Source organism: Alligator mississippiensis, chromosome 2 (assembly GCF_030867095.1).
Source record: "Alligator mississippiensis isolate rAllMis1 chromosome 2, rAllMis1, whole genome shotgun sequence".
NCBI lineage: Eukaryota > Metazoa > Chordata > Crocodylia > Alligatoridae > Alligator > Alligator mississippiensis.
Window position 1 is genome coordinate 23,607,921 of NC_081825.1, and position 72,089 is coordinate 23,680,009.

At 46.0% G+C, this 72,089-nt stretch overlaps 1 long non-coding RNA gene across 2 annotated transcripts; it reads left to right on the forward strand.

Moving 5' to 3' along the window:
- The first annotated feature begins 548 nt into the window (after positions 1-548).
- Positions 549-22,178, forward strand: LOC109280735 (uncharacterized). Of its 2 annotated transcripts, XR_002087141.2 has the most exons (6): positions 549-845; positions 8,106-8,224; positions 14,122-14,193; positions 19,085-19,240; positions 19,358-19,515; positions 21,865-22,178. It is a non-coding gene; the product is annotated as an uncharacterized LOC109280735 (long non-coding RNA). The 2 variants fall into 2 exon arrangements; XR_002087143.2 differs by lacking the exons at positions 549-845; positions 8,106-8,224 and adding an exon at positions 8,463-8,525.
- The last annotated feature ends 49,911 nt before the right edge of the window (positions 22,179-72,089 follow it).

The window sequence follows — 72,089 nt, forward strand, 5'->3', positions numbered from 1 at the left end:
CACCTGTCTGGGGTCTTGTGAACCCAGCATTCATTCCTGCCTGTGGCAGGGGGTCAGGCTAGATGATCTGTTCAGGTCCCTCCTGACCCTAGCTACTATGAAACTGTGTTGGATTTGATTGGCATTTTATTTTCTGAAACACAGGGCTTTATTTGAGAATGCTTCTTCCCCCATCAGGGATTTTGGCTATAGGAAATGTTAGCTAGAATACTCATATGGAAAGCCATGTGATCTCAAATATAGCCAGGGCAAAGCTATGTACTGGGTTAATAATTAACATCAACACCTTTAATTATTCCAGCAATAGGAATAGAAAGTCTGCATCACTGACCAGAAACTTATGTAAATGATATCCTCATATAATATAAGAGTGATATGGGATTAACTGAAGCAGAAATGACATCTATCTTCCATCAAGAATCAATGTTATTATGCACAAAATAATATATCACGCTTGCAGTAATCTGAGTGACTTTTAATGGTATACTAAGCATTGTCACCCATGCCTGTCAAGTGTTTGTTCTCTCATCCATTTCCCAAGGGAAGAAGTGAGTGCAGTGGAAAACCTTGGGTTGAAGGCTGCAAGACCCAGGATTCCATCTCCTGCTTGGAAAGTTCTTTTGTGGTGGAAGAGAAAAAATGTTGAGCAGTGTAGAGCCTAAAGGGTTTAAGTAGTCTCTTAAATATCCTAGGCCAAGGACACAGAGATACTTGAAGACAAGAGCCAAGGACTGGATTCATGAAACCATCTTGGTGTAGTGATGCTGATGATGTCCAGCCCAAAGCATGGGATTCACAGCAGACAATATGCTACGCAGGGCCATGCATAGGCCAGCAAAAAGGAAGTGAGTAAGGGGGAAGTGACGGGAATTCTGCAGCCCTCTTGTGGGGTTAAGCAGTTACATGACTCTTTGACTTGTGAGTTACTAGGCACATCTACAGGTATGCTTTAATTAACAGTAGCCTATTTTACTGCACATTAGAGCACCATGGCAAAACAATACTTACATGCTAATGCACAGTAAAATTAGCCTACTGAACATTAAGTGTTACTAAAAAAGTGTGTGCTTTTGCTACTGCACATTAGGGCAGCCTAATGTGCATTTAGTTAGTACCTCACATTACAGATACTAAATTTAATGACCAGTAGCAAAAGCACATTAATGAACATGTAGATACACCCACTGGTGGTTGGATTCAGTGGAATAACCCCCCACCCACCAGTGCCTCCAGCAATACCAGCAAAGCAGAGCTCCACTTCTGAGCTCGCTCTCTCTCCTTTCATTTATGGGGGGAGGGCAGGAGGGTTGTACACTACTTTGTTCTTGATATTATTTTCCCTACTATTCATAGATTTCATAGACGTTAGGGCTGGAAGGGACCTCGGAAGATCATCGAGTCCAGCCCCCCGCCCAAAGGGCAGGAAGTCAGCTGGGGTCATAGGATCCCAGCAAGATAAGCATCCAGTTTCATCTTGAAGGTGTTCAATGAAGGCGCTTGAACCACCTCCGGTGGCAGGCTGTTCCAGACCTTGGGGGCTCGGACAGTAAAGAAATTCTTCCTTATGTCCAGCCTGAAACGATCTTGAAGTAGTTTGTGACCATTCGACCTCGTCATCCCTTGGGGCGCTCTGGTGAACAAACGTTCCCCCAGATACTGGTGGTCACCCCTGATAAACTTGTAGGTGGCCATCAGATCACCCCTGAGCCTGCGCTTTTCCAGGCTAAAGAGCCCCAGGGCTCTCAGCCTGTCATCGTAGGGTCTGCTTCGCTGACCTCTGATCATGCGCGTGGCTCTTCTCTGGACTCTCTCAAGCTTCTCCACATCCTTTTTGAATTGTGGAGCCCCAAACTGGACGCAGTACTCCAGCTGCGGCCTCACCAAGGCCGAGTACAGGGGGAGAATGACGTCCCGTACTATGTTTTCACTGACATAGTGAACCTGACCCAAGCACCACAAGCACTCAAACAGCCGTGCCAGTGGTTCTGCTATGACACTGGCCAATTCCTCGGATGCAGTTCATCCAGGCCTGCTGACTTAAACACATCCAGTCCATCCAAGTGACTTTGCACCAAGTCAGCGTCAATAGCTGGTGGGCTGGTGTCCCTCTGATACCCATCTAAGAACCCATTAGGAGACTTATCCTGACCCCTGTTCAAGAACACCGAGGCAAAAAACTCATTGAGTAGCTCAGCCTTGTCCTCCCTCTCTGTCACTAATTGCTCCTTCTTGTTCCGTAGGGGTCCTATGATGTCCTGCACCTTCCCTTTACTCCCTACATACCTACAAAAAAAAGTCTTTTTGTTGTCTTTAATTTGTGTTGCCAGACTCAGCTCTGTAGTTGCTTTGGCCTTTCTACCTGCCTCCCTGCAAGTTCAGGCCAAGTAGGTATACTCCTCCTTGGTAGCTTTCCCCTGCTTCCACTGCCTATATGCCTTCTATTTTGCTCTTAGGCTCCCCTGGATTTCCCTGTTTAGCAAAGGAAGTTTCTTGGCTCCTTTCCCCCTTTTCCCTCATACTGGGATCATCCCCCTCTGTGCTCGAAGGATCGCTGCATTTAGGAACGACCACCCTTCCTGTATTCCCATCTTGCCAATACTCTTACCCTGCAGTTGATCATTGACTAAACTCCTAAGCACACTGAAGTTAGCCTTCCTAAAGTCAAGCACTTCCACCCTACTAGTTATCTTACCCACCCTGCGCCGTATGGTGAATTTGATTGATTGGTGGTCACTGTCCCCATGGTGACCACAAATCTGCAGTTCTCCTACCAGGTCCTTCCCCATAGCCAACACCAAGTCCAATAAGGCATTCCTGCTAGTGGGACCTCCTGTGTAAGGTGAAGGTTCTGCATTCAAGTTAAGAACCTTCATGAATGGTTGGACTTGGCTGACTGCTCCTCCCAGCAGCTGCCGGGGTAGTTTAGGTCCCCCATGATAACCATATCCCTAGACTGTACGGCCTCTGAGAGATGTCTCAAGAATTCCAAGTCTAGCTTTTCCTATTGGTCTTGTGGTCTGTAGCAGACCCCATCACCAAGTCCCTTTCTGCTCAAACTCCATGTATCCTAACCCACAATGCCTCAACTTTCTCCTCCTCTGATCCCATTTTGATTAGGGTAGATGTATAATGTTCCTTTACATAGAGAGCAACCCTGTCCCCTTTCCTCCCTACTCTGTCCCTTCTGTAAAATCTGTAGCCCTCAATGTGTACCACCCAGTCATGGGTAGGGTCCCACCAGGTTTCTGTTAGTCCTGCTAACTTGAAGTTATTATCCACAAGCAGAAGTGTGAGTTCTTCCTGCTTGTTCGTCATGCTCTTAGCATTAGTATAGAGGCACTTGAGCCCTCCAAATGGTGCCTTTGTTGCCCCTCCCCTTCCTGTTCTGATGCCCAAAGGGCCCCTTAGTACTTACCTGGGATATACTGTTGCATGTCTCACAATTTGTAGGTTCTAGACTCTCTTCATCTCCTGCCTCCCCGTCCCCCATAGAATCTAGTTTAAAGCCCAATGAAGGAGATCAGCCAGTCTGTAAGCAAAGAGATTCTTACCTTTTGTGGAGAGATGGAGTCCATTGTGTCCAAGGAAGTCCCCTGCATGGAGGTGCAGATCGTGGTCCATGAAGCCAAAACCCTCAGGATGGCACCAACTTTGGAACCACAGGCTGACTTCTCTGACACAGGTGATGTGATGCCTTCTGTAACTACTGTCAGGGAGGATTGACAAGAAGACCACCTGCACCCCCATCTTCCTAAGCCTGGCCCCCAGTGCCCTGTAGTCACTCATGATATGGTCTGGAGTACTCCTGGCTGCATCATTTGTTCCCATATGGATGAGGACCATGGGTTAATTGTTGGAGGGCTGGATGAGGCCAGGAATCCTCGCTGTGACATCCCTGATCTTGGCTCTGTGTATCAGCAAACCTTGCATGCTATGGGATCCGGATGGCAGGTGGGTCCCTCCATTCCTCTCAGCAGGAAGTTGCCCACTACTATGATGCGGCATCTCTTCTTCTGGTTACCTGGCTGTCCTTCAGCTCACTCGGTGATGGTTGTAGCCTCCTCCAGTGCACATTCCTCCACCACACACTCCTCCTGTGCAGCCAGGGTCTCATATTTGTTCCCCAACTGCACTGGGGGAGCAGTCCTTGTGGCAAGAGATCTGGCCCAGGAGGTGACTGTCTTCCACTCTCCTGCCTCTGCTTCAGGGCATTCCCTTGACACTTCTCTGCCAGGTGTCTTGTCCTACAGAGAATGAAAGTAACCATCAATTTCATCCTCTGCAGCCGTGATCCCCCGCAGGCTGCTCACCTCTACCTGGAGTTCCTTCACCTGCCTCTCTAGGGCCTCAATCAAGGCACATGTAGGACAGGTGAGGTGACTCCCAGCCCTCCCACTACCTCCAGGCCTCTGCAGACCCACCAGGCAACCCCTGCAGGCAGGGGGCCCAGGTGCCACTGACCCTCCCAAAGGCTCCATCTGGGTGGAGGCCTCAGAGGAGCCCCCGGTGGGAGGCAGCATCAGGGCAGGGTCCCTAGCTGCACTCCAAGTCACCACCCCCATTAAGACTCCCTTACGTGTATTCACCCGTGGACTCTGAAGACTCTGTCTGAAACCAACAACGTGGGCATGCAGAGTTCAGGCTCCTCCTGCTCTCCTCCCTGCACAAACACCGACATGTCCCTGAAGAGCGCGCCTGTTTGTGGGGCCTGTTGGCACAACTAAATAGGGATGGGAGGGGGAAAAACCCTTCCTGATGCCCTAAAGTTGACCCAGCTCCTTCTCACCCTTCTTCCCCCTTTCCCAGCTTACCTTTTTGCTGCTGCTGCTGGCTTCTGCTCAGTGTTTATGTGTTTATATGCACTCCTATTCAGTGCATATAAACCATTTTCAAAATGGCCAAAGCCAGTTTAGATAAACATGGATGGATAAAATTATCAGATTTAACTGATTTTGTTTAAATTGGTTTATTGAACTTCTATCCCAGATCCCCTCCAAATTCAAGTTAACTTACAGTCCCCAGCATCCCAGGATGCTTTGCACCTCCCCTGCAAACCTCCCCTTCTCAGGATGGGTGGCTCTAGCACCACTGGCTGGGGCTCAGCAGGCATGTGGCTGCATTTCCAGAATAACAAGTGAATTATTACTTATCAGTTCACTTACTTATCAGTTCAATCTATGTAGTTTAGACTAACCTGCAAAGATTGAATTGATTCAGCCTTGGGCTTTTTGATTGCCTGTATTTAGCCCATGTGACTATTGAAACGAACAGGACTGCAGGGAGAGATTAAATCTTCAGTGACTAATAAGGGTGTAGCCTGGGTGTACATGGGTTTGTACTCCCCTCTCCAATTGAGGGAATTATTGGCAGTGTGGTGTGCTGCGGAGGGACACAACAGCCCAGCAGCTAACTCCATCCCCTATAGAGTTAGGCCCAGTCAATCAATTACTTAACTATATACAAATTTATTATTACAACAAAACTATTAAAGGGTAAGGACATAAATTATATATATGTACAAATTTACAAAACAATAAACCCTATACCATATATATATATATATATAGATATAGATATAGATATAGATATAGATATAGATATATATATAGATATATATACACACACACACAACCAATTATTATTAAAAATACAGATGAAACATAAAACAACCCAGAACAAAGAATATTGATCGGGCAACCTTATAACTCTATTAATATACAAACTATTACTTCAACCTATTCACATAAACTATAACACACAATCTACAAGTATAACCAGCAATCTTTAGACTACCTGGACCCACTCCCAAGGTACCACTACAGGAAAGGCGGGGGGAGAAAGAAAAGGAGAGGGAGACCCCAAAGACTCCTAAGCTCCCCCACTATCACCCAGGAGCAGCCCACGTGGTGCCCCTTCACAACCCTTTTGGGACCCTCTCTCCAGGGTAACTTAGTACTCCATAGTCCCAGGGAGTTGCCTCCCATTCCCCAGGTTGAGCTCTGTTCTCCGCCAGGCTTTCCTGCTGCCCAACTCTGCTGCTCCCAACCTAGCTTAGGGTCACATGCACTGCTGTGTGTAGTGGGTGCTTCACCTTGTGCTAGGGGTTGGAGGCCTGGACAGCCTTGTGCAGCACCAGGGTTTGGTCTGCTCCTGGACCCTCTGGGCAGCATTATCTGTGCTGAGCTGCTGTTCCGAGACACCTTGAGCAGCTTGCAGGGTCTCTCACCCTCTGTGCAACGCCTCCTGCACCGAGCTCCCAGCCTCGTGCTGGGGGTTGTGGACCTGACCCACCCAAGGGGCTCCAAACATCCTGATCCATGCATCAGCCTGTGTACTGTGTCTCTGGCCGCACATCAGAGGTTGCAGACCCGAGCTGCCTCACGCAGCTCCCAGGGTCTGGTCTCCATGCTGCGCACCAAAAGCCTAACCGTTGGAGTCGTCTGCCACTCCCTGCTGATAGAAGTTTTCAGGGGCTCTTCCTGGGCTACTGCTTTGCCCTGCAGAGCAGCTCTTCTCAGCTCTTCTAAGCCCTGCTCTTCTCTCTTCTCTGTCCTGAACACATCTCCCTCATGCAGGGCATGCAGCTCCTTTTATACACTCCAGGCTCCGTCCCTGAGGTCTTCTGGACCTGACAATTTGCAGTCTTCAATCAGGTCCGGGGGAGCTCCTCTCCCCCTCCCCTCAGGAAGGGGGCATGACTTTATTTCCCTTGCTGCCTCCTGATTGGTGGATGGGCTCCACCAATCAAAACAGCAGGATCTCAGGCCTGGGACTAAACCCAAGCTCTGAAAGGTAAACCTGCTACAAGGGTTTGTCTACACTTGATAGCTTCAGATTAAGGCACAGTGTGAATTTAAAGTGCACCTACTATCCATGTTAGGCAAGCCAGGGATGGTAGAACTGAGTTTTTGAACCACAGGAATTTCACAGATTTAATCTTTATCAAGAAGGTTATTATGCAGTCTGATCAGAACATCTTCTAAAACATAATATTATTTTGAGAGAATAAAATTTTAATATTATACCAACACTTCTAGAGAACTTTTTTCACACTAGACAAATATTTTACCCCAAACTTTTCAACTCTTAGTTATTTTGAAATATTTATAAAGTGTTACTTTTGTTTAGAAAAGGCATTAACAGAAGTAGAAAAATAATCTTTTGCATCCATTTTTTAACTTCAGTAACAGTAAGCATTTTCCCATGTCTGCCAAATTGTGATCCCAAATGTCTATGTAGCAAAAGAGCAAAAACAGGTACCAAGAAAAGAATGAAAGAACTTACTGCATCCTTTCTTAGCTCAGTCTAAATTGCAATCATCAAGCCTTTCATTAGCTCCAGCAATCAGCCCTGATTGGAGATGAGATGATCAAAACATATGTTTTTCTCTGAAAATAATAAGAAAACCCATTACCTCAACAATATAGCCTGAGACCAATGAAAGTTTTGTTACGTAAAACCTGTTACTGTAGGAACTAGCCCCCCAAAAGATGCAATATTAATTAAGGGTCCAATACCTGAGGGAAAATAACACTTATATACATACTTTAAGTGTTACTTAAACACTTTTCTGAATATCAATGCTTTCTAGAATTGGGACCAATGAAATATAACCAGTATCACAACAAGTTTACGTGGACAGTTCTTTTACAGACGGAGTGTAAATTTGTTGTCAGAAGTCACCACTTCCAGGAAAATGGAAGTGATTTCTCCTAGTGAAAAAAAGAGAAATTCATGGCAAGTGCTGCATATTTATATTTATTGCAAGGTAGAATTTTGGCAGCAAAAAATCATATCATTGAACCAAGGTGTTGAAAAATGTCATGCCATTGTGTACAACATAATTGTTGTACGTCACTGTCATCACAAACTTTATAAGCCTTAATCCCTCAGAATTTAAGTACAAGGTGAGTTAATAATTAGATGTTGATTTATAGGCTGTGCATTTAAATTAATTAAAATCCTCACATTTCAAATGTTAACATTTAAATACTCATACCATTGTTCCTGACACCTGGGACACACTGATTTGGCTGCTTTAGCATTATGTGACATTTACTTTTGACATGTTGTTTAAACTTCTGCATCCTACCTATCCATTATAGGATATAAGCAACTGCAACCAAAGTCAGTAGGCAAACTGAGAACGGTTACATAAGGCTATTGTAGACACTGCAACTAATCCATCTTCCTCACATTGGGACCTTCTGATCGTCCAAAACAGGTCAGTATAGTTTTCAGTTATGTTGGTTACAATGTTCTGCAATCAGTGGACAGTATTTTCAAACCACATTTTCCTTCACTGTTATATTGACTCCACCTGTAAGTTGGGATATTGAGTATGCATTTGCCCAATTTTTGCAGGTAGCTATGACCATGCAATTTGGGGTATATTTTATATGCATATACTCAAGCATATTTCAACCTTTTTGAAATAATAACCATGTATTGCCTCTTTTCATACAGCTTTTTCTGCAGCTTGCAATGATATTGTCACAATTCACAAAGAAGTGTCCTATTAAACAGTGAGTGAATCTGGGAGGGGGGGGGCATATTTAATGGAGAACAAGTATTAAACTTTTGTTGTAGATTTGTTTAAATCCAAGTAGTATTTTGCACATGTATTTAGCAGGTAAAGTATCATCATTGGATCTCCAGGGTGCTTTTGAACAGCCCACTCACTTTTCTACTGCTAGAGCATGTTTCTCTGTTGGTAGTCTTCCCTCTTGGTCTCTGATATATGAAGCATTTGGAATTGACATTTTCTGTATTTTTACTTTTCTTCATTCCATGCCCTACTGGCAGTCCACAGATTCCCGCTTACTTTCTGTTGCGGGGGGAGTCATTTTATGACTAACTATTAAGATCTGAATTTCACTCCAACACACAAAAAGAACATATATGTCTAGATGGCAATCCAAGGCATCAAGTTGGATATTGGTGTCCCAATATTTCCCCTAAGAAAACTGAAGTGAATGATTCCAGCTTGGCATAATATCCAAACAATCATTTTAAATCATCTTTCATATTTCACTTAGTGGAAAAAGAAGAAAATGATTCTGAAGAGCTGAATGCAAATATAAATGGAATGTATTTATTGCATTAGCTATATAGATGTGGAGGTAAATTACCTTTGCATTTTACAGTAACTAAACTGATTTTGTTCAAATGGAAGAATATTTATACAAGAGGGATATAAAAGTATATTTTCCTGTACAAGCTTCTACCAGCGTGAAGCCATTGTATGTACTCTTACTATACATAATCTTTCAGGTCTTGCAGAATCCCAATTTAAGTTCCCTATGAATAATAATTCTCAAAGATTGACTTGTTTTTTTTTAATAAGACTGTAGCTGAGAACTGAAAATTTAGCAACTGTCCAGATGTGTAACAACATCAAGGCCTAAATCACGATGTTGTTTTTATGTCTCAATTATCAAAAAGCTTGTGTGTGTGGCAATGGTTGTGTGATTACTATCACTGAATCATTGGAACTGCTCATGTGAGCAGAATTACTCAAACACCTGAGTCCCTGCCAAATAAGGCCCACAGGCTCTTTTCTAAATAAATCCTAGGTCAAGAACCAGGTAATGATCCTTTAAGGGGCTGACCTTTTTAAGCTCTCAGTGAGACATGGTGGGATTTTAAAAGCTGCTTATGCATCTGATTCTTAAGATATCTAAATCCTTTAAAAAGCTCTTGAATCACTGTGAGCTAACTAGTTGATCTGCTAAAGCTCTGGCCTGAGTCCCTGCTTTTGCACAGCTCCAGAGCCCAGGGCGTGAGTGCCCCAACTGCTATCCCCCTCGTTTCCCCTGTCACTGAATTCAGGGAAACCCCGGTTAATCCTGTGAAAAAAAAACAAACAAACATGCAGAAAAGAGTGGCACAGAAGGCAAATGGAGGCTGGGTCCTCCAAGGAGGTGCTCTGTGGGCCTTGTGGAGAACAGTGTGTGGAGATGTGGGGGGACTGTGTGGGTGGGTGAGACTGCTCAGAGAGGTAGATCCCCTGCCCATCCCCAGGAACAGTGCACAGTCTCCTGGCAGCAGTAGCAGCAACTATGGGCTCCTCAGGGCCCGCTACTGGCAGAGACCCTCCATGGTGTAGCATGGCCCGGCCACCTGGGACCCAGCACCACCTGTGCCACATGGCACAGGCCCAGCCTGGCCCGGTGTGGGGGCATGCACCTTTGGGCAGGACCAGGCTGCTTTTGCTGTCACCTGGTGTGCCAGCACCACATGTAGGGACTGCATGTTGGGTCAGGCCAGGTCCTGCCTCCAAGTGCCCCACATGCTGTTGGGCCAGCCTGGCTCCATGCAGGCAGGATCTGGCCTGGCCTAACACATGGCCCCTGCTTGGGGTGCCAGGACCCCGAGTGACACCAAGGGTGACCTGGTCCTGCCTGAAAGTGCATGCCCCCAGGCTGGGCCCACATCATGTGGCACAGGCAGCACTGGATCCCAGGCAGCTGGGGCTGTGCTGCACCATGCCATGGGGGGCTCTGCCAGTAGCAGGCCCTGATAGCCCTACAGCCACTGCTGCTGCTGTTGGGGACTGTTCACCATGCCAGGGGGTGGACAGGGGACCCACTCCTCCTGAGCGGTCCCCCCATCCCCACATGGTCCCCCCACACCCACAAAACCCTCCACAATCCATCCATAAACCCCACATCCCCATCCACAAAACCCATACCCCCAAACCACCCCAACAAACTCCCTGCCCACATGCCCAGCCACAAACCCCACACCACCCCAAATACCCACACAAGTCCCATGTCCCCCTTAAACCTTACACATACTTCTACACGCACCCAAAACTCCCTCTAAAGCCCCCACAAACTCCATACCCACCCCACCAAACTCCACATTCCCCCCCCCACCCCCCAACGTAAATCTCACACCCTGTGTGCCCAGGAATCCAAATGGGATAGGACAGGACCTGCTGGCAGGAGCCATAGGTGCAGGGGTAACTGCCACACTCAGCCCTGCCCCATGCCCATAATGATACTGGGACATGCAGCCCCAGCCTTGGGGACTCCTGGTCCCAGGAACCATTTGGGTGTGTGATGGACTGGGAGGAAGGGTGAAAGTAGCAGCAGGGATGCATGTGAAAGACAGAGAGATGGGTAGGGTTACTATACATCTGGGTTTTCCTGGACATGTCCTCTTTTTTGGCCCCCTGTGCTGCATCTGGGCAGGTTTTTAAAATAAGAGCAAATATCAAGGTTTTTTGTTCTTCCTCTGCTCTCCAAGACTGGATGCTTAGGGCTGGGAGCAACAGGCAATGTGATTGGCTGTTGGGGGTCATGTGCTCCCCATGCAGGTCCTGGCAAGCCAGGTAAAGAGACTCTGTTTGTGTGTATGTGTTTGTGAGCAGGCACACAAGCAATATGGTAGCTGCTTTGGCAGCATGGTTGGAGGGAGTAGGGGTCTGCAGGTCAGGAGTGAGGGGCATTAGCAGGGCTGCAGCAGGCAGGGGCTGCAGGTCCAGTGTGTGAGGCACCGGCAGTGCTCAGGGGGGAGGGGTCTGTGGAGTGGGAGTGAAGGAGGGCTGGCAGGGCAGAGGCTTAGGAGCAAAGGGCAGAGTCAGGGCATGGGCATATCACTGCCTCCCCACAATCATATGCCCCTCCCCCCTCTCTTCCCCCGCCCCGCTACCTTCCCCTTCCCCTCCAGGTGTCCTCTTTTTTAATGCTGGAAATATGGTAACCCATATGGGGGTCAGGGCGGAGGAGCATTCCAGGTAGGAGAGGCTGCCAGAGCCAGGCTTTGAGCCCCCTTGTCCCTCTAGAGCAGCCTGTGCAGGGGGATGCCAGCCTGGAAGGGAAGGGGCTTGCCCAGCCTAGTCCCTGATCCCCTGTTGAGGGCTTCCCAGGAACAGCATGGGGATTTCTGGCACCTGGACACAGGTGCAGAGAGCAGAATAGTAAGTTCTGCCACTGCTCTGAGCCACAAAACAATGGGTAGAACAGCTGCAGATGGACCCACGTCCCGGTGCTAGGACAGAGCTACTGCTGGGAGGGAGCTAGTGGGGGCAGGCAGGGGCTGCAGGTCAGGGGTGAGGGGCACTGCAGGGACTGTAGTTTGAGAGTGAGGAACAAAGGCAGGGGTAGGGCACTAGCATATCAGAGCTGCTCAGCACCCCACATCCTGGTGAGTGGAGGGAGCAGGTACAGCTCTGATTTTTCTATAATAAAAAAACAAAAGTAAACAGCAAAGTGTATAGATATTTAGACTTCATTTATGATGATGATAGAGGCACTGGTAGGCTTCCAAATTGCTTTTAAATGGTAAATATATCAATACAACATTGCCCAACTGATCTCTCTATATATAGTAATCACATAAGAACATAGATTTGGGGTATTTTAATGAGATAACTTGGGTTTTTTATCAAAGAATTTTCATTTTTTGAACAGGGAACACTAGAATCTCTGCTAGTGAGGCAAGTGGTGAGACCCAGACAGAGGAGCCTGCCCAGGGTCTGCATCAGAGACCCAGCTGGGGGACAGATGAAGTGGCTGACCTGGCCATTTGGGGCCAAGAAGACACACTTTGACAATTCAAAGTGGGCCACTGCAAAGAGCACATCTTCTGGGTGATCGCTTATCAGATGGCAAAGTGGGCGCAGCAAAAGACATGACAACAGTGATGCCTGAAAGTCAACTGTGTAGCTATGGCCAACTAGCAGCCAGCCCAGAGGTGTAGGTGGCTCTGCTGCAGTGCCTATATCACAGCCCAGGCAGCCGGGAGGTCCCTGTCTGGGTGTGGCAGGTGCACAGCCATGGGGCCACAGGTCCAAGGGGGTGGATGCTGTCACAAGTGGCAGCAGGTCACAGCCAAGCTGCAGACCCCCCGCCAGACTGCTGCAGGGGTACACGGTTCAGGAGCCACTCTAGGTTATGGCTACTTCAGCAGTCTAGCTGGCACAAGGGCTAGTGTCCCCAGATACCAAGTGGCTGGGCCTCAAAAGCTCCTGTCTATTTGTCCATCTGATTACCATGGGCAAGGCCCACCTGGTTAACTGGTAGCCCCTTTTTATAGGGGGCTAATGGACGAATGGAACAACTAAATTATTGGGACAACTAATGAAAAAACAGGATAGTAGTGTTGTGTGGGTCAAAGGGTCAAAACGTGAAAATAAGTGTGCCTGAGGGGGACACCAAGCCGAGCCCCCCAGGCCGCATGTACCGGACCTCAAAGGCATCCAAGGAGTCAGTGGATGTCACCCACTGGCGCTCCACCTGGAGACGTGCATGGACAAGTGAGAGGAAAGTGGCCCTACAGTCTCTGGGCACCTTCCTGGTCAAATACAGGGCCCACTTGGCCAGGCTAGGAGGAGGTTGTCCCAGGACTTGGCGGGGCTGTGGATGGGGTGACCAAAAACAAAAAGGTGGGGGGTGAGATTCAACCAGAACCTCAAGAGGAGGCTCTTGAGGTGGAGGTGGAAGGGCTGCAGCCTGGCGCACTCGAGGGTCATGTGCACCAGGTTCCCCCTCTGCCCACAGAAGGAGTAGGAGACCAGGGTGTCCATGAAGCTTGCCACATACATGCCTGTGGTGATGACTCCATGGAGGAACCACCAGCTGAGGTCCCCAGTGGCTCATGGGATGAGGGTGAAGTACAGACTCAGCCACTGGGGTGCCCCCACCATGCCCCCACCAAGCAGTTCCCACCATTTGGTGTATGGGTAGGATGCGAGGGAGACATGATGGACAATGTGGTGCATGAGTGTGTAGAGGTGGTGGTGATGGACGGTGGAAAAGCAGACCGGTCTGGTGTCCTCCAACCAGCTTAGGTGGTAGAGTGAGGAGCACCGTAATGTCAGGCAAGAGGCCAGTCCCACAAGAAATTCTAGTGGGCTGGAGGACATGGGGGGGGGGCAGGGACCAACACCACGCAGGACCTGGTCAACAAAGGCAAGGGGGCCATGGATGGGGTGACCAATAACAAAGAGGTGAGGGGTGAAATTCAACCAGAACCTCAGAAGGAGGTTCTGGAGGGGGAGGTGGAGAGGCTGCAGCCTGACGCACTAGAGGGTCCACCCACTCCTGCCTATCATAGTCCAGGAGGTCTCCGACATGGGTGATACCAACCAGGATCAACTTCTGTTTCATCCAGGGTGCCTCTGCTGTCGGCACTGCCAGCTGGGGGTTCCAGAGGAGGGTCTTAACAAGCAGATCGGTGCCCTGGGTGAGTGTTGCAGGGGACCTGGAGGCGGAGACCAGTCTCCGGGCCCGGAGGAGGTCGTGGTAAAACTCTGGCAGCCCTTGCAGGTCCTGCAAGGAGAAGCCCTGCAGGCCAAGGAGCTGCCAGTCATATCGGAGCCCCCAAAAGTGGTGTAGGAAGGCACGCCCCAGGTGGCCCCATACTGCATGGCTACCAACACTGTATAGCAGTCACTGCAGAGCCTAGAAGGCAGAACATGCCAGCACAGGCAAACCAGGCCCTGGCCACCCACCTGCAAGGGGAGGCTCAGGACCTCTGCAGAAACCCAGTGCCATCCTTGCCTGAAAAACTCCAGCACCCATCTCTGGAGCCCTGCCAGGATCTCAGGGGGCACAGGCAGGGTGTGTAAGTGGTGCCAGAGCATGGACAGGACCAGCTGCTTCAGCACTAGGACTCTCCCACTCAGGGAGAGACACCTCATGAGCTCTGCCCATGCCTGGAGCCACTTCACCACCCTTGCCTCCAGCTGGTGCCAGCTCTCCAGTGAGGGACAGGTAGAGCCCCAAGTAGAGCAAAGAGCTCACACTCTAGTAGATCCCATGGAGTGCGGGTGGGAGTGAGCCCACCTGCCACCCATCAGCCACTGTCAGGCCAAAGCACTTGACCCAGTTGACCCAGGCAGAGGAGGCTGCTGAGTGCAACACCTGGGTAGCCTCCACTTGCACCAGGTCACCTGAGTCCTGGACCAAGAGGAGTCAGCATACACTAACAGAACCAGCCACACCGGTGGCCCCTGGAGCATCAACCCTGCTACCTGCCTCTGCAGAAGGACAAGAAAGGGCTCCAGGGCCAAACTGTACAACTGGCCTGACAGCGGGCAGCCTTGACACATGCCTCTCCTGCATGGGATGGGATCTGTCAGGGTCCAGTTGAGCTTAACCAAATACTTTGCAGAGGTGTACAGCGCCTAGAGAGCCTGCACAAAGTGGGGCCCAAAGCCAAATACCTGCAGCATGCCTGTGAAGTGTCTATGATCCACATTGTCAAATGCCTTCTCCTGGTCCAGAGATAGGAGGGCAAAAGACAATACCTCCCAGCATGCTAGCTCCAGGAGGTTTCGAACCAGGTACAGGTTGTCAAAGATGGAACATCTGGGCACCATGTACATCTGGTTGGGATGGATCACATCTGTCAGAATGGACCACAGGTGCAGAGAGATGGCCTTCACTGCCACCTTGTAGTCCGTGTAGAGGTGGGACATGGGATGCCAGTTCCTCAGGTCGTAGGGATCCCCCTTCTTCAGCAGAAGGGTCAGCATGGCCCTCCAGCATGATAGGGGGAGTTCCCCACTCCCCTTGGATTCAGCCCAGACCACAGCAAAGTCTAGGCCAAGTACATCCCAGAAAGCCCAGTAGAACTCCGCAGTCAACTCATCAATACCCAGTGCCTTGTTGCCAGGCATCAGGCAGCTGAAAACTCAGCCAGACCTGTGGGAGGAACGACAGGCTTCGGCTTTGGTCAAACCCAGGGAGAAGAGGTCTTTGTAGAAGGCCCACATGCTGACTAATCTCTCCTAGATCTGTGAGGGGGGTGCCATCACCCACCAAAAGACAGATGATGTACTTCTTGGCCCCCTACCTCCTGAGAAAGAGGTATGTAGGCTCCTCCTCCTGGTTCTGTGGTTCAGCGGGCTGCTTAGGTACCATCTGAACCCCCCAGTCTGCTAAGACCCCAGGCTTTGGCTGGGATTGGGAGAGCTCTGCAGCTCCTTGGGATGGGGGTGGGAGTAAGGGTAGAGGCGCGGTTCCCTCACAAGATGACAGGGCAGAGCTAAAATCACAGGGGTTCTGCACAGGTCCCTGACAAGATCGAACTGTTGATCTGGGGACTCCATCCCACTCCTGTGCCACCAGGCACTGGGGTAGCATCAGTGCTGGTCTCAGGGTCTTGGGAGAGAGAACTTCTCCCCCTCAGAACTCACTGGGGTGATCCCCAGGGTCCCCGTCTCCCCCAGATCATTGGAGGGAGAGAGCTCCACTGATGGCCATCCATTAGGTCAGCCTCAGCGCCCATGGTCTCAGGGGACAGGCTCTGGCTGGTGGAGTGAGGGGCCTCCTCCATGGGCTCTTGCTCAGGGCTGTCCAGCAGCCCTGAAACCTCCTCCATAGGGATCACTCATTTGAACTTTCCCAGAGGTTGGGTGTCAGGTGCAGCCAGGGAGACCCCCAAAAGCTGGGCCGCTCCTTGAGCCCCGTCTCCACTGCCTTGTGTGGCGGCCTCCCAGGCAAGGAAAAAAAAACCCTTGCCACGAAAACAGGAGGCCACCATGATTTTGGGTGCCCCATTACCTGAGCTAGGGCCTGCACCCAGGTCTCAAAGTGCAGGTTCTCCCACTTGGGCAGTTGGCACTTCACCCCATGCCTGCAGTTGAGTTCTGGAAACAGGCCCCGCTGCTAAAGCTGCAAGGGCCAGTGGTGGAGGGTCCAAGCTGCATGGCTTCAGGTTGCCCCACAGCTGCCTGTGGATAGCTGCGGTTCCCCCACTAGGGGACCATGTTGGTGGAGTCAGGGCTAGGGCCAGGGACAGGCTGAGTGGGCGTGCTGGCTGGTGTAGTGCACCTTGTCCCCTCAGGCGCCAGTGGTCTATGCTTGGGGGCAGGGCCCTTGTCCTTCCCACCCCCAGCTGTGGAGGAGGCTTAAGAGGAGCCCTTCCAACTGCCCTTGCCCTTGTTCCCTGATGGTGTGGGAGGGGGCTTAGGAACCCCTCCAGTGGGGGCTTGGCCAGGGGAAAGCCCCTGGCCCTATTGGCTCCCTGCCAGAGTCCCACCTGTCCCTGCAGCAGAGGTTGCAGGCTTCTCTATCCCCAGAGGATGTTGGTTGGCCTCTGCCTCATGGGTGGGGTCTGCAGGGGCAAGCATCCCCATGTGGGCTTGGCCAAGATCTGCCCCCATAGTGGGGGCTCCAGCAAGCTCTGTGGGGGCATCTGCTCCTCCGCCCCTCCCCCCAAAGGTTTCTGCCCTGTCATTGCTTCCTATGGGGGAAGGGAAAACAATAAAGAAAGCCAAAATATAGAGTGGGGCTGGTCAGTCAAATACAGGCAGGCTAAGATTGTGGGGGAAACGGGAGGGGGGAGGAGTCTGAAGCTCACTGAGCTACCACCCGACAGGAAAAAAACTGGGAGGGCTATGCTTGGGGAATGTGGGGGAGGGGGAACTCATACACAGAAGAGCTGGGGGGACTTGAGGTGGCTTACTCAGCCACACAACAAAAACCAGGGCAATGGGAATGGACCTTAGGACTTACCACACCAGGGTCCTGCTGAGGCAGATGTAAAAGATGGCTGGAGTGGTGGAGGGGCTTTGTTTGTTGAAGATCAGTCCAGGAGCCCCTCAGGCCTCCAGCCAGGCATTCAGCAGCAGAGCAATAGGCAGGATCAGATGCAGAGAGGCAGCTATGGTGGAGTGCTGGAACAATCAGTCAATTAGGGAGTAATCCAGTGCAGGTGTGGTGTTGAGTGGTACAAGGTGGTGCAGCAGGGAATCTCCCTCTCTCCTGAGAGGGGGCAACAGCAGAACAGATGACAGCAGTAGCAGCAACAGCAGTAGCAGTGGTAGCAGCCACTCATTGTGTGCTTCAGGTGAAAGTAAAGGCAGGGGGTGGCCTGCCAAGGCAGCTGGGGCAGGCAAGGCACGTTTAGGCTCCAGCAGTGATGATGAGGGAGGGGCCCACAGGCAGTGCAGACTCCCTCCCCAGACTGTCCCCCAACCACAGCTTAGTGGTGGGCTTGGCAGCAGCCCATAACAGGAGTGCAGAAGCTGGGGTGTGGGGCTGAGGTGTGGTGCAGTGTGGTGCCCCCCCAAGGGGGGGCAGCAGCATTCAGTAGAGGACCCCCCCACTGTGGGGGACCAGCCAGAGCAGCACAGCAGCCCAAGGCAGGAAGGGGCGTGACCAGCCTACCCACAAAAGCTCTGAGAACAAGCCAGCGGCTAGCAGTAGCCAGAGGCAGGAAGGTGCCTGGCATCTTCTCCCCAGAAGCTTCTGAGACCAAGCTTTCAGCAAACAACAGGAGCAGCAACCTGGGACAGGAAGGGGCATGGCTAACTTCCTCCCAGACGCTCCTCCCCCAGAAGCTCCTGAGGGCAAGTAGCCCTGAGCTGCTCACTAGGACAGCTTTTTATACTGTTGGTGCCAGTAAAGGCGCTGGCCCCAGCTGCTAGCTCCCCCTGGCTGAAGATCTGGGAGGAGCTGTGCAGGGTCATTTTGCCCCAAGTGGCACAACTTGCCCCACACCAAAGTGCATGTTCAGGCACATGTGCTGAGGCACAATTCTCTAGCACAAATTTGTGCTGCTGCTATTTGAGATGCTGTAAGCATCCATGCCTGCATGTGTGGACACACCCAGATAGCTCACTGCATATGTTCTGCACAGCCAGAAGGAGTGTGGCTGCACCCCCTTGCCACCCACCTGGATCCACCCATGATCTAACCCAAAATACTCTGAAATAGATGAGGGCAAATAAACCAGGTTCACTACCAAAGCATTTTTCATGCTTTTGTCCAATGTTCAGTGAGCTAATACATCAAGTTTGTTTAAGTTATTGTCTATAGGTAAAGGTGACAGGAATGAAAATAACTCTTGTTCACTGAAGCACAGGATCAGCTTTTTGTTCTGAATAAATCTTAGAAAATACTTCATACAAAAGCTGTTGCTGTTGGCAGGATAAGATCTAGTGTCACAATAAGAACAATTTAAATAAATATTGGAGTCTATTTCTGGTTTTAATAGTTCCCCTGGTGTGTAGTGACCTGAGTTCATTTTTTAAATCACGTTGTTCAGTTTGTAGGACCCCAAAAAATTGAAAAGGAAAATGCAGAATGTGCAGTTATTTATCTACAAATACCTTTATATCTATTAGGACTCTTGCAGTTTGCACAGACAAGGGGAATTGTCTAATTGTCTTGCCCTTCAAGTCATTATGAAACATTTCAGTCAAAGACTGTCACTCACCATGAGAAAATATAAGAATCAATCTTCAAACAGAAGACAAGATGCTTCCACTCAGAAAATAATTGTAAGTAGTAATGTAGAAACTTTTATTATGGCACAAAGGGACTATGGCACTTCTGTGATGCTATCACAAGCACAGAATTTCAAAGATTTACTTGTTCTTTTCCCCCATAAATTCTAGAAGTTATCAACTCACTTCCTGAAAATCAAAGAAGTCTGCTTGGCTAGTCAGTCGTTACTCCGTGAATTGAGCCCAATTTGGGGGCAGGAAACAGAGCCTCTCCTCAGATCTCATATTTTTCCTTAACCCAAATACAGCTGTCTCTCCTCTGACCCTTGGTAAGGTACACTGCTCCTAAACTTTACTAAAAATCATCCATCAGGTTCTGAGTCCTTTCCATGACATTTAATAATTAAACCACTGATTTCTTCTGTTTTGTTTATAAGTCCCTAATTAGCTGCCAACCTTATCTAACCTTAAGATTTAATGTTTTTAAGCAAAAAATCATGAGATATAAATGTAAAGAAAAAGCAGGGGGGTCTGAATATAGGAAATAGTATTTCAGCAGGAGAACCTTAAAAGTCAGGGATCGTCATTTTTTTTGTATCTGCACAACATCTAACACAACCCATTAATAGTGATCATAACTGCTAGAATAATACCCAGATTAATCTTCTTTATCACTTCCCCTTGAATATTATCCCTATTAATCTTAACAGCTGCATTCCAGCTGTTGTGGATGTTTTCCATTAGGAGAAGAATTTGGAGAATCCAGGTAACTTTATGATTAAACAAGATTGCATCAAAACCACCTAGTCTTGATTTCTTGAATGCAGCAGGAATCAAACAAACGATAGTCTCTGTCCAGCTTTCAACAGCTTTCAAGCTAGCACTTAGTCCAAATATTTCTAGCTTTTCTCGCAGTTGCTTTCCTACTGTTTGTTCTGCTGCTATCCTTGGCTTTTTTGTTCCTGCTTCTTGTAGTCTTTGATATCTGATCTTTCTATTTCTCTGGTCTTTTTGCTCCTTTCAGAGAAAAACTTTTACAAAACAGTTACAAAAACTCCTCTGCCTATGTGTGTGCTGTGTATGCTTTTGTTTGGGTTGGGATGTACCTACCTTCTGGGGACCACTGTTGTTTCAGCTACCTGATTGCAAAAACAAACTTACCTTCTTTCATCTTACCTCTCTAAAATGACCAGGAACAGTACACTTAACCAACAATATTTTTGCTAAAAAATTACATGCTGTTTAATACTAGGGATAGGCATTTTAAGAGTGAAGAACACTGTGTTCCTCCATGTTTTTACAGTTCATAAGGTCTGGTTTGAGTTCTTTGCAGTATGATAAGACCACTGCCACTGTTATACTTAGGTATGATTAACCAGTTAATCATGGCTTAAGTTGTAACCCAGCCATACATTAAAGCAGGTTTGCCACTGGGCTGGGAATCCCAATCAGCTCCCAGCCATGGAAGCTTGCTACTTGTTCATGCAGGACGGAGCCTGGGATCGTGATCCTAGGCTCCCCCTGAACTGGCAATAAGGCATGATGGGATCTGATACACTATCCCACAATCACGCCTTCTGTCATGAGCATGTGGCATGGCAGGAAGCATGATTGTACTGCTGACTATGAAAGCTGTGAAAGCTTGGAACAGTGCCTCTTGCACAAAAATGCAAGACAGTGGCTGGGGCAAGACTGGGCTGTGTAACAAGCCTGCCACAAAGAAAATCAAATTCCGCTAATGGCTTGCAGCCCATTCTGTGTAAGAGAGAGTGGAGCTTGCAGAACCCAATACCAAACCCAGGCCATAAGATAATAACAGTTTTGAAAACAGTCCTCAACCTCCTACCACACCTGAGGCAAAAAAAAAAAAAAAAAGTGGTTATAATTATTGGCAGAGACCTGACACACTCATTACATGTATATAACAAGACTCAGAGAGTAAACCAGAAAGCCAAAGGGCCTGGGAAGAAACCTACAAACTACATCTACATCTTAATTGAGCTAAGTGTGACTAAAGAAAACAAAAGAACTAAAATATCGACTTCAAAGCAAAGCCTATAAGAAATGAGAAAAGCCAAGGTGCACTGAAAACATGACTGTAAATATATCCTGGTTAACACATTCTCCCTTTGATTAAGACCTATTTCCCAAAGCAAACATCCAATATCTGTCTTAAGTTTTACAAATGTCTAAACGTTTATTATGCTAAATTAGTGACTGCATCTAACCTACCTCACACCTATTGTCTGATCATCACTGCCTCACATTTGCATTCATTAAGGCATATTTCTCAAAATAGGAAGTCAATCTTTAAATGTTTATTATGCTAAACCAGTGTATCCTCTGGAAGCTTGCAATTAAAGAATTTTTTTTGCAAAAATCTTGTTGGTCTAATAAAAGATATCATCTCTACTACGAGTCCTGATTGCCTTCTCTGGAAACTCACACTTATTGTATCCAATGGCCTCTGATCCTCACTATTCCCATAAGCCATTTCTTAGGTTGTATCGTTAAAATAACTACTGAAAAATAGTATTCTGTAATTAACTTCCTAAAGGTACCTCATTCAATCAATACCCATCCCATTTGATTCTAAACAGATCAAAAGCTTGCAAACTTTACACACAAACAAGTTACAATTGTAATATGTTAATAAAGTCCTTGCCTGCTTTGTTCAGACTTTTATTAACCAACTATCAAGAAGGAATGCTTTGAAGCGATACAATTAAAACAGTATACAAAGCAAAGCAAGACAGAACTGCTAGCAAGGTGTGTGCAGTCCAGTGAAGATCAAGAAGCCATCCTGCCATCCAGCCATGAGTGAAGGACCCACGTGCTGTGAAAGCTGACATAAACTGCTTCCTGCCTGCTTGGGTAAAGATCTCTTGCAGCTAAGATAATACAAAGATTAATAGCTCATTTACTGAATATTAAGGAAAAGTATTTTGTTTGTTCTGTCATTTAGTTTTATAGTTTGTTGGTGGTTAGTAAAGCAACTCTTTCTGCTATTCATCAACCAAGTGTTGTGTCAATTCTTGAAGCACTAGGTTTAGAAATTTGGTTTCTAAGCACAACAGGAGGGAGCCTGGGATCATGATCCTGAGCTCCCCCAGGACTGACAATGAGGTATGATGGGATCTGACACACTATCCTACAATCACGCCTTCTGTCTTGAACACGTGGCATGACAGGAAGCATGACTGTATGGATCACACGTCAGAACCCATTGTGCTTTTACCTGCATATCTGGAAGGGCCTTTCATTGTGCCACACATTTTTGGCACCTTTTGTGTTATTGAGCATGGCTTCTTCTTACTTCCATTTATTCTGGTATGAGAAAAAATACCTTTGTTTTTCCCTCAGTTTTAAAGAAACCTCTTAAATTGTTGTAGATGTCACCTGCTGCAAGGGGTTAATATTCTTCAGCAAAACACTCAAGAATCTTACCACTGATTGAGGTGTTAGAATTCAGTTTAAAATGTTGTTTATACCAGTGTGAAAGAACATAAAGTGTGTGCAGGAAGCAAACTACACTTCATTATGTGGGCATTTTTCTGCAACCACCCCCACATAACCCTGAGCTTGAATGGCATTTGATTCTCAGCAGTCCTTATTTGCACAGGTTGAAGCCTTTGCTACATACAAGGCTTCTTTTAAATTTTGGCAAAAGGTTGCCAGCTGCTATGAAGACTTTAACAGAAAAATCAAGCTAGGAGCAGAATATTAACTCTCAGTCTTGCTTTTGCAGAAATTAACCATAAAGAGAGCCTGGCCACCTGCTGATGAGCCTCCATGATTTGTGAAAAGAGCAAATGTGCTGAAAAGAGAGTTTTCAATTTCTAATGACCATACATTTGCAGACATCCCCTCTCACTATTTCCTTGGAATGACTCATAATAAAGGCTGAAATATTATGGATAGGAAGACATTTCATTTCTATATACAGAGAAGAGGGACCACAAAAATCTTTCTTCCCATTTTTTAATATTGATTAGTCTCCTCCAGGTGGCCAGTCTGAGGTGAGCAACAGGGATCCTTTCAAGAGCTGGAAAAGGGAACCTTGATGTCAGATGAGTGGCCCAGGTTTAAAATGCAAAGAGGAAAGAAGTCTTGCAAAACTGATCAGAAGGATACATCTTCAAGAATCTCATATATATGCCATTATCCAATAAAACTGGGGTGTATCTGTTTTTAAAGAATACAGGTGTAGGTATAAGAATTCAGTTGGACTGTATCAATTCAATAGACTTCTGCAGAAACTTTTCACTAAAGTTTCACCTTCCTGGATTCCTGCCAGATTGTCCCCATTGTACGGCTAATACAGAATTGGGACTCAGGTAACCCCATCCTTCAAGGATGCCAGGCTCCCTGCCATGCAGCCAAAAGCCTTGGTGTATGCTGAAGCTGTCAGGGCTTCCATTTCCCAGATTCCCCTCATTCTACCACACTGGCAGATAACACTCCTCACAAGAGTTTAACAACACAAAGACCCTCTTCAGTTCTGTTGTGAAAATACCAAAACAGAATCAAGAGGTTTGAACTTCCCTTTACAGAAACCTTCAAATGGTAAGATAATTTCAATCCAAAACAAAACAAATGTAAAAATTTCCAAATAACTGGAGTGGAAATTATGGATTCCAACTAACTCTACTGCTCACCACTACCGCAAAATGGAGGAGACACAATTTCTCACTTAAAAATTCTGGCCATGACTCACATGTTCAGAATTGCTCAGAAATCTAAGCATCTGAGATCTAGTAGGCTTTTAAGCACGTTAGTTACAGGTCATAAGAGTAGACTAAGTGAGCATTACTGAGTGCAAGGGAATTGTACCGCAAAGAAATCCTATTCAGAGTTGCGGGACAACCCCTTTTTTTATCACTGGAGTAAGCTGACTTCAACAGATCAGACAGCCTTGCTGACATTAGTGACTAACCTCCATCCTACATTGTCTTACAAAGGACGTGAGGCTGCTAAATGAACGATGCCTTCGGTTGACTTCAGTTGTCAGAATGCAGCCTGAAGGTTACTGGTACTTATGCCAGGAGACGTAGTCTTGAGCAACAGGCTGGGAAAAATACTGGAGTACTCCCACAATAGCCTAAATTAAAGGAAGTACCATTCAGAGGTATCCTAACCTTTTGATATGTGATAGTCCAGTTGGATAACCTGACCTCCTCAAGAAAAGCAGATAGGCAACTTTCTGTGAACAGTGGACTTCTAATATGTTAAATATCTTGTTTTCTACATAAAGCCCAGGAAATAGGTATACTTTCTTTATAGCAAACCATAAGGCAGCTGGCCAGGGAAAGTAACAGATCAAAAATCAGAGAAAGACCAGGAGGCTTTAGGAACCATATTGCTATATTTATTGTAAATTCCTTGTTCTTTGTTTAAAATGACCATCAAACACGTCCTAGAGAACCATATATGCACACCATTGTCCAATAAATTTGGGATTTATCTGTCTTTTTAAAGGGCATAGATATAAGCATAGGTGCTGCATGTTAATCCTATTCTTCCTACTAGCCATTGTTCTGCTGCTTTTCAATCTTAGGGTGCAATTCTGATTTCCTTTAACTCTATTGACCTTAATTCAGTTTCTTTTTATGCAGAATTATATGAAAGTGAAATAAGAAATTGGGGACATTGAATCATAATTTACACTTGACCCGAATGATTCATGCTTTTGAGATCTCATAATTAGATTATTGCAAAATGCTTTATAGTAGGATTCCAGAAAGGCTAATCCACTTCCTGAAGCCAATGCACAAAACAAGGACTTGATTTTTATCAGAGGCAGGCAGAGAGGAATCTGCCTACTCACTGCTTGTCTGTCAGCAATTGTTGCCTTTGGTGAGTGGATTAAATCTAAAGTGATGTTTTAACTTTTATAGCTATTAACAGAATGAAATTAATGTTACCAGGGGCATTGTAAATGTTCCTTGAGGATATATAAATGCTTTCTAATGCTGAACTTCTCCAGGGTTTGCGAGTCATTGGAATCCTATCGTATCTAGGACAGTTTTCAGTGAACCCAGCTAAATCTCACACACGTGCGCGTGCACACACACACACACACACACACACAAACACACAGTTTGCACACAATGTTGAACTCTGTCACACTTAGTCTGCACTGATCCCATTTGCTAGAAAATATTAATATATTAAGTTACATGTATAAACACAAAGAAAGGCCAAGAACATGCTACATGAACAGATTAAATTTAATTTGAAATTGGATTTACATTTTGTAATTTTGGTTTTAATTTTGCATCCTTAATGTTGTATGACACTAGTTTTTACAATTCCCTCTTATGTAAAACTGTCTAATATTGAATCTTACTAGTGTCATGCTATATTTGTGTCATTCCAATGAGACTTTTAAATTCACTCCTTAGAGGGGTGAAAAAGATGACAGTAAATTTCTGCCTCTACTATTTCTACAGTTTGGCTGACAGGGGCTTTCAGTGAGGCTGAGTGAGCAGGGCAGTTACACATCTTTTCTGTACTAAGAAAGGTTTTTAAAACACTAACAAAATGAACCAAAGCAAAATAAGTTTGCACTGCAGTATTTGAAAACCAAAAAAAAAAAAAATTCTCCATAAACCCTCAGAACTGTTAATCAAAAGTTTAATTTTCTTCAAGTAACTCTGTAGATATATTACAACAGAAAAAAACAGATGAGCTTTAACTAAGACTGCAACATTTTTAGATTGCTATTGAATATAGAGTACATTCCAGTGAGCCCCTCCAATTACGTATCAATTTGAAATATTTTTCTAACATTCACTATTCCCCTTCTATAATGTTAGAGAAGATTGATGACAAGTGAGTCCATTTATCTACATTCATAACATTCCTGCATACTTTATTTTAATTATGGCTGTTCAACCTGAAGTGAAAACTGATCGTCTCATTCAGATGGAGAATTTTGTCCATCAAATTTTGTCTGCCAGAATGTTATAGCCTCAAATTTAATGCTTCTTTCATATTTTGGTCACCGCTTGTGTTCATTTAAGTTAGCAAACTAGGACCAGGCCAATAAATTGACACCGTTTCTTTATATCACTGTAGCTATTACAGAGCTCATTGTACGTGCTCCATTTGATTACTTTTTTATTTATTTGATTTACCTAGTATACCTATATTAAACACAGTATAATTTGGTTAAAATCTAGCTGTGCACGTCCTGCATAAGCCTCATTATCTTCCTATGTTCCTTGAAGACCCCAAACTAGTAGTTGGATTCTGAGCATGCCTACCAAACACCTACAGCATAAAACACATCAGTCATGGCTATTTTCGTTCAGAATCAATGGTGGCAGTGTCTGTCTTTTCTGCAGTGGCCTACTGGTTAGAACCCAGTGGGTGTGTCTACATGAGATGCTTAACTTCCATTAGCATAGTTTACTGTAAAGTAAGCGTGTTTATCTGCATGTGCACATGCTTCCTACACAGTAAACCTCCCTAAACCTAAGTAAATTTGTTACCTGCAAATGCAAGTAGAAAATTTATTCAAGATCAGTAATGGGGCAGTAGCACACATGTAGACACCTGACTGAGAACAAAATCTGCTCCCAGTCAGCAGTCCAACAGGGGGTGGGAGACAGCTCCCTGGCCCCAGAAGCTGCCTGCTGCCAGGGTGGACTCCACCACAGGTGCCCAGGTGGGGACTATGACCCCTGCCCCAGCAGCAGGGAGCTCCCAGCTCCCATTCTGCCATCACAGTCAGGGAGCAGGGAATTAGGAGACCCTTATCTCCCAGCACTGGCCTCACAGTCGCGAAAATGGCTCTGGGATATAAGTAGTGTTCTGCATTTTCAGTTTTTATTTTCAAAAACAAATTCTGGGAATTTTTCAGGGTTTATCTTTCAAACATAAAAATTGGGCTGAAATCAGGAAAAAAAGGAAGAAAAGAAAAAAAATCGGTTTTAATCAGGGAAAATAATAATATCTCCCATGGTCACGAGGGAGGGAGGGAGGGAGGGAGTAGGGCTGGGACTGGGGAAGAGGTGGGGATTGTTTGAATCTGCTCAAAGAAGAACCATCCCCAATTATATCTTTCCAGAAAAGGCTTTGTCTAGCTCGGTGCTAAACACCTCCAAGGATAGAGATTCTGAAACTTCTCTGGGTAACCAGTTCCAATGCTACCCTCCTAGTGGGAAAGGTCTTCCTAATATCTAACCTAAAAATTCCCTTCCTTCAACTTGAGACCACTGCTCCTTGCTCTGTTGTCTGCCACCACTGGACACATCCACACATGCAGACACATGCACTTGCAGCAGCTCAAACAGAAGTGCTGCAAATTTGAGGCTTTTTGCCTCAGTGCACGTGCCTGGACATGCACTTTGGTGTCACACAAGTTGTGCCACTTGGGGCAAAATAACCCTGCCAGGCTTTAGCTCCCCCCAGATCTGCAGCCAGGGGGAGCTAAAGCCTGGGGAAAGCACCTGTAAAAAGGTGCCCTTTCCTGTCCTCATCAGTATAAAAAGCTATCCTGGCAAGTAGCTCAGGGCTACTCATTCTCAGGAGCTTCTGGGGCCCAGCCAATTGGTACCTGTGGACACTACCCCTTGTGCCATCTGGACTACTGAAGCAGCCCTAAGAGTTCCCTGCACCCTCTACCCACCACAGTCATCTGGCATTGGGGGCTGCTGCCTGTCTGTGACCTGCTGTGCACCTGCCAGACCCAGCTGGGAACTGCACAGCCAATAGAAGCATCTCCCCCTCTGGACCATCTGGGCAGCTATCACCCAGAAGATGTTCCTAGTGTGATGGCCTGCTTTGAACTGTCAAAGCATATCCTCCTGGCTCCAATTGGCCATGAGGTCAGCCACCTCCAGCTGGGTCCAAGGTGCCAAGTCTGAGCAGGCAGGGTCCACCCACTGGCCTCCCTAGCAGGAATTCTGGTGTTCCCTAGTAGAAAACTGAAAAATCCCTGATAAAAAAAATCCCTAAGGCACCCTGTAAAATACCCGCAAATCCATGTTCCTCCACATTTAAAACAAAAAGACCACTATATATATATAGAGAGAGAGAGAGTGAGAGACAGAGACAGCAATCAGTTGGGCAATGTTTTATTGATACATCTACAGTGTTAAAGCAATGTGGAAGCCTACCAGTGTCTCTATCATCATAATAAAATGAATTCTAAATACCTATATGTTTTGCTGTCCCCCACAGGGGCCACAGCCCCCTACCAGGGGTTACAGCCTCCCCCAGGGGTTACAGCCCCCCCCAATAAGGGATATAGCCCCTCCACAAGGGTTAGCACCCCCCACAGGGGCCACAGCCCCCCAACAGGGGCCAAATGGCCCCCACAGGGGCTACCACCCCTCCTGCAGGGCCCACATGCCCCACCCCTGCTTGCTGTCCCAGTCCCCCAGATTGCTGCCCTGCCTGGCCCTATACCCCGCTGGTTCCTACAGCCCCACTCAATGGCTGCCCCCCAGCCCCACCCCCCACTCCCTCAGACCCCCCCCGATGGCTACACCCCCACCCCAGTCTCCAGCACTTTAAACAAAAAAGCCTCTGTTCACCACAACAGCAGGGGCTGCTGGGGCTCTGGCGCCTCCTGGCAGAGCCCCCCCCCCCCCCCGCAGAAGAAAGTGTGGGGCAGTGGGGCCTGGGCTGGGGCCACTGGAGCTGTCACTTGGACCTGCACTGTTGGGGGGGGCAGTGACTCAGACAGGCAGCTGGAACTACCGGTAAGTGCCGGGGGGGTTGTTTTTTTTCTTTAATTGTGGGGATGCTGGGGTGGGGAGGCAGCAATCAGGGAGGGTTTGGGGCGTTGGGGGCCCGACCCCCTACTTATCCACACTGGAGCCCAGGTCCAGCTCTCTGTGGTTGGCATGCTGTCTGCCCTGCATGGGCAGGCAGCATGCTTCAGCACCAGGGCAACGACCAACCACAGAGACATTGGCTGCTACCAGAGTGTCTCTGTGGATGACCCAGCCTCCGGTTGCTCCACTTCTTTTACCCTGTTTCTTTTTACCCCTGGATATCCAGGGGTCTAATTTTGCCCCTGCACTGCAAATTTGCAGTGGGGGGAACCTTCTCCCATTACCGCACGTGCCTCTTGCAGTGTCTCAAAGTGGTTTGAGACACTGCAAGAGGCACCTGCAGGCTCGTCTGGATATGCCCTCAGACTCTTTTCCCCTTCAAAGTACTTCAGAGCTGCAATTATGATCCAAGATCATAAAAAATGCACAGTCTGTAATATATGTAGAGCAGCAGTAGCATTTGCTTAGAGAAAACGGGAAAAGAAATTTCTGAGAAAGGTCCGTCACCTAGATATTTTAATTCCAAATTCCTGTCTTGCTTCCTCTCTCCCCTGCCTTCCCCCCCCCCCCCACGCCAATTCCTCCCTCCCAAAAAAAGTGGTGGTGGTGCTTCCAATGTTACACAATATCATTTCTGAAATTCCAACTGTGGCTCCTTCAAGAATCTTAGAATATTCCACCTCTTGTAGCAATGAAGACCAAGCTTCATTTATTTCAGCTGAAGTAGATATTAACACTCTTGTTTCATAAAACCTTATAGCATCCTTATCTTTAAGTTAACTATTGACTTTGGAAGCTTTTGCTGCTTTAACAGTTAGATATAATTGGCGATGATTTTTTCAAGGCAAGCTTCCTTTCCCAGTAATTTTTTATAGTCTCCTCACTGCAACTATGATATAATCCTGTGAAATATATTGTAAGTGATTGGGCCATACTTTGCCCATAGGTGAACATACACAAGTCACAAAGCCATAGAGACATGTCCAAAAAGAAAATAAGATTGCTCTAATTTGCTATATGTATTAGAGAACTAGTTACTGGGGTGTACGAAGTGGACTGTATTCAATTTGAATTCAGATTCGGCCCTGATTTGCAGGACAGAGATTCAATTTGTTGATTGAGATCACTGTCCCAATTCGATTCGACCAAATCTGAATCTGAAGATTCAATCCTGATTCAGAGAATCAGCGATTCAGCCATAGGCACAGCTTTATATGTTTTTGTCTACATACCTTGAGGTACGAGGCATGTCTCATGAATGCTGAGATGGTGGGGCGTGGGAGCATCACACAGGAGCATGGGGGGGGGGGGAGGCCCGCATGCTTAGCAGTGGACCTTCAATTACTTGCGGTCCACTTCTGGGTCTGCCACTGAGCACGTGGGGGACCCCGCATGCTCACCTCAGCTCAGCAATCAGCTGTAGAGGGACCCCGGGTGCCTCCCAGATCCAGGAGGCACCAGTGACTGAGCCAGGGGGCGGGGGGGGGCCCTCCCTGTAAGCTACGCAATGTACCCAGAAGTGGACTGGAAGTGGCTCTGGTCCATTTTTCTGAGTCCACCACTGGGTGCACTGGTGACCCCCATGGGATGTTCCATCCACCTCACCATCTCAGCATTCATGAGCCACCTAGTACCTTGAGGTATATAGAGAAAAATTTTAAAGCTGTGTCTATGTCTGAATTGTCGAATCTCTCCGAATTGAATCTGCATTGATTCAGAGAGATTAAAGGGTCTCCTGATTCAATTTGGAGGTTCAGTCACTGAATTGGGCCAAATCTCTCCCGAATCAAGTCAGCAACTAAAGCTTCACACAGCCCTACTAGTTACAAAGTGAAGAAAGGCTGAGTGGAGATAAAACAATGAAATATTCCAGTTATAATCCTCCTCTTCTGATGTCTCAAGCCCCTCCTGTAATGCAGTTTTCCAAGTTCATAGATATTATCCTATACCTAAACATACCATTATATTATCATTTTCCCTATTCAGAAGTCTTATTTTGTTACAGGTTCTGTGCTGACTTATTTGGAGTTCCCCCATTTTCCTCAGAAAACTATTAAATAGCTCTGTCAGGAAAACTATTATTATTACAACTCCATATTCATTGATGACTAAGGATTTGGGTTATTTTACAAAGCTGACTTACGATGAGAAGGTAACCCACATCAAAATCAATTGAACTATTCATGGGAACAACTACTCACCAGTGTGAACAAGACATTCATAATTCATTATCAAACATCTTAATCTGTCTTTTCAATAGAGTCCTAGCAACAAATTATATTTTTGCAGTTCTGATTTCTTGTGGAAGTTCAATATATGGCCATCTGTTTGTCAGATTTTTACAGCATGACAAATACATTTTGCACCTGCTTTACAAATGCATGCATTGAATTTACTTCTATTTTTGCCAATTAATGTGTTAAAGGTCATTTATTGGCACGGAGCATTTTACTTGTTGCAAAATAAATTTAAGTTACTATGGTTGTCCATGATTTTAAAAAAAACCTCTGTGTGTCAGGGATGTATTTGCTAGCCATGTTGGTCTGAGACAAAAAAGAAACTCTAGAACTCTTGGTTCAGAGATGCTTTTTATTACATGAACCAAGAAATGACAAAAAAAAATCTTTTTTCTGCAAGCTTTCGGGCACAGGTGCCCTTCCTCAGGCTCTGGGAAAATACATCTCTGCAACATGGAAGATGCCAAATTGTAGCCGATTTTGGAATTATAAATTTAATTGCTAAACAACGAAGAAAGATTTCTACACCTATCTGCCTTTTTGCCATCTGACACCTTATCTGCACATGAAAGGGCAACTTACACAAAGAAACTCTCATAGACCCAGAGGAACAGATTTCCACCTTCAGCTTCCTCTGTGCAAAATAAAGTTTATTTTCTACCTATGGTGATATTTACCATCTTTAATTTTCCCTAAGCCTGAGGAAGGGCATGCGTTCCCAAAAGCTTGAGGAAAAAGTTTCTTTTTTTTTCTTTTTTGTTGTAGTTGTTGCTATTTCTTAGTTGGTCTAATAAAAAGCATCATCTCCGAACCAACAGCTCTAGCGTTTTCCATTCCTTGTGTGTGTGTCAGTTATTCCAGTGATGCTTTCATGGTATCAGAGCTTTGTACCAGTGGCATTGATTCATTTAATGACTGTAATCCCAATCAAATAGATTCCCATCAAAACTTTGGATCTCAACTGGGAGTATCTTGGACATTTTAAAACCATTTTTTGTGTTAATTTCCATGACATTGCATGACATGTATTCAGACTTCCCCGGTTCATGTTGGCTTGTTCTGTGTTCTCCAAAGAGAGATCTTTTTGGCAATGAGTATACATAGAAAAAAAAGAGAAAAAGAGATTCTGTTGAGAAAGACACCACAGACATACAGAAAACTTGCTCATTGAGTGACAAGTGGTTTCAGGATAGTGTCTATGAATCCTGACAGCTATCAGGATATCTTGAAACCTAGCACCTTTAAAAAATGAACTTGAGAACAAAAAGTCATGTAGCAGGCTTACCTTTTTGGAGCCTGGGTTGTGTCCCAGGATCAAGAGTCTGCTGTTTGATCGATGGAGCCCACCCACCAATCTGGAAGCAACATGAGGGAAGCAATGCCCCGCCCTTTTCCAAAGGGAAAATTTAATAGTCTTTCTGTAGAAATTTTAAACCAACCAACTATTTTTTTAGCATTTTAAATTAAAACATAATCTTCACATGTAATAGAATGGTCTTTGCTTTGTTTTAACACTAACAGAACCGGAGTTCATGGATTATTTATGTACTATTTGGATTTAATGATGGCTTTTTCCATGACAAAGAAATGGTTTAGCTTCATACAGTATTTATACAACCTGGAAAAAGAAATACCAAAAGAACAGACATAATGTTACTGGCCTTTTCAAATATATATAGTAAGTTGAGTAGAACTTCAGTACACTTGCACAGCTGTTCATTTATTTCTATGGACGGCTATGTTTGAGAAGAAGGCAAGTAAACAAAACAAAAAAAAAGGCCAAGAGATAATTACATACTCTTGAAAACCCTCTTCTGGTTGTATGCCAGAATAGCCTCCTTGCTTCTTTAGCTTCTTTAAAGTCTAGTTTATGTTCTGGAAATGTTCTTGTTTTGCTTCATAACAAAAGAAACATAAACTAGCATTCAAGTGGATAACATAGAGTGAAAGTGGGCTATTTTTAGCCTTCTTTCCCATATGCTTAGGCATAGCAATAATAGGAAAATCAACTTTATGCAGGGTGGCTATAGAAGTTCTCTGAGCTTGTTAACCTGCAATTAAATTCAGTAAATTGGGATTAGCTTTGCATGGAAGTTCTAATGGGATTTACAGATATGAGTTCAGGCAGAGTCACTCCTGCTTGATTTTTAGAATTTGGGGAGTTTACAAACACTTGCCATTGGGGTGTCACAAGAACAAGAGTTTAGTAATTGCCCAAATACACCAGTAAAATGATTCCACATGTAATGCAAAGTGTAAACAAATATTTAAAAAGCTAAAGTACTAACATAGCATTTTACCTTCTCAGAGTATATGCCAAAGTTACCTGTCAATCCTCATGCTCTTCCCATTATGTATGTAGCCAATTTATGTAGACGATAGCTGATCCACCTTGGATTATGGGCCCTATGATAACACTTAACCCTGAATGTGGTTGAGGAAAACAATAATGCCAATAGAAAGTTCTCTATTGATTTCTCTAAGAGTGAAGGGAGTCTCTTTAACTTTTACATGGTTTATTTATCCAGTTTAAGGTAAATGCTTTTAAAGAGAATTTTGTTTTTCTAAGATGTTTTGGGATTTTTTTTATTTTTGCTTTTTTTGACATGAAATCATTTCCTTCTGATTGTGACGTTACAATCACTCTCCCCAGCATCTCTTAAGAATCTCCTAAATAGAAGGAGGATTATTATTCTAGAGGATAAATAAGCAGTCAGTTGCCCCTAATAAGAATGAAGGAATACAAATATGACACTTCACCATCAGTTAGTAAGGGTAGTGGATCACCGGGTGAAGTTCTCAGGCTTGGGTTATGCAGAAAGTTGAGCTAGGAAACCAGAATGGTCTTTCAACCCTCAAAGTATATTCTGGCAATGGAAAACAGCTTGTAGTAGACTAATTTCTAGAAAGGAGTTAAAATCTGTAGACATTTTAAAGCTTTCATTTTTTACGTTAAAAGTTATATTAGGTTCCTGAATGTCTCCGCTAAGTATAACACTAGTATTTTAATGCCAAGATAATTATTGCTTTATAAAGGCCACGATGGACAAGGATCATCACTGATGTAAATCAGAGTAGCTTCATTGAAACATGCCGAGGAACTACATTCAAGGATCTGATCTACACATGCTGAAGATCTGGCCCTCATCCCATTCAGGGATCATTCAGGCCTACAGGTGCAAAGGCATTCAGATACTTAATTCCTATTGGTTTAGGGGGATGAATGTCTTTTTGGATCTGGACCTCAGTGTTTAATGTGCTTTCTGGGAAGACGGGTTATTTCATGTCAAGCTCTACTGAGCTGTTCTTAAAAACGTAACAGCACTTGGCCCAGATTCTTTCTTTAGGAAGTTCAGCCCTTAAAGGTCAAATAATTTATCGCTGAATAAATAAACCACTCTTACCCTTATTGAATAGCCCTTATTCCGCAGTTGTCTCATTGAACTCAGTAACATATGAAATGGATTTGTTCTGGCCAAAAACAGCATGCCCATTACTTAGAATTATTCATTGGAATTATTGTACCATGATTCTGCAATTTAATAAAGGAAGATTTACACTATGTTTTAAAGAAGTATCATGACTAGTCAAAAATGGATGAAATAGGTCATTTAAAAATTACAATTTCATCAGAATCAAAATGTGGATTTAAATTCAATTTTCAATTAAGAAAAAGCAATATATACATTGTTTTTAACAATGCCAAGGATTTCAGCTAGATTTTAATATATTAAATAGTAATTCAATATTATACTGTGTATTTAGTTTACTGAATTCCATTATAAAAATCCCATTATGAAATGCCAAAAACTCCAAACTTATTAAATGATAACATCAAAATGGCATTTTTAAAACAAAAGTGTTCGGTGGCTCTAAAACAACACCACCTTTCCAAATTTCTTTCTTGGTAAATTTTTTAATTTCAGCTTTTTGTTGCAATTAAGACAAGACATTTAAACTGTCTATTCCAGAAGGAAAGGAAATTCTGGTTCCTAAACAACTCAAATTAATCATTAATAAAATTAGATTAATCAAACAAAAGTAATTAGAAAAGTGACCACTGGAGTCTTGGAGAAGGAAATACTTTTCAAAACAGCCATAATTACCAATTGGAGAAGGTTTGAGTGTTTTAGGAGGATATATAGTAGTTGAGACTCTTCTCCAGTATTTACAAACATGTACTTTTAGCATCTAAAAGGGTGGTTTTCTGAATTTTTTCCTCCAGAAATTAAGCTAATTATTCTCATATTGTGTAGGCTCTGTACTAACAAATGTATTAGGGAATTTTCTAATGTAATTCACAGAAAGAAAACCAAGTGGTGTCACATTCTTGCCTTCCTGGAACAATGAGACATTACACTTCAATGTAACAAATTAAATTATCCACCTACAGAGAGGAGAGCACTAATTACATGTGCTGTCCAGTTCATATTGAGATTTGTCCTTCATCTTTCAAAATGAGATGGTTTGGGAGAAACAGTATTTTTTGAGTATAAGAACCTATTAGTGTGTGGGAAGATGACTGAATTAGTTTTTCAAAATGTGAGAAGCTGTGAGAGTGTCTTGTGCTTTCTACAGAATTTGCTTGAGTTCTCTCAGAAACATAAGAGGAGTTTTTAGATACATATGATGACATGATTGGTCTAAACCAATAATAAGCAGGATATTAACTCTTTCCTTTGAAGCTGAGGACTTGTTAGGACTCAACACCATTCATTCCGTCTCATAAGAACTGGGGAATGCACAAATAAGGGTGGACAAGCTTCTTTGGGTGAATCTGATATCTTTTATTAGACGAACCTAAATAGTTGGAAAACTATTATTAAGCAAGCTTTCGGGTTCAAAAACCCTTCGTCAGGCTAAGGAAGTTTCTGCAGTTGATGTGTGCTCTTCCTGGATGGAATGAAAAGTAAAGAAGCCAGCAGCTGGGCTGGTATGCATACAAGACAGGTAGTCAGTGAAAATGTAGATTGAGGCGTCAATAGGTGATAGACAGGCTTGGGGGGGGGGGGGGGGGGGAGTGGGGAGAGAGAAGGGGAATATAAGTGGAGAGATACCTGGGGAGTCAGATGTCAGGCAGGTTATGTGTCATAGATCCAATGTCTATGTTTAGTCCATGATTTTTAGTATCCAGGAGGTTGATGAAGTGGAGTTCATAGGCTCATCTCTGGGATGTGTTTTGTAAGGTCCCTTTGAGGATCAGAACTGAGAGATTGGAGAGAGAGTGGTTTTCTTGTGAGAAATGTGCCCCCACATGTAACTGGGTATTTTCACTGACTTCCTGTCTTGTATGCATACCAGCCCAGCCCCGGGCTTCTTTACTTTTCATTCCATTCACGAAGAGCACACACCAACTGCTGAAACTTCCTTAGCCTGACGAAGGGTTTTTGAACCCAAATTATTAAGCTTGCTTAATAATTCTTTTTCCAACTATTTAAGTTGGTCTAATAAAAGATATCAGATTCACCCAAAGAACCTTGTCTGCCTATGTCCTTAGACTAACATGGCTACAACCTACACCCAAATAAGGGTGGGAAATTTAAAGGCAGGTTTTTTTTACCTCTCAGCTACAGAATATATTTAAATCCAGGCGTCAAATACAGATACTGATGTAGACTGGCCACTAGTAGGAACAAGATACTTCAGTAAATAGAAACAGAACACTAGTAGATAGACCACTGGTCTCATCAAGAACAACAGCTTATATTACGATGTTATGCTGTTTGAGGGAATGTATTTCAGATGTTATTCTGTTCACTGTGTAATTCTACTTGCCAAGGATTACATACTTGGGGCCTGATTCTGCACAGTTACATTAATCTCAATGAGTAACTCCACAGAGTACAAGAGTCCTACTTGTGATGTAAAGCAGTGGTGCCAAACTCACCCCAGGCCAGATCTGGTCCATGGAAATTCCTCATAGGCCAGATACCTGGAGCCAGCAGCAGCTGTGATGGGTCTAGGTCCAGGCCATGGACCAGGGCACAGGTCCATGGGCCAGCTCATAGGTCCAACCTAGGTTATGTACCAGACTGCACTGCAGGTCTAGGGGCAGGCAGCAGCATGATCAGGGATCAGGCATCAGGCATCAGCTACGCCATCAGGGATCAGGAAGCAGTGTGGGTCAAGGTTTGGGTAGCAGTGAGGATCCCTGAATTATGTGCAAAGCCACACACTATTGGCCTTGTGTCCCCAACTTTGCGTAACCTGCTGAACTTACGAGCAGGTTGGAATGGTTTCACTGGCTATATGACACAGCTTACGTAACAGATATCAGATCATGAACCATTGTTTTTTAAGATTTTTTTTTCCCTTGGTTTGTTGAGACAGAGACAATGAGATGTCCACATGAGTGGTAGTAATAAATGCAAGCAAACAATTCCACGGGTGGCCTGAAAAATATATGCCAATAGAAGAAACTGCACACATGCTGCTCAGTAACTCAACAAAACTTTTTAACAATGTTCCTGCTTATGGTTCTGTTCAGCATTTGTAATACCTGCCATCACCCATTAATACTAATACAGTTATTTTTAATGATTTCTAGACAGCTTCTCACAACTCTTACAGTACACTTCAGGAATTACAAACTATATGCAAGCAGATATTGTTACCATTAATCCATGTGTAACCCTGGCTTCAGGGCTACCAGCAAAGCCACAACCCAACTCCAGATCCCTGGAGGTCCCCACAGCCTGGAACGGCCCACCCTCCTGGAGTGTGGGAGGTTGCCCTCACAGGAAGGCAGTCCCTGGGCCTTCAATTAGACACCACACAATTTACAACTATGTACACTTTATTTACAAAAGGGTTAAAGAAAAGGAAACTAATTAATACACAACTGATCAACTGTCGGAAACTTATTCACATCCTCAGTCAATAACATTGTACCCTTGATGGTCTCAATGATATGTGTACACAGGTAGCCTGGACCAGATGCCCAGGAAGGCAGAGCTGCTTCCATCCCCCTTCCGTGGGAAGTGTGGGTGGATCCTTGCTGTGAGGGTCTCACGAGCAGTGCCCCAGGGGTTGCTGTGCTGCAGTCAGGTGCTCCCTCACCGAAATTCTTGTAAGAGAGCTTATCCTGCCCAAACCCTCATCCCCAAACACACAGGGAGCAGGTCTGGGCTGGAACTCTGGCAACCTCCCCTCCCAATATCCGCACACCCCCCGCTTGCCAGGCAAAGTTTGGCCCCTCCCTTGAGGCTTAACTATTTCTTATGTGGCCCTGCCCTGTGTGAGGAGGGCTAATGTCCCCTAGCTCTGCCTTCTACCCAGAGCTCATAGGGAGCTGGATCAATCTCTCTCCAGTCTTCCCCTCCCCTCTAGTGTATCCCACACCACACAGGGTCTTGGGAAAGAGTTCTCCTTGCTGGGGGGTCTCCAGAGGGGCCAGGTGCTCCTCCGAACAGCTCAGGTGGGCTCCCAAGGGAAAACAAGCAAGAGAGGTGTTGCGGCTGGGCTTCCTAACCCTCTGGCCTGCAGCACAGCACATGCTTCCTCAGACTCCGGCAGCTCTGGGGATGGGATGTGGTGCCCAGACTCTCCCTCAGCCTCTGGGCTTTTCCAACGGCTCTACCTTTCCCCAGGATGGCTGCCTCCAGAGTGGACTTCATCTGCCCTTCTCCCATGATCTCCTGGGAACCACTTTCCCCTTTCCAAAATGGCTGCCTCTGGAGTGGGCTTAATTTGCCTGTACCACATGGTCTCTGAGGAGCAATGATGTCCCATGCTGCTGCCTGGCTGAGTTCACCCTGGGACCTTATTCTCTCAGGTAAGGTGATTTCATTGTTTGTTACATATGCAACAACCTCTGGAGTGACAGCTGTCAGAATCATGTCAGAATAAATACTGGGCATGCCTACAGGTGCATATTAATGTGCAGCAATACACTCCAGTGCATATTGCACCAGCATTTATTGTTGCCAGGTGAATGTCTGCATGTGAGCTCCAGATTGCAGCACATTGAGCTGGGTCAGAGCAGCTCTGGCCAAAGGAGGCCCCTGGGGGTCAGCCCACTAGCCTGGGGTTGGTCCCCCAAGCTCATAATGCTGCAGAGGTGCTGGCTGGGGCACAAGGGTGCTTCAGTGCGGGGTTAGCCAGCATCCTCTTGCCCCAGCCAGCCTCTCCATTATCTACACCTGTGGAGTAAATTGGTTCACTCCAGCTTAATAGGGGTGCATATGTAGATGCTTAGATGTTTACTGAGCAGCTAATTAGTCACGTATGCAGTAAACATTTCATGTAGATTGTTACAGTGGCAATATTTAGATCTTAGGGACCACTGGATTTACATCTGAATAAAGGCATAACTTGTGGCCTAGCAAAAGCTACTAACCACAAGGCGGAATGATATCTAAGCCAACCATTTGCTTATGTTAAGTAACCATCTTAACTCTGTCAACCATTTTCTGAGGAAAAAGCAACAAATGAATCTGTGTAAGTCTGTGTGCTGTGAATGAGGTAAAGTTTTAGGAATGTGGAAGATGGTACAGTATGGGACAGAAAAACAGATTGGAATGTGGAAAACAACACATAATTGGTAACAGAATCCAAAATGAACATATGCGAAAAGGTGAATAGTGATTGGTGAAGAAGCTTCCAGAAGCTTCCAGGTTTTGGTCAAAGTCCGCCCATTGACCAAAGAAGAGAAGTCAAGGTCTTAGACATGCGCTTTTAGCAGAAAGGCATGTAAATGATGAAATGCATAGGCAATTCCATGCTAATGAGGCAAACAGTAAACAGAGGCGGCTCTTAAGATGGGAAGAGAAATGAGTGAAACAAAAGGAGGATGAGGGTGAAGTGAGTGTTAATGAGTATAAAACCAAAGTGTATAAATGTGAGAAAAAAAATATTGTTCAGTGCAGGTCCCCTGGTTCAAGGGCTGTGTGTCTGTGAGGGACCCTTGCCCAAAGCTGTCTCCATTCTGAATAGAGCTGTTGTGAGCAATGTGTGCTGGTGTTTGCTCCCTGCTTGCTCTGGCTACTGAGTAACAGGATCCATGAGCAATTGGATCATTGTCTCCCTAGTCATTGGGCACTGCATGGAGTCAGGGTCTAACATAGATGTGCCTACTATGGAGTAATTTAGTTGCAGGAAGAATAGCACGTTCAATTAAAACAGCTACTGACCTTTAGGTAAGCTGAAAGTAATTGGCCAAATTAGATGTGTGTCATGTCTCCAAAATAAATGCGTCTCAACATACATTGGATCTAGCACAGTCAGAATGCTCAGGTTTTCAGTTTTACTCTGCACTCTATCTGGATGGTGAAATCTTCAGCAGCATGATGTCCCCTAAAAATATACTAGGCCATGGGTTACTGCTTTACCAGGACCATTAGCTACATAGACTTGAAATAACAGAATGTACCTGGTATATGTATGGTAGTGTACAAGTGATATTGTAGCTGTGATGGTCCAGACATTAAGCAAGAAGCAAGGATTTTTAGGGTGATACCTTTTATTATGTCATTGGGATAAAGTTAGGCAAGCTTTCAAGTGCAAGACATTCAAATGTGTGACTTGACAAAGAATGCCTTGCATTCAAAAGCTTGCCTAACTTTATCCCAATTACACAGCTCATCCAATAAAAGATATCACCCTAAGACATCCTTGCCCCCCGGTAGATACTAGGCCTGTACAAAACAGCTAGTATTCACTTCAGATTCAGCCGATTTGGGGGACAGTGATTCAATTCAGTAATTTGAATCACTCTCCTGAATCAATTCAGCTGAATCTCCAAATCTCTGAATAACCCAGGCCAATCTCTCGCCCACACTTGCAGCCCTGGCAATGGCTGCCCCACCTGCCCCAGCTCCCGGCTCTTTGGAAAAAAAATGCCTCGTTCACAGGGTGCTGTCAGGTGGAGGACGATCCCCCACCATGCCTGGCAGCACCCAGTGAGTCAAGGCTTTTTTTTTAAAGCAGCGGGAGCCTGGGCAGATGGGGCAGCCATAGGCGTGCAGGTAGGAGTTGGGGGAGGGAGCTGGGGGAGCAGGCAGGGGATGGGGTCTGGCAAGGGTCCCCCCATGGTCCCCTCCCCACTCCTTAAGCCCCCCTCACCCACCTCCTACTTACCAGCTCTGAGTCTGGCTCCAGCTTCCTGCTGCAGTGGGCAGGGACTGTACAAATCATTGAAGGTCTCCAAATCTTTTCTGAAGATTTGGAGAGCTTTGAATCAATTTGGACCTTTTTATTGGTCCCCTGATTTGATTCAGCCACCGAATCAGGCTGATTCTTCTCCAAATCGAATCAGCACCCGAAACTTCACAGACAGCTGTGCAAAATTTTGCTGGCTGTTTCATTTTGACACTTTTTTGACTCATTTTGAGGTTGAAACAGCAAAATCAAAATGAAATAAAGGGCGTCAAAACAGCCTCGAAACAATTTAGGTTAGTCGAAACAATTGAAAGTTGAAATATTTTGACCATAGTGCTGGGGATAGGAAGTCAGCCCAGCTGGGCCTATTTCCCATCCCCTGGGCTAGATCGCACTGGGGGCAGGGAGTCAGCCTGGTGCGATCTAGTGCGGGGGATGGGAAATCAGCCCAGCTGGACTGACTCTTCAGTCCTGGCCTGATCTTGCACAAGGATGGGAAGTCAGCCCAGCTGGGCTGACTTCCCCTCCCCTGCCAATCTAGCGAAACATTGAAACAGAGTTGAAACAGCCTTACTGTTTCGACAAAGCAAAACGGAACAGCTGTTTCGAATTGCAATAAAATTTTATATAAATTGCTGTTCTGTCGAAACCTCGATACTCAAGGTGAAGCGAAATGGTGCCATTTCATGCAGCCCTAGCTTCAGACAGCCCTAGTATATACAGCAACTTAGTAGATACAAAAAACTCACAAGTGTCTCAGGGTGCTAAATGAGATTAAAGCACCTAAAACCCCTATCCTATCATATCTAGACAGATAGACCTCTGTATTCCTGCCAATGCCCATAAACTTTAGGTGTACTCACTGTAAATGTACAGTCATATAAATTCCTCCCATAGGATCAGCACCCTAAAGAATAAATCTTCAGAATCAAGTGTGCTTCTTTAAAATATCAAGGATCAGCCAAATGTTTAAAATGATAGTACTTCAAGCTGTTGCCAGAAAACCTACCCTGAAACTGGTCAAAATTTCTCTGTCAAGACTAATTTCAAAGGCAAACTGGGATATTGACAAAAAATAATTTTTTATCTAATTTTCCATCCAGCTGCCACCTACTAGTCCATCTGGATTTCAGGTGACATGTAGATGATAGTGCTTTGCCTTAGAAAACTCTCTCCAGAGTGACATGAAGGGGGGAAACAGAAAGAACTGTCTTCAGTCCAATGAAAAATATTTTGTGGAGATATGTCAGTTCATAGGTGTGACTACAAAAAAAGTGAAGGATATAAGGGGGGGGGGGGGCAGAATACTTAAATAAGAGGCCACAAGAGGCCACAAAAAGAGAGCAAGAACAAAAGGCAACATACTGCAACAAAACAAATAATATTTTGCTAATGGATTTTTTTCCCCAGGACATCTGTTGAGTTGCAAAAATATGGAACTGTGATGTTAAGTGATTGTTAGTGAGATGCCATCCCCCTCGAACAGCATGCAAATGAAAAGTAAATTCCAAACAGCATACACAAAATAGTCATGGAGTTATGCCCACTGGGAAAAAGGTGCTTCAATTAGATGTTACATTTATAATATATTTAAATGCCTAATTGATTAAAGAAAATGCAAATCACGACAGTTCCTAAATGGCAATAGTGACATTTAAAGCAGCTATGCAACAGTTTTGTTTTAATAATTAAATTATATGTTCCCCTGATAACAGCAGTTTCAAAATGGCATGCTGATCTCTGCTCTCCTGAGGACTGCAATGAATATGAAGGCTGAAGAACAGAGAGTATAATAATTGTGTAAAAAATGGGGATTAACATCACTGAAATGCATTACTGAGTGTTGGATATTGTTGTGTACCTTTTTATATTTACAGCACTGACTGAGCGCTTTGCTATTTTTCTACATGAATTCATAACACTCAATTGCACTAGAGAGCAGGTTCCTATAATCATCTTTTCTTTATTATAGAAGGGATACCCTCTAGTCCTATTCTGGTCTCATTAAAGTCAATTAAAGTTTTGTTTTAAATTTAATAGGAACAAGATCCCCTGTCAGATGTGGTTTTTCATAGTGCCAGATAGTCACTGTGGTGTGGAGGTGGGCATGTTGTTTATAACTACCATTTCTGCTGCAAGTCAAATTCACACTACTTGTTACAACATACAGTGCCATAATATAATGATAACTAGGGCTGTGCAAAACAGCACTATTTCATTTCAACTTCTGTTTCACCATTTCAAAGGGACAGTGTTTTGTTTCATTGTTTCATTTCATTTTGAAGCACCGTTCCATTTCATTTCGAAAATGTTTCGTTGTTTCAATGCATTTTGACATTTTGCCCATAGACTATAATGGGGAATCATGAAAATGCCTATAACTGTGTCATTTCTTGTCTGATTTGGATCAAAATAGCAGATATGGTAGCCCCTTCTGAGGGCATGGAGCCTACTAAGTTTCAAGGGGTTAAGTGCAGGGGTTTCTGGGAAACAGCACCTCAAACTGCTAAAAGCAAAACTCGTGTCACTTGCTGGTAGCGGCAGCCTCCTGTCACCCCACATGCAGATCTAGGGGCCCACACAGCCTGAACGGTTGTAGGGCTGTGCTGGACTCCTCCTGACAGTGCAGGCCTCAGGATCTGCACATTGGACAACAGGAGGCTGCTGCTGCTGCCTGGGACTGGCACTGGGCACAGCCCACACCCAGTGCCAGGAAGACTGCTGCTGCTACTGGCTCCAGGCAGCAGCAGCAGCTTCCTGTCATCCTATGTGCAGATCTGGGGAGCACTGAAGGAGTCTGGGAGCACTGGGAGGGCAGGTTAAGCTCCATGGGGCTGGCAGAGCCACTCAGACTGCAGCTCTTTCCCACCTCCCACCACTGGGCTGCACTCTAAGCAGCTCCGCCAACTGCATGGAGCTGAGCCTGGTGGCGGGAGCTGGTGGAGAGTCAGGGCTGCACTCCAAGTGGCTCCTCCAGCTGCATGGAGCTCAGCCTGGTGGCGGGAGGCAGGGGAGAGCCAGCACTGCACTCCGAGCAGCTCTACCAGCCCCACGGAGCTCAGCCCGGTAGTGGGAAGCCCAGTGGTAGAGCCGCTTAGAGTGCAGCTCTGGCAAGCACAGCCCAGCAGCGGACGGCTCCTCAGCCCCATGGAGCTGAGCCTAGTGGTGGGAGGTGGGGGAGAGTCAGTGGCCAGGGCTGCACTCGGAGCCAGGGCTGCACTCAGAGTGGATCCACCACTGGCCCTCCCGCTGCTGGGCTGAGCTCTGTGGGGCTGGCTGGGCCACTCAGAGTGCAGCCCTGGGTCTCCCCTGCCTCCTACCACTGAGCTGCTTTGAAACTCGAAACATTTAGAAAATTTTGAAACATTTTGAGTGCCCTCATTTCATTTCAAAGCTGTTTTGAAGACTTTTGTTTCATTTTGATTTCATTGTTTTGAGCTCGAAACGTGTCAAAACAGCTTCGAAATGAAATACCCATCGAAATTTCACATACCCTAATGATAACCCAAGGTGACATAATCACCCTTCAATTTGGCCAACTTATACTATGGTCCAGTAGGTAATTGTGCTTACTCATTTCAAAACGCATGACATATGCCCCACAATTTATGGGGCTGCTACTGTGTTATAGTAATATATACACATATGTGTATATATTATATACATATCTACATATTAGAGAGAGAGGCATTAACTAAAATACAGAGATCAAAGCAAAGGTACCTACAAATATCCAGTGTGCTGAATATACATACTGAATATTTGCCCATAATAGAATGGCAGTGAGTATACAGTTCAACAATATGAGAGCAGACATTAATCTTTATTAGGTATCAAATTAATTTACTGTCTTAAGTTTAACCAAGTCCTTTTTAAAAAATCTCTGGCTGTTCTGTATCCCAGAACCTCTTGTCTTTGGCTGCAATATTTACAAATGACACAGTGTCAACAATTAAATACTGCCATGAGCATAACAAGTGAGTATATACAAAAAACTAGAAACCTCGTATGTCTTTTTGTCTCAGACCAACACAGCTACCAAATACACCCCTGAAAAAGGTGAGTATCACACTTGACATACCTCCATATATATTCTTGAATTAAAACTCCACAATAGACAAGCATGTTAACTGAATATTTATTTTGATATGAGCAGCAATGAAATAGTCCACACTGTTAATATTCATTGTGTGCTCATCAGATTTCAGAATTGACTCCTATATGAGTAAAATGGGGCAGTTCTCACTTCTCAGAATTATGGTATCCTTTTCTTTTTCTTTTTATCTTTGCACTTAAGGGCAAATTCTATTTCACTATTTCCTGTCTAAAAGGTACTTACATAGCTGTGTCACTGCAATTCTATGATGCTTGTGCACAGTTTAGATTTCATGTAGATACACTTGCTTTGCGCTTCTGGGCATGTTTAGAAGGCTGCACTGGCTGCAAAAGAGGCATGTATATACTCCAAATAAGTCCTGAAACTTTAGTCACAGAAAAACGCAACTAGTCTGGAGGAAACAGTGGGAGATGGAGAAGTACAGCGGGGCTCCCACATTTTGGCCCAACAGCCAAGTTTTGAGGACAATGGTTATGAACCTTTTCAGAAGGGCACCCCTATACAACTTTTCTGAGTGTGGTGGCATTCCCAGTTATGCTCAGCTTACCTTAGTGGTTCTCAGCTAGGTGCTGTTGCCTCCAGGTAATAGTGCCCTACATATCTCATGCACATACAGACTAGCAAACTAGGAAGGGCTGTGTCACTCATATGTGCTCCTCCTGCATTAGGGCTCTTTGATAACCCTGAAGCAGGCAGGAGAGCTGGCTTGAGCTGCAGTTCTTCCTGGTCTGGCCCTACATGGCTTCTCCAGGAGATAGAAGCATGTGGGACAGATGGAAGAGTCCCACATGTCTGTTACTAGGAACAATGTTAGGGGCTGGGGGAGGAGGGGCACAGTTGGACCAGGACAGCAGAAGAGAAGGTTATCAGAGATCCCTAATGCAGGGGAATGCACACGTGCTGCAACCCTGAATGTGGGGAAGTTTTACCTGGCTGCCACTACTGTGCCAGTGGTGGTTGTGGCACCTTGGTACCCTCATTAAGAGCCCTTGATTTAGGGCATTGCACAGAATACTTTCCTGCTCTCCTCTAGAAGCTGAGCCGCTGGGTGGCCAGGAGGGAAAAAGATGAGAAGCCATGAAGAGGAAGACAAGTCAAAGGGGCAGTGGCTCAATGACACAGATGTCCTAGATGGGAGGAGCCATGGGTTCTGGATCTGGGCACAGCCCCTTCCCCTAGTGGGGAATAAACTCCCCCACTGCTGTTTATCCAGTGAATATTAAATAGAAGGTGCAGTTGGCCAGATTCAGAGGGAGGGAGGGAAGGAGAGTGTGTGGGTTGGTAGCGAGAGCCCTTCACTAGAAAACAGGCAGAAGTTCATATCCTCTCTAACCTAACAAGTAAGCTATTGGGGTTAAAAAATGACCCACTCTTCTTCATTTCCAGCAGTGTTCACACTAGGTGACTGATTCCACCAGAGGTGGAAACAGAATCCAAACAACATGTCAGTGCTAAAAATTGCACTTCCACAGCTGCATAAGTGCCACTTAGGCTCGTACAGCAAAAATATGATTTAACTCTTGGAGACTAATCCTTCCAATTGAGATGTGTGAACCAGTGATTTGCACCTACATGGAACCCACTGAAATTAGGGGGACTCTACATAAGCACAGGGATACATCTGTGCAGAACTGATTGCAGGATTTAAGCTTTACATCTATGATAACCTACAACAATCTTTCTCCAGAAGTTTTACTTGGGCTTTCCTATAGTACACTTCACTGCAATGATGAAGCTAAATTCTGCAACCTGAGAAGAAAATACAAGATCTTCCCTTATAAGACAGTTTTATATTGAAAGCACTGAAAATGTTTGCTCTCATCTACCTTCACTTGATAATTAATGCATGATTTAATAAGTGCATAAAAAACCCTCAACAAAACAAAAGCTGATCAAAGGTTATTTTCCTTTCTCTGAATTAAACAACCATTTCTTGACATCACTATTGTAAGTCTCCTTCCCTCAGGTTATAATTCAAATGTTTTATTTAAATGCAATAACAAACAATTTACTGCTGCCTTTTTTCAGGTGTTCAGCCTACTATGTGTTTTGTATGTTGAACTACTGAGTGTGCTTCCAGTTTCTCATACCTATGGAAACCTGATTTAACAAGGAAATTGTTTTTTTCACTAAAAACATCTACACATACATATACTTATTCTTCATTTATATTCACTAACAAATATGCATTGCTTACATTTATACATTCAAACCTACTTATGTAAGGGAAAAATAATTTGCTTACATAGGCTCCTGGCAGATGTTATTTCCATCAAGTGACAGATAATATTGCTAGATGGAAACTGTCACTCAATGTGACCTGCTTCACATTCATAAGGCAAACTATCCAGAAAGGGGGGAAAGTGCCCTGGGAATTTGTTCTGCCAGGACTTGCCAGCAAAGGAGCTGGACAGCTGCTGACAGGTGGTCAAGCCCCCACCACTCCTTCAGTTGCGCGGCTGATAAAAACCTCTAGTCAAAAGAGCTTGCACAGAGCAGGTGAGACCTGTGCAAAAGGAGGAGGGAAGGGCAGGAGTGGTGGGACTCCAACTCCATTGGGACATCCTATGAGCTGGTTTTTTGTATGTACTTCCTCTCCCAAGACATTCCTGTGTGCAAGCAAAGCAAGTCATGTACCTGGCCAAGGCTGGTACACGCTGGCTCACACAGGAAAGACGTGCTAAATGGGTCTTTGAAAATGCAGATTTGAAGGCTACTTGAGGAAAGGGAAGAGGGGCTATTAGTCATGATATCTCCTGATGAGGCACTCTGGGGGCAGCAGATTTCATCATGTGTCACACAGAGTACTTACAGCTGTTCAGAGCCCTGCTCTAACTCATGGGGCTTTACAAAAAGTGCCATGGGTTAGCTCCTCCCCCCTCACACCCTTACCCAACAGACATTTGCCTGTTGGGTCAGGAGAGGCTGAAGCCAGCCTGCACGAGCCTTGGCCAGCAGGTGGGGGCACTCCAGCACCCTTGGAGGAGGCTGCCAAACTGCCCCTCTCCCCAGCCCCACCCTGCCCCCTGCCCCAGCTCTGGGGCTGTCAGCAGAGAAGGAAGAGGGAGGAAGGGGAGGGAGCTACCAGCACAGAGCTACCAGCTGCTTTTGAATGGCCAGAGCTGAGGAGACGGGCAGGGTAGAATGGAGCTCCCTGGCCTCATGGTCCTGGCAGGGGTAGCTGGGAGGGGGGGCTCTGTTCCACTCTGCCCTTCTCCTCGGCTCTGGCCATTCAAAAACAGGCAGCAGTTCTGTGCTGGCTGCTCCCTCCCCTTCCCCCTCTCTCCCCCACTGACAGCCCCAGGAATGGGGCTGCACTGGTGCTGCTACAGCTGCAGGCACCAGCCCAGCCCTGCCCCCATGTGAAAAATTAACCTCAGAGGGAACACAAGTTCTCTGAGGTGCTCTGCTTTAGAGCACCTCAATCTAATGCTTCATTTGACCAGAGTTAGTTTTTCACATGATTGGCCATTTTAAAAGGACTCTGCAGTCATGTGCATGTGTTGTTATAGCTGTAGAGCACTTTCTGGGACCTGATCACCTGCAAAATCTTACTTGTATAAGCATCCATAGAGTTCCCTTCCAGGAAGTGTGGGGGGGAAAGAGCAGTCCACCCTGGGATGCTGGAACAGCTGGCCAAACACTACCACCTATGTGTAATATGCCACACATTCAAATGAAACTACAATACAAATAAACCACAAAGATATTCTACAGTTAAAAAGTAACATCTTTGTCTCTTGATTTCCATTTTTGTGGCATATTTTATGGATGATACATTGCTTGAATGCATGGCATGTTACAATTTGCTACTCCATTAAAGCTCACTTTAATTTTAACATCTACTGGGGGGGAGCATAGTTTGGGGCATATATCCAGTATAAAATTATTTGGATATGTACCATTTTCTCAACCATTATTACCAAAATGCTATTCAAAGCCAGGACACACCAAAGAGCCCATCTGGCTCTGGTTAAGGCACACCAGTTTCTACAAATAACAACACATAAGGGAACAATATTGCTTACATTTCTTCCAGCTACCTTTGACTCCTCAGCCTGAATGATCAAGTGCCTGTTTACAGTTAGATTAAGAGGAGGTAACTTTTTGTACAAGTTTAGGACAAGGATCAACCTCATGTAGCTGGAGCTGTAGAAAGACAGCTTAGCTGTTGTATCAATTTATGACAGTCACATACTAAAATACTAACTTCAGTAACAATACTTTTAGTCTCCTCTCCAACCTTCTGCTCAATCTAGTGACAAGCCATGCCTGCTTAAGAAAGTACTAAATGTTACCTCTTCTAAAATATTTGTGCAAGCTTTCCTAGGTGGAGATCGATCTTGGTATGTTTGTGTAGCAGGTAGCCCAAATGCACCTCACCCCTAATTACAGTCAGTTATATAACTTTCTAGGCGCATACACACAAGACACTGTTACCATAGAGATGAGCTACTAGGTTCAGAAATGATCTGTGCAGCACTGGGACTACGCAGGAAAAACTGCGCAGTCGGGCACATGGAGTCATGCCCTCCGAAACCAAAAGAGTTCCCTTAGTCACCCTGCTCCTACATCCTATTTTCCTAAGAGAGAGAGGAAACATCTTTCTAGAAGACAGAATTGAGAAGAGTTCTTCCAAGGGCTGAAGGAAATGAGGCAAAAAAGCAAGACCTGTTTTTTAAAGCGCATATATGCAGCCTCCTACAAAAGGTATTGCTAAGAGAAAACAACTCTATGTTCCTTGAAAGGCTGCTACCAGTGAATTTCCCTCAGTGGCTCTGGAGGCATTTATGCAAAGACCTTTTCCTTTCTTCTAACTTTCAGAAATAAAAACAGCATTGGCTCTTTCCCAAAGCGTAGAATTACTCTGACCCCTCTATTCACGTTTTTACCTGAAAGTATCTCTGATTTGAAACTGGCCTTTGAAACTGGACCTTTCCAAAGTGCCTCTTTGCTAACTCTGGATGGTACATACACAAAATAAGAATCCAATAATAAGACTGAAACTGCTGTTGCCAGTCATCTGCCCATACTTCTCTTTTAATCATCTGGCACTACCAGAAGCAAAGAATGTTACACATTATCATGCCAGTATGTATTATATGTCATATTGTTGTGTACCAGAAAAATCCATTCATCAAGTACTAGAGCTGGCACATTATAGCCAATCTTCCTTGATTGTGTTCAATTAAGCAACTTCCTTCCTGTTCCTGGATCAACATTTCCCCTGGGCAAGACATCATGCAAGCCCAAGAAACTGAACTGGCCAATGGAAAAATGCTGGAGATTGTGTATCTTTCTACTGCATATATAGTTTTTAAATTGTAAGTAGGCCTTCAGAAATTGGCTGGTCTACCATTGTGGCTTGCATAAGGAAGGTATTAGGTTCATATTTGAAACTTCTTTATTTTTTCTTTTGCCTTGTCAATCACTTGTTCTGAAAGTCAAGTCTTGTAAATCACAGCTTTCCTGGAAATGACTTTCAGACCTGCAAATGCTGACTCACTGGCAGTTAAATACATTTCCAGAAGTACTATTGTAATTTCCAGTGCCAGGAGTTCCAGAAATAACATTTAGGGCTCTGGATTGTTGACAGGTAAAACTGTGTGCCAGGGTAAGATAAAGTAGAAGACATTTCATTACCTGCTTAAGCTGCATTTATCATCTCAAAGAACTCAGAGAGTGGTAACATGCTTTGGTGTGTATCCTAGTTTTAAGATCTAGCTATATTTCCTAAGAGGTATCCTTTATTGTCAGCTCAGACTACCAAAGAAATGAACACACAGGGTCATAGTCACTCAGAGGTGTAAATTATATTCTCCTGTACTAGCTTTTTCCCTATCCCTAAAGATTCACTTAAAAGCAAAGGAAGGAGACATTTATAATACATCCCTTCTTAGAGCTTCCATTAAAGTAGGGCACTTCAAATTATAGCCAGCAGACTGAAGTCTTGCTAAGAGACCAGCTGTTGGAAGGCACACATGCACTGAATCAAAATCCCCAGCTTTTTGATCTGTGTTGCTCGTCCATCAGTCCATGGCAGAGAGAAGTAGCCCCCGGGGGTTACAAGAAACAATGGCCACAAGCTAGCAGAGAGCAGATTTAGACTGGACATTAGGAAGAACTTCTTCACAGTTCGAGTGGCCAAGGTCTGGAACGGGCTCCCAAGGGAGGTGGTGCTCTCCCCTACCCTGGGGGTCTTCAAGAGGAGGTTAGACGAGTATCTAGCTGGGGTCATTTAGACCCAGCACTCTTTCCTGCTTATGCAGGGGGTCGGACTTGATGATCTATTGAGGTCTCTTCCGACCCTAACATCTATGAATCTATGAAGATTGTGGTCATGTGGTGAGGTTTGCAACTTGACCCTTTTTGAGAACTTCTGCAACAGGCTGTCCAGTCAGAAACTGGCATGTAGATCATATTTAGCCTACACTTTGCAATACACTTATCTCAATTGTGTCTCTTTGTGGTTTTCTGTTCCTTTTGTGCAACTGATTGTATAATACATTTTTTAACTGTTGTGAAATGGGGAAAAGTATGATATCTCTGATTTCTATTATAGTAACCCAGTAAACTAATAGAATAATGATAATAGAATAATAATACTGTATGTGATACTACTGTGTACCAGAAAAATCCATTTATCAAACAATGGAACGGCCACAAATAATGTACAGATACTGACTGCATGCTTCCTGGAATTTGAAATAACGGACAACAGCTACTGCCCTTTCACGAAAGGACAGTGGGAAAGAAGGATGTTATATCCAGTGATGTGTACTTAAAGATCTAATTATGTTTCCAACTAAGTACGTACCATACACTTTTGTGCTTAAAGGGCTTAAATACTGCCTTCCTTCCCAACACATTTAATGTTGTAACCTGGGACAATTGCATTTGGGTCATGATTAATGTTTCCTTAACCTGGGTAATTGGTTTGATTGAGGTGATTATTCACTTCAACAGTTTGCTGTACTGAATCTGAATAGAATTAATTACTGATGGGTAGATTCTTAATGGCTCTGGTGGTGTAAGTAGCCTGCATCATGTAGAAGCTATGCAGAATTTCAGCTGTGCTCAGTGGGCCCATCTACACATGCATTTGCTGCAGCACCAGTTTACTCACGAGTAAATTACTTATAAGTAAACCATGCCAAGCAGGCATCTACACATGCAGGGAAGTGGGAACAGATTTGCTGCCAATCTGCTCCTGCTTCCTGGGGCCCTGCAATGGGCCCCTGCCACCACCAAGGGGAGCTCCAGGCTCCAGCCACAGCTGCCAGCAGCCCTCTTCAAAAGCCTGCCCCACTTGCTGCACTCTGGCCAGCCACTTCCCTGGCTAGGAGCAGTGCGCACAGTGCAGCGACAGAATGCAGCAGCGCTCTCCTCATCACTTCTGCATCAGTGCGCCATGGCTGCTCCTGCCCCGCCCCTGGCAACAAAAGTCAGCACCCCATACTCCTGCTGGCTCCACACTAGCCCTGCTGGTCCGCTGCACTGACTGCCACCTGCATGGTGCTGGGGGTGGGCAGTGGGGTCCATAGATGGCAGTGCCGTTGGGCTAGAGCAGAGAGTGCTGGAGGAGGTGGTCAATAGCCAGGTGGTCAATAGCCATTTCACCCCTCCTGGCTTCCCCACATGCAGCAACTATCTGCATGCCCACCGCATGCCATCCCAAGGCTGCCACCATGCACCTGATACCTCAACCCCATCTGTCTGCCCAGACCCCACCAGGGACACTGATGATGGGCTCTAGGATATCACTGCCACAACCTCCCTAGACCTCCTGGGCCTCCAGCCCCTCCACCTCGGCCTACCGGGACAGCCAGCACTCATGAAGGCATATCATCTAGCATACTTGAGACAATGAGTAGTAACTGGAGGCATTCCACATGACCTGGACCACCTTCCAAGATCTCCTGCAGCAGCTCTAGCCACACCTGCAGTGGCAGGACTCCAACATGCAGCTGCTTCTACTCATGGACACCCGGCTGGCCCTCACCTTGCTAAAGCTTGCTATGCCCACCAGTCTGTAGTATGCTAACCATGTTTGGTGTGGGCAAGGCCACCACTGGGGAGGTCATCCTAGAGGAGTGTAGTGCCCTCCAAGATGTGCTGGGGGACATCGTGCTCTGCGTGCATGATCCCCTGATGGTGGTGGCATGGTTCCATGCCCTGGGATTCCCCCAGTATATCAAGGCCCTGGACAGGACCCACATCCCCATCACATGGCTGCTCCATGGAGACTGGGCCTACTACAGTTGGAAGGGCTTTCACTCCATGATGCTCCAGGGCATCATGGATCACTGTGAGGCCCTCATTGAGCATTGGCTGGGTGGGCAGTGCCCATGATGCCCACATCTTCATTAACTTCAGCCTGCTGAAGGGTGGGCTCTTTGCGCTGGGGGTGCTGGATCTGCAGCTGGGTGGTCCCGCCCCATCTCACTGGGGACCCTTCATACCTACTCCTGCCCTAGCTCATGCAGCCTTACACCAACCACCTGGACCCCTACTCAGTCCACTTTAATGGTTGCCTGAGCCAGACCTGCAGTCTGGTGGACTGCACCTTCAACCACCGCAAGGTCTGCTAGCACACCCTCACCGTCTGCCTCCAGTTCACCGAGGACAACCTCCCCCGTGTCATTATTGCAGCCTGTGTGCTGCATGACCTCTTTGAGGCCCAGGGGGCTTTTCCACAAGGCCTGGGTGGAGGAGGCAAAGCATGCAGAGGATTTTAGATGTGATACTATTGTGTACCAGAAATAACTCACAGCAGCAAGTCCCCCAGCCAAGACCCCATGAGAGCCACACACCTGCCAGGGGGGCCAGGGCATTGAGTGCAGGAGGTGATTGCTGACCACCTCCTCCAGGACTCCCTGATCTAGCCTGCCTGCACTACCATCCATGGTGCCCCCTGCCCACCCCCAGAACCATGCTCACTGTAGAAACATTTCACAAGAACAAGTTTTTATTCCTGTCACATCAAGCAGAGCCATCCCCACCACCAACAATAAAAAACCTTCTTCCCCTTGAAAACTATGTACTATGTCCTTTGTGTGCCACCTGAGGGTGGGGGGCCATGGGATGGGGGCACCTAGGGGACAGCACAGTACCTCCTCCAGGCATGAGCCAGCTGCTGGGTGGCAGGTGGCTGCCTAGGGGCAGGCAGGGCTAGGATCAGGGACTGGGCATGAAAGTAACTGCCAGGGCCAGAACAGTGTCCAGCACCTGGCAGTCATTGTCCATGGCCTGCACTGACCTGCTCAGGACCATGATCTGATGCCACAGCACCTCCACCCATTCACACTCCAGGACGAATGGCTCTGCCTAGAACTCCCAGTCTGTCCAGTCCTGCACCTCCTTGTACCAGCCCTGTGCATCCTGGCAGACCACAACCTCTAGCCACCACATGTGCTACTTCCTCCACCTGCCAGTCCTCCAACGCCATGACCAGGCAGTCCAGGAGGAGGGTCCCGTCCAGGGTTCTCTCTGGTGTAGCCAGTGCATCTGCAGGGCTCTAGCTGTGGGCAGCAGTGACTCTGAAGCCACATCCCAGCTGCCAAGTGCAGCCTCTCCCCTGTGTGCAGCTACAGGCCCTATAGAGCCATGAGAAACAAGCTGTTTGTGTGAGTTTGCAACATTTTGGAGATAACATGATCTGTACCAGGGGCCATGCTCTGCTCAGCCTCAGATCAAGAGTTGGGCACACATGAGTGTCCACGGACCATGGTAAGTCAGGCAGGCAGACACGGGCCCAGGTGGCTGCTGGCTGACCCCCACCATCCCTACTCATCTCCCAGGGACCAGCAGGCCACTGAGTCCTGGCCACAGGCAGCCTGCCTCCCCTACCCTATTCCTAGGGTGCAACAAGCCAGGACACCTGGTGGCACCTGCTGCATGGCTCCTAACCCCACTGCCCCACCTCATCCTGCAGGTCAGCCTGTCTCCTGTACTTCCACCCAACGGACAACACCTGTGCTCAGGGGATCCTTTATGACTGGGATTAGGAGCTTCCCATGCCCCCATCCTCCCTGCAGGGGTCTTCTCCAGGGAGGTTCCCTGGGGCCAAACCCCCCACCACAGCGCTGCTGCACCCTAAGCATGCTCCTGCCACATGAGCCCCAAGCAGCATACAAAGAGCTGTTGTATGGACCAAGGGGTGCCTGAGTCACTACACCCTGCTGCTGCTGATGGCCATGGTGCCCCCAGTTCACCTGCACACCTGGTACAGGACCCTGAGCTACAATTCAGGGAAAGCCCAGGCTACCTTGCAACCTCTGCCACTGCCTGGAGACCTACCTGTGGTTGTGCTACACATCCCTTCCCCCTGCTGCCAAGGAGGATATTGCTGCCAACATCAATGCATTCCTCAGCATGCAAGAGGCTCATGCCCACCTAGCTGCAGGGGCAGGCGCTGGTCAATAAAGTTTTGCATTGTCTCCCACTTCCCTGTATGATGTAGGTAAGAACCCACAGCTAGGGGAGTACAGCAGGGCTGAGCCAAGAGTGGGGGCAGAAGGTAGGGATAGCCCTCCCCCCTGTGAATGGCTTACCACATGACCAGGGCTGATATGGCTGGCAGCTCCATGTGGTTACAGCTATTGGTGATGGCATGCGTCTCCGGGTGGTGTCCTCAGATGATGAGATGCCATGGGTGGATGCCTGGCTGGGGCCCCTCCCTGGGGAGAAGCTGGCACTGCTGGTGGCCAGCTGTGTCATGGCTGGCCATGCCTCATGGAAGGGTCATGGGTTGTGAAGTTGTTGCAGCAAGTGCTGGCCTGGGAGTCCCCCGAGCTGCTGGTGGACACTGCAGCTGGGGAGCTCAGCAGGATAGGCTGCTGGACACCTGAGGAGCCTTCCCCCAGTAATGTGCCACCACAGGTGCTAGGCCAGGGTCGGGGCTCAGGTAGGCTACCTGTGTTGCTGTATGCAGCAAAGCTGTAGCCTGGATCTCAGGGTGTAAGGATATCTGTCAGTTGCTGCATAAAGGGCATGGACTTATGGGCATTCCCTGACTGATGACTGTAGTCAGTGATGGCAACTCACTGTGTCCACAAGGCCTTGATCTTTATGCAGCACTGACACGCCAACTGGTTGTGTCCATACTCCCACATCCATCCTGATAGCCCTTCATAGCCATGGGTGTTGGAGTACCTGCCACACTTGCACTGGAACTTCCACCTCACCCCCAAGTCCCACAAGGTTGCCAGTCTCATCATACAGCCACTCGGGGCCCTAGGTGGTGGGCATGGGTGTGGGCATAGGCGGTGGTGAGGATTAGAACATCATGAGTCCCGCACTGGGTCTCTGGAGCTCCACATGGCTGTCCCTGTCCTTCTTGGTCTTGGCAGCTGCCTGCAGCACCCTGTGTATGGGCCTGGCATGAAAGTGACAGCCATGCAGCTCAGGCAATGCACCTCAGCATCTTCAGGCTCATTGCAGGTTGCTGGGGATGGGCTATGGGCAGGTGAAGACTTCCCAGGAGCCAGAAACTTCCTGAAACTGGGCCTGGGGGCTGGCAGGCCTGGCTGGAGTTTGCAGCAGTCTACAGAAGCCTGAAGGCCTAGATAGTGTTGGCCTGGCAGGCGGGCAGCACTGCAGTGTCAGGCAATGCAACTGGGGTACAGACAGGCTAGGGCAGCTGTCCTGTGGCCTTCCCAGTGGGACACAGGGGCCTGGAGTGGCCTTAGGCTCCCTGCTGGTGTGCCCCAGGGTTCAAAATAACTGCAGGCTTTTAAAGGCCTGAGGCAGGGGCTGCCATATAGTCAGCCCAGCCCCAGGGCAGGAGAGGCTCCCAGCCCAGAGATCTGGGGCTAGCCTCAGGCCTACCCCCTAGTGGCAGGGCTGACCTGGGAACAAATTTGCTTCTGGGTCACATCTACACATGTGTAACTATGCAGTAACTAATCACACGTAAATTTGATATCTGCATTTGCAGGTATCAAATTTACTCACATTTAAGGGTTTTTACTGTGCAGTAAGCATGCACATGTGTAGACACATGCAGTAGATCATAAACAAAGAAGCAGCAGATAGGTCAGGGAGCAGAAATAGATCTGCAGCCCAGACAGGGAAAGGGGATTAGAGTGGCACTCAAGCAGGCCATGATGCATGATTTGTGGCATGTCCATCAAACATTTTGACACACTGCATTAGTATATTAGTATATCTGCCAAAGCTATTTCCAAATAACTTTCTTGTGTGGCCACACAAAGAACACCCCTCACATGCCCTAAAGAGCTGCCCTCGAGAGACAACTCCTTTAATCAGTTCCTCAAATATGTTTCCCTATATACAAGTAATCCCTTCTACTGCACTCAAGTTTCATTAGAGCTGGAAGGTATTTTCTGGCTGAAGAGTTGATTCACTGAAAGATGAAATTCAAAATGAATTTCAAACTTCAAAAATGAAGTTCAAAAATAAATTAATGTAACATTTTTGTTTTGGGTTAGAAAGCCCTTTCCATTCTCCCAAACTGAAATTTTTGTTTAGTTGTAGTGAATTTTGCAAAAAAAATATTGCTAATCATGGGACCAAGAAAAAAATGTGTGTGTGTAATTTCAAAAAGGGTTTCTCTTACTGCAGAGCCTAAGTTCCATGCATAAACAGGCCAGCTGAATTACATGGGCATGGAAGTAGTTCAGCCTCATCTGAGTAGCACAGAATTTTGCATTACAACTACTGAAATGGTCACAACGAGAAGGCTGTTCAAAAGCCTTAAGAGAAATACACTGTCTTGGAATGCTTGCCTCCATTCTGTTTTAATTACTTTAAAACACAGGGAAATGTTGAAATGTCAGCATTCATATGAGTTGCTTTAATATTTTTTTATTTCAAAGTAATTCAATTATGCTAGTCAAAAGGCATCTAATTAAATCAGTGGTTAGCAGGCAGAGGGATACATACAGGACAGATAACAGCTGGATGAAGAGAGAAAAAGAGTACTGACAAATAAAAGAGCCTACCAATTTATGGAGAGAGGACAGATGGCTGCAAACAAAATAAATCTGAAAACGTTCAGGTAAGCCAAATATTATGTCCAAAAGTATTCCCACAAATCAAGAGTGCTACATTGATTAAATTCAGACTGGAGTCAATATTCAAACCAGAAATTATCAGAAGGCCATTTTCAAGGTTCTTTGTATATCAGAAAGGGATCTTTCCCAGAAAGGCACTTCTATCTCTTACTTATATGCCCCAAAAAGCAAAGCATCTGAGTACCACACAATATTTAATATGGGTAATTACCTTCCGATCCCTCCTCCAACATAGGAGAGTGCTCTTTTCCCCACATTATGTAATGGAACTGAGAACAGACCGACTAAAGCCTTGTCTATTTTGTCAGCATATTTCTATCAACATAGTTATACCAGTGAAACCCTCCCATGCTGCATCCAGATGAGCGACTGGTAGAAGACTTAAATTCTACCTTTGCTGCCAAGATTTCTGAATGGAGAAATGTTTCTATCCAGAAGAAGCACAAAAAACAACACCAGAATCTCCCTACACATAAATAAGTGTGTTTGTACCTAACAGCTTGCAAAGAACAATTTTTCCAACTATTTAGTCTGTCTAATAAAAGATATCACATCTATCCAAAGAACCTTGTCTCCTTATTTCTGAGTGGAAGCATTCATCCACCACTTCTCAACTAGTCTGACTGGACCCTAACTTGTGGAAGACAAGCTCATGGCTGCTAAGAAACAGGAAAGCCTCTCATCTACCAGAAGACTTAAATAGCTTGGTTACTTTGATCTAGTCAAAGAAAGGCTCTATAAGTACATGAGAGGGAAAAGAAATCAGGCAGAAAGAAGAGCTATGGAAATTGAAGAACAAAGTTGGCACAAGGACAGATGGTTATAAAATGACCATGAATAAATTTAGGCTGGAAATTGGAAGAGGTTTTTGCTGGCAATAGCAGAGGGCTAGACTCAAATGACTCAGGAACATTCTTTTCAGTACTGTGTTCCTGTGGTGCCGGTTCAGGAATTGGTGCCTCTGGAAATGCTCAGTAGGTATTGAGCATCAAGATAAATGCAAGAATCAGGAGAATTTGTGGAGAATAGGTTGAGCTTATGAATGCCTCAGGCACTTGCTGATGTGCTAGATCTTAACAGTGGTGCTGCTACATCAGTTCCTGCTAGTCCATGTATACTTTGCAAGATGAACCAGGTAGGCACTAGGTGAGATTGGTCTCCACTGAAGTGGGGGAGAACTGTTCTGCCCAGCAGAGTTTGATTTCCTTGTGATGGATTTCAAAGCATTCATCATTGTCCTAATTTATCCCCCTGAAGTTAGTAGGAGTTTTAATAAACCCCACCAGTGGGAACAGAGTCAAAAGTAGTTAATACCGGGCACATCTACACATTCATTACTGCACCTTAGTTACTGTGCATTAAGTTTAGTATTTGTATAACCAAGTATTAAGTCAATGTGCAGTAGCCAACATTACTGTGCAGTAGCACCAGAGCACGCCTTTTTAGTAATGCTACTGTGCAGTAGCCTAATTGTGGAAGGGGCGGTGGAATCACTGAGCCTTGGAAGTCCAGCAGCAATGGTGGAATCCCCATGCCCCTGCCGCAGCCGGCAGCACTGCAGCATGCCAAGCTATGAGAGTATGGCAGTGGCAGTAGAGTCGCCATGCCACGGATCATGCTGGCAGCCCCATGGCATGCTAAGCCATGGGGACATGGCAGCAGTGGCAAAGCCACTGTGCTGCATGCCTTGCCAGCAGCCCCTGCAGCATGTGGAGCCACAGGAATGGGGCAGCAGCAGAGAGGTCACCATGCCCATGCCCATGCCCTGCCAGCAGCACCGCGGCACACCAAGCCATGAGAAAATGGCAGCAGTGGCTTTGCCACACCACAGAGCTTACTGGAGGTGCTGCAGCATACTGAGCCACAGCCAACAGAGACAAGGACATCAGAAAAAGAAAAGAAGCTAGCGTCAGCATGGATACATTTTGTAAGCATGTGCTGGCTCTGATTTGCCAGCAGAGATGTCAGGGCAGAACTAAAAGCCCCATGACCCAGTCTGGCAGGGGGACCAGAAGGAATTCCCCAGCAGCCAAGGAAATGCTGCAAACAAGATCTAGGTCCTGGAAGGGATGACTGGTGGTAGCCTCCGATCGAGGAGCTGCCCCTACTGGCTTACTCAGAGAAATCAGGCTACTTACCTGGAGGAATGAAGTGGAAGTCTGGCCGTGGAGAATGGAGCCAGGACAGCAGCAGAGCTGCAGGACAAGATGAGAGAGATGACTGGTAAAAAAAACTATGCCTGTTCAACATCAGAATCACGAGTTGGCACTAGGCAGGGTGTTGGGGAGGCGGAGCCCCTCATGCTAATAATCAGATCCAACATGATACCACTGAGCCGGGGCTAACAATATTCCTCAAAAGTAAAGTTCCATCAAAGACATGGCAGGAGAGAAGCATCAGTCATCTCAGTAACTGGTGCCGGGGGCAAACTGTCAACCCAGAAAGCCGTGGTTAGCTCTGGGGGACTAGAAAAGCATGAGCGAAGAGCACAGGACAGGCATGGCAAATTACACTATTAAAACTGCACATTAGCATATTAGCACTGTTTCTATCATGATGTGCTACAATGCAGTATTATTAGCTTACTGCTCAGTTAGCATCTCATGTAGATGCACCCACTGAATATTTTTTCAAAGTTCATCCTATGCATATTAAAGTAATGCTGTCTCGTCTCAAACACCTGTCTTCCAGATGCCTTTATTTATACTGTAAGAAACAGTCTGCCAACCTTAGAAGCTTCTGTTTTATTTTAAAATGTAACAATTATTACATCATCATAATAATAATAATAGTAATAATAATAACAACAACAATACTAACAACAACAATAATTACAGCAAGAACAAGGACAACAATAACACTAATAACACTATAAGAACAACAAGAACAACAACAGATGTATGTGGTACAGCTGTGTGAAACAGCAGCATTCTGCTTTGACATCTGTTTTGATGGAACAGTGTTTCATTTTGAGTTTTGTTTAATTTTGAAAGCACTTTTCCATTCAGTTTCATTGAAATGGCTTCGCTGTTTTGATGTTTCCCCCATAGCCTATAATGGGGAAACACAAAATAGCCAATAACTTTGTCATTTCCTGCCTGATTGCAATGAATCTCGCAGGGATGGGATCCCCTTTCTAAATCCCCATGTTAATTTACACCAACTTATAAAAAAGAACCTAAGGGTAAACTCATATAACTATGTAAAACCTGTTTCAAAAAATGGATGTTATTTAAATTTCTTTTCTTCCAGTTCAGAGGTTCTCAGCCTTTTTAGACAAGGCACCTTTTGTAAGACAAGGCACCTCTCAGAAAATGCCAGCTCTTAGTTTTCACTATTATTTTTACTATTAAATAATGGTAGAGCTATTCTGTTCCAAAGAACTCAAAAAGACTACGATGGGCTAGAATGTTTTTGACATTGGATTCCTATTTGAACTTTCTGGGTGTGTCCACACATGCAAGCACATGCGCTTGCAGCAGCTCAAATAGAAGCAGTGCAAATTTGAGCTGGGGCTTTTTGCCTAAGCGCATGTGCTTGGACATGCACTTTCTGGTGGAGCAAATTGTGCCACTTGTGGCAAAATTACCCTGCCTGGCTCCTTCTGGATCTGCAGCCAGGGACAGCTAGAGCACAGGGCCAGCACCTGTGCTGTCCCCAGCAGTATAAAAATCTGCCCTGTCCTGGCCCCAGCATTACAAAAAGCTGACCTGGCAGGTAGCTCAGCGCTACTCGCTCTCAGGAGCTTCTGAGGCTCAGTCAGTTGGTACCTGGGGACACTACCCCTTTTGCCTGGCTGTGACCTGCTGTGCACCTGCCAGATGTGGATTTCATAGATTTCATAGAAATTAGGGCTAGAAGGGACTGCAAAAGATCATCAAGTCCAGTCCCTTAGCCCAGGGGCAGGATGTCAGCATGGATCATAGGATCCCAGCAAGATAAACATCCAGATATCTCTTGAAGGTGTTCAGAGTAGGTGCTTGAACCACCTCCAGCAGCAATCTATTCCAAACCTTGGAGGCTCAGACAGTAAAGAAGTTCTTCCTTATGTCCAGCCTGAAACAGTCATGGAGCAGTTTGTGACCATTCAATCTTGTCATCCCTTGGGGCGCTCTGGTGAACAGACATTCCCCCAGATCCTGGTAAGCACCCTTGATAAACTTATACGTGGCCACCCCTTAGATCACCCCTAAGCCTGCATTTTTCCAGGCTGAAGCGTCCCATGACTTTCAGCCTCTCTTCATAAGGTCTGTTTTCCTGACCTCTGATCATGTGCGTTGCTCTCCTCTGCACCCTCTCAAGCTTCTCCACATCCTTTTTGAATTGTATAGCCCAAAACTGGACACAGTACTCCAGCTGCAGCCTCACCAAGGCCAAGTACAACAGGAGAATGAGGTCCTGGGATTCGCTTGAGAAGCATCTGTGGGTGAAAGCCAGCATTTCACTTGCTTTACTGGAAATTGCCCCACCTGGCCCCATCCCCCACCATTTGCTTCAGCCCCGTAATGGCTGCCTCACCCAGCCCCAACCCCTACTCCCCCATTCCCTCCTTGGGGGCATGCTGGGGGGGGGGGTTGCCCAGAGCAGGAGTCAGGGGGGCCTGGGGGCAGGCAGGTGGTGGGGCTGGCCACAGCAGGGGTTGGGGAGGCTTGGGCGGCAGGTGGGGGTGGGGATGGCCAGAGGATGGGACAGGGGGCTTGGAGACGAGGCAGGAGATGGAGCTGGCCAGAGCAGGGGTTGGAGGGCTTGAAGGGCAGGTGGGGATGGGGCCAGGCATAGATGGGGTCGGGGGGGCTTGGGGGGCAGGCGGGGGGTAGGGTTTGGCACCACAAGGACCAGGGGTCTCGGGGGCCTCAGGTGGGCAGGCAGTCCTGCCCCCCCGAGGCTCCCGTGAATATCCAGGATATACCCCAGGATATCCGGGGGTCTAATTTTTTAGGGGCAAGAGGAACATGTGTGCTCATCTGGACATGCCCTCTGGGTGCATCCAGATGAGTATGGTTGTGCAGAATGTGGTGCCACAATCACATTTGTAGCACCACGTACTGCACAGTCTAGCATTCTCCACACTGCAAGGGTGTGTGTGCTGCTCTGTTTTTGTGGGGTTTTTTTAGTTTTTTTTTTACCCCTGGATACCTCTGGGTGAATAAAAAAATGCAGAAAAAAAAACCCATAGCAGCACACACTTGGGCAGCATGTACTGCTGAAAAATGGAGCCGGGCCACCCAGAGCTGTGCTACACCTGATGACCAGACTCTGCTCAGCAGGATTGCCACTGCTTCAGCTCCAGAAGGCCCCCAGGACCCCAGGTAAGGATGCCAGGGCCAGTAAAGTTATGGTCTCAGCCTCCCCTAGCACCCCCTGTGTAACTGGCTGTGCACCAAACTGTGAGTGACATGGACATTCCCCAGGGACAAATAGTGACAGCTCAAGGTGCACCTCCACTACTTGTCCCCAGGAAACTAAATGTTCATGCATGTCTGGATGCACCCTCTGGGTACATGCACATATGCAAGCACATGCACTTGCAGCAGCTCAAATAGAAGTGGTGCAAATTTGAGCTGGGGCTTTTTGCCTCAGCGCACGTGCTCAGACATGCACTTTGTTGTGGAGCAAATTGTGCCACTTGAGGCAAAATAACCCTGCCTGGCTCCTCCTGCAGCCAGGGGGAGCTAGAGCCCAGGGCCAGAACCTGTGCGGCCCCTAGCAGTATAAAAATCTGCCCTGTCCTGGCTCCACCAGTATAAAAAGCTGCCCTGGCAAGTAACTCAGGGCTACTAGCTCTCCGGAGCTTCTGGGGCCCAGGCAATTGGTACCTGGGGACACTACCCCTTGTGCCAGCTGAACTGCTGAAGCATCCCTGAGAGTTTCCTGCACCCTCTACCCACTGCAGCAGTCTGGCAGTGGGGGCTGCTGCCTGGATGTGACCTGCTGTGCACCTGAGAGACTCAGATGAGGACTGCACAGCCAGTAGAGGCATCTGCCCCTCTGGGCCAGCTGCAGTGGACTGCGGTTGCAGGGTTGTCCTTTGTGTGGCACTACTGTCATTTGTGCCCCCTGCCCAGCCATCTGGGCAGCTATCACCTGGAAGATGTTCCAGGTGTGGTGGCCTGCTTTGAACTGTCAAAGAATGTCCTCCTGGCCCCCTTTGGCCAGGAGATCAGCCACAGCCAGCTGGGTCCAAGGTGCCAGCTCTGAGCAGGAAGGGTCCACCCACTGGCCTCCCTAGCAGGAATTCTGGTGTTCCCTATTGGAAAACTGAAAAATCCCTGATTAAAAAAATCCCCAAATCACTCTCTAATGTACCCCTAAATCCATGTTCCTCCACAAGTAAAACAAAAGACCACTATAAAGAGAAAGACAGACAGACAGACAGACAGAGACAGCAATAAGTTGGACAATGTTTTATTAATATATCTACAGTGTTAAAGCAAGTCTCTTATCGTAATAATAAAGTGACCTCTAAATACATGTTTCATGAATTCGTGAATATATATTTTGCTGCCCTCTCACAGGGCGATGGCCCCCACACAAGGGGTTGGTCCCCCACACAAGTGCTATGGCCCCCCAACAGGGAGATCAGCCCCCACACAAGGGGTTCAGCCCCTCAACAGGGGGTTCATACCCCACACAAAGGGTTCAGACCCCCAAAGGGGGTTCAGACCCCCAACAGGAGGTTCAGCACTCTCACAAGGGGTACGGGCCCTCCTGCAAGGACCATAGGTCACACCCCAGCCCCCCGATTGCTGCCCCATCTGGCCCCATCCCCCACCAGCTGCTGCAGTCCCCCAATGGCTGCCCCATGCAGCCCCACCCTCCCACTCCCCCTGACCCCCCCAGTGGCTTCCCCACCCAGCCCCACCCCCCAACTTGCACCCAAGGCTACCCCCACAATCCCAGGCTCCACCACTTAAAAAAAAAAACAGAAAAAGAACAGAAAAAAATGGAAATGGGCTGGCAGGGGGCAGGGATCGGGGGCTGGGGGGTCAGGGGAGCTGAGGGAGTGGGCGGGGCCAGCAGGGGTCCCCCCCACAGTCCCTTCTCCCCTCCTCCAGCTGGCCACATGTTTCAGCACCAGGGCAAGGGGCAACCATAGAGACACTCTGGCAGCCAGAATGTCTCTTTGGAGGACCCAACCTCCGTTTGCCTCAGAATATGGTCGGGGACCGTGCCCTGCCCTGCTTTTTTATACTTCAGTTTTTTTAAACCCCTGGATATCCAAGGGTTTAATTTTCTCTTTTTTTTTTCCACACATGCCTGTTGCCCCCCTCAAAGGGGTTTGAGGCAGAGCAAGAGGCATGTGCACGTTCATGTGGACACGCCCTCTGGGTTTATCTTGTGAATCATGTAGGTGCTTGCATATCATGCTAGCATTGTGTGGCACACCCTAGTACCTTTAAAAAGGATCTCATGGCACCCTGGTTGAGAATCTTTGTTCTAGTTTTAATGCCTGTAGCTATAGTTCCATGGTTGTTAAAGTTACCCCAATCATGGAAACCAAACATTTTTTCTTTTCAGTCTAGTTCAATATATAAGGACTTCAGAGAAGTATGGGTGACAGGGAGAGGGCTCTGCTGTTAATTGTACTTAATTTTCAATTTTCTTTCTTTTCAAGAAAACACCACACAGCTAAGTCCATTTGTCAAAGGAATGTGGGAGTTAAAGTTAGATTGCAAGAGTCTTCTTTCTCTAGTCCATGCTAAATCTCTGTTCAGCTTGCTCACAGATGTTTTGGTCTTTTCCCCTGGGTCCTTTAAACTTGAACTTCCAGGAAAAAGATAGCTTAGAAGAGTGAAAATCCCAAAAAATTTGAAAAATCTCCCCTTAAAATAGTCGGGATTGCTTTCTTCCTTCAAGATCTCTGCCTAATGCTTATATATGTGTGTGTTTTCCTAAATTCATTTTTGCCAATAACACATTTGGGGGGGCTATACTATTCACATATAGAAAGACTTTAAAAATTAGATTTCATGCTGCATAGCAATCGCTTATACAGCTATTCACCATCCAGCGCAAGGTGGCAAAGGCCTGCAACAAGGCAGCAGCCCTGGACTTCAGGAGGGCAGACTTCAATGAGGTAAGAAGAATAGTCAGGGAGGCACTGAGGTCCCGGAGCGGGGAGGAGTTGGGGGTCCAAGAAGAGTGGTCGTCCCTTAAGGAGATGATCCTCCAAGCCCAAAGGGAGGTAAGCCTAATGCAGATCAAAGGGGGCAACAGGGCGCAAAAGCTCCAATGACTCACCAAAAGCATACGGAAATGTCTCCTGGCTAAAAGGGAGGCGTATACCCAATGGAAGGGAGGGGCCATCACCAGGGAGGACTATACCTCGGTTACTTGGGGCTGCAGGGGGGTGGTCAGGAAGGCCAAGGCGGAGATGGAACTGGGACTAGCTACCCAGATCAAGGACAAGTCCTTTTTCAAATACATAGTGGGTAAAAAGAAGGTACCGGGTAACGTGGGACCTCTGCAAAACATGCAAGGAAATCTGGTCATCACACCAGACAACAAAGCTAACCCATTCAACAATTCTTTTGCCTCCATTTTCCTGAGCAGGGCCTGGGTCACTCCCCTGCACTGGGGCCCAGGAGAGGCACACCCAGACCTAGGGTCAGTGAGGATCTAGTCAGGGAACTTCTGGAGGGACTGGACGTATTTAAAGCAGCTGGTCCTGACGATCTCCACCCCAGAGTGCTGAGGGAATTAGCACAGGTCATCGCAGGACCCCCGGCATGGCTTTACGAGCACTCATGGTGCTCTGGTGTAGTGCCAAAGGACTGAAAAAGGGCCAATGTGGTTCCCATTTTCAAAAAAGGGAGGAAGGAGGACCCAGGAAACTATAGGCCAGTTAACCTTACCTCGATCCTGGGTAAGCTTTTTGAGAGAATTATCCTGGCACATGTCCGTGAGGGGCCAGCAGGGGAGGTTATGCTTAGGAAAAACCAACATGGGTTCATTAGAAGCAGGTCCTGTCAGACCAACCTGGTGGCCTTCTATGACCAGGTTACAAAATCCTTAGATGCAGGCGTAGCAGTGGACGTAGTCTTTCTGCACTTTAGGAAGTGTCTCTCACCCCATTCTCATTAAAAAAACTAGGGGACTGTGGTGTCGACACCTACACAATTAAATGAGTCACTAACTGGCTGGAGGGTTGCACCCAGAGAGTGGTGGTGGATGGGTCATTTTTGACCTGGAGGGATGTGGGCAATGGGGTTCCACAGGGCTCGGTCCTCGGGCCTGCACCGTCCAACATCTTCATCAGTGACTTAGACGGAGGGCTAAAAAGCACCCTGTTCAAATTCGCAGATGAAACTAAGATGTCGGGGGAAGTGGGCATGCTAGAAGGGAGGAATAGGCTGCAATCAGACCTAGACAGGTTACAGGGGTGGGTGGCTGAGAACAGGATGGGTTTCAACACTGACAAGTGTAAGGTACTGCACCTGGGGAAGAAGAACCAGCAGCATACCTACAGGCTGGGGAACTCCCTTCTTGTCAGTGCAGGGGCAGAAAACGATCTTGGAGTCATTATTGATGCCAAAATGAACATGGGCCGACAGTGTGGGGACACGGTCAGGAAGGACAACCACACCTTGTCATAAATCCACAGATGCAACTCAAGCAGGTCCAAGGAGGTGATCCTTCCCCTCTATGCGACACTGGTCAGGCCGCAGTTGAAGTACTGTATCCAGTTCTGGGCGCTGCACTTCAGGAGGGATGTGGACAACATGGAGAGGGTCCAGAGGAGGGCCACTTGCATGATCAGGGGGCAGCAGGACAGGCCCTACGATGAAAGGCTAAGGGACCTGAACCTGTTCAGCTGCCACAAGAGAAGGCTGAGATGGGGATCTAGTGGCCATTTACAAACTAGTCAGAGGGGACCAGCAGGCATTGGGGGAGTCCCTGTTCCCCCGAGCACTCCCAGGAGTGACTAGAAATAACGGTCACAAGCTGGCAGAGGGTAGATTTAGACTAAATATCAGGAGGCGTTACTTCACTTTCAGGGTGGCTAGGATCTGGAACCAACTTCCAAGAAAAGTGGTGCGGGCTCCTACCCTGGGGGTCTTTAAGAGGAAGCTAGATGAACACCTTGCTGGGGTCATTTGACCCCGGTACTCTTTCCTGCCATGGCACGGGGTCAGACTTGATGATCTGCTCAGGTCCCTTCTGACCTTACCAACTATGAAACTATGAGACTATATCAGTCTCATAGTGCTGTCAAGTGGGCCCTGATTTAAGACTCATAAAACATCTTTCTGCCATGTAATGACCCTTACTGAAGTGACAGCTGGAAGAAACCCACTACATGTTAATACTTCACCATGCCACGCATGATGAAAATGCATCAGGGAGTATATGTGGAGAACTTGTTCCACATGATGAGCTGGAGGCTTCATTCATGGAACCTGATGCACAGTTCAATAAAGGGAAAGGTTAGACCAAAGGAAGCATTTGACAGGAGGAAAGAAAAACACAGGATGCCTTTTTTTAAATTAACTCCCATTATTCTTAGGAGTTCAGATAGGAGGACTCATCTGCATGGACTGGATGAAGTAATGAAATGACATATTTCTGGCATTTCAGCCTTTAGAACACTACATGCTACCATTTTTTTTTTTCATTTATTATCACAAGGGCCACAGGTGCATAGTAGCTTCATAAGATATTTGACAATAAAAGACCATCAGAGATTTTGTAGACGATGTACTAGCTGGTTTCATCTTTCAATACAAGTTCTGTGACTATGAAATTTTCTTTGAATATGTCATTGAGAAAATTAGTTTCCTGATAATCAATTACTTTCAGCAACTGACCTACCTAGATCATTTATTGAGATAAAGCAGACCCTTCCCACCCCCAGGACATTTTCAGATAGAATCTCAACAAATTGCCAATTATCACAAAAAGAGCATGAGCTAAGCTTCTAAAAGCTACTTTAGGTTTCAAAATTGATTCCAGATCTTAAGCATTGTTTTAATGGCCAGTGCACTCATTTGGATCTCACATTCAAAGCAATGTAAACACACTGCACATGAAATCAATTATAGTGTTCCTTCCTTTATGTTTTTAAACAATGAGTAAAAAATAGTTATCTGTGAATCTGTATCACGTGTTTATATTTATTTTAGCACCATAGTCTGCTGGCTTGCGCAGAAAAGTTCTTGGAAGGGAGTCTGCTTTTCCTTACAAATAATAAATATATTATTTAGGAGCTACCCAAAAAAATCAGATGCAGAATTTAAATAGCAAACTCATCGTGGCAAAGAATTTAAGTATATTAAAGTCAAGAAATACAAAGTTGTGGTACCCAAAGCAACTGTAACTCAATCTTTTTGCGTATAGATTGCAGTTAGCATTGTTTAAATGTATTACATGAGATATTCCAAAAACTGAGCATTGCCTACTACTGACTTCTGTGTGAGCAGTTAAGCTAATGCTTTTGAAAATTCCACCCATTCTATCACTCTCAAGGTCATATTTTTAAACAGAAAATATTTTTTTAAGTCATTATATGCAATCAAATAGAAAAAAAAATCCTTAGGGCTAGGGACAGAAATTACACATAAACTGGTATAAGTGATTGGAAGCCAGTTCAGATCTGTAACACAACAGAAGTTCAGTGCACACAAACCACTTTCAAAATAGCTGAAACCAGTTTAAGATATACCTGAAAGGATGTTGTTCAGCCTTAACTGATCCCAGTTAAATCTGTTTGTTTATTCAAGTTCTGTGTAGATCCCCTCCAGATTCAAGTTAACTCAAGTCACCCAGCATCCCAGGATGCTTTGTACCTCCCCCACAGTGCCCCCCTCCTCCCCCCCAGCTTCTGGCATGGGTCACTGCAGGAATGTGGCTGTATTTCCAGAATAAAAAATGAATATCTGTTCACTTCCTTATCGGTTCAATCTACACGGCTTAGACTAAACTGCAACGATGGAATTAATTTAACCTGGGGCTTTTTTACTATCTCTCCTTAGCCTAAAGAAACAGAAAATAGATAGTGTAATCTTGCCATTCCTTTAAGTAAAATAGAGGGAAAGAATTCAGCTTAAACATTTTTCGTGTTTTTTAAACTGAAAATATACATGTCCGTAAAGTAAAACATTTGGCAAATTTTCTCTCAATTCTTTCTATCAAGACTGTTTTTAAATATCTAAATGTTTTAGGTCAACAAGTTTGGCTTTATTTCCATTCAAGACAATGTTTTGTTTAGAAGTTTCTTTTATCTCATTAAAAATATACAGTTATATAAATATTTCTTTCTGCTCCCTGCTCCACCTGCTACTGTGCTGCTTGCCCCCTCCCTCATCTGCCCCATGCCGCATGGCTACTTACGTGGCTGGGCAGCCATGTAGCATGCGGCAGTAAGCTCAATAGCAGATAAGATGGGCAGCAGAAAGAACAGCAACAGATCCAGCAGGGGAAGGGAATTGAAGTGTCATTTGTGGAGGATACAGGGTTAAATTTGTGTCACACTTGCTAAAACAGTTTGTTCTCACTGCTTTATAGCATATAAACAAATCTATAATATATCAGGGTTATCTTTCAAGAGGCCATCATAGACACAGATTTCTTTCCTCAAAATAGCTCCCTCAAATGCACTTGCCAGGAAAAAGCAAGGGCAGATACGTTGTATATTACTCATGTATTGTATCCTGTACATCATGCATGTGTCAAATAGGAGCATTGTGTGTGTTTTGAGAGACCTGTAGCCCTGATGTGGCTGTCCTTTAAAGTAATTTCAGCTCTCATAAAGCTGGAATAATGCCAGCCTAAAACAGGCATACGTGACATTATAATTAGAATCTCTACATTTGAATTCCATGCAGGGGTTGCGTTTTTGTTCTAAATAATGTTTTTAAAATAACAGTTTGGTTTTCTTGTTTTAGCATCCTTGTAGCCTTTAGTATAATTTACTTGTGAATTAAAAAAATTAATGAATTTCTAAAGTCTCATCATTAAAGAGACCCATTTGGGGTAACTGAAACTGAATACTAATTCTACTAATCAAAATAAAATATGCCCCATTTGGGATTAAAAGCAATAAAGCCTTGACTCTCTGGGTTTTTTTTCCGTTTTTCAGTTGATCAATCTGTTATAAAGAACCTCACACCTGGGCCCCATAATATACTGAGAAAAATAAATGGACTTAATATTAACTGATAACAACACTGAAGAAACAATGTCAGTGAGGAATGCTTTGGGAACTAATAACTCCACCACTCTTTAGAGCCTTTGAAATGACCTCTCTCATCTCATAGAAAGCACTTGTGTAGCCCTGCTAGAAATTTAAGAGATAAAAGACAATGGGATTGCTGTATACAGCAACCAAGAGTGTTTTTAATGGCAGAAAAGGTAGGTCCAAACTCATCAAATGCTGTAGGATGAAGCTTTCCATATGATGCCCCAAGGTAATTCACTATCCTACAGATTTATTTGCTGTTCTGCCTACTTACCTTATTTGCTTTGGAAGGTCTCAGATAGCCTGCTCTCTGCCTTGTACCAGATTATAGGTACTCTGCACAGGGTAAGGAACACACATAGTACATAACATTATGCCTTTGACTAAGCACATATCTATCATGTCCAAACATGAAATTGAAAACTCTTACGAAGTAATTGAGGAACCGC